The 72,089-nt window shown below is 35.4% G+C and overlaps 2 protein-coding genes and 3 pseudogenes across 2 annotated transcripts; 2 read left to right on the top strand and 3 right to left on the bottom strand.

Moving 5' to 3' along the window:
• Positions 1-35,010: 35,010 nt before the first annotated feature.
• On the top strand, positions 35,011-35,679 carry LOC127788272 (18.1 kDa class I heat shock protein-like). Its single transcript, XM_052316395.1, has one exon. It carries the CDS (start codon positions 35,056-35,058, stop codon positions 35,530-35,532), a length of 477 nt encoding a protein of 158 aa, XP_052172355.1. The 5' UTR covers positions 35,011-35,055; the 3' UTR covers positions 35,533-35,679.
• A 9,422-nt stretch (positions 35,680-45,101) lies between these two features.
• Positions 45,102-45,212, bottom strand: LOC127789464 (U6 spliceosomal RNA; annotated as a pseudogene).
• A 426-nt stretch (positions 45,213-45,638) lies between these two features.
• On the top strand, positions 45,639-45,750 carry LOC127789459 (5S ribosomal RNA; annotated as a pseudogene).
• A 6,676-nt stretch (positions 45,751-52,426) lies between these two features.
• Positions 52,427-55,567, bottom strand: LOC127789085 ((-)-germacrene D synthase-like). The gene is made up of 7 exons (XM_052317859.1): positions 55,447-55,567; positions 55,030-55,291; positions 54,529-54,919; positions 54,212-54,430; positions 53,964-54,102; positions 53,051-53,299; positions 52,427-52,966 (listed from the first exon to the last, which is right to left on the bottom strand). Exons 1-7 carry the CDS (start codon positions 55,549-55,551, stop codon positions 52,673-52,675), a joined length of 1,659 nt encoding a protein of 552 aa, XP_052173819.1. The 5' UTR covers positions 55,552-55,567; the 3' UTR covers positions 52,427-52,672.
• Positions 55,568-61,637: 6,070 nt separating this feature from the next.
• Positions 61,638-62,398, bottom strand: LOC127788041 (secreted RxLR effector protein 161-like; annotated as a pseudogene).
• Between the last annotated feature and the right edge of the window lie 9,691 nt (positions 62,399-72,089).

Here is a 72,089-nt window from a genome sequence, read left to right as displayed (position 1 = left end):
TGAAAGGCACGATCGAGCGAAGGCGAAACAGCGAACGAGAGAGGGGGGAAGGCGAGGCAATGAGCGAAAGCGAGGGCGAGAGCAAGATGAGAGGGCAAGGGCAAGAGGTGAGGGCGAGAAGCTACAGAGAGCTAGAGAGCTAGAAAGGGTTAGAGATTTGGGGGGAGGGGGGACTTAGGGATTTTTGGGGGGAAGGGAGAGGGAGGGGAGATTTGATTAAGAAAGAGGCGGGGAGTTTCCCGTCTCTTAGATTTATTTATTTTTAATATTTATGAATTAAATAAAAAATAATATAATTTAAAAAATAATAGAAATAATTATTTAATTGATAAAAATAATGTAATTTAAATAAAATTTTATTATTAAATAATTTAAATAAAATCTTATTGTAATTATCTAAAAATTTAATTATATTATAAATCTAATAATTATAATGAATTAATTTGATATATTAAATTATTTATTAATAGTTTGTTATCTTAAAAAATTAATTTGTTTCTATAAATAAAAATTATACTAAACGAATTTCAAATTGCTGAATTTCATTTATAATTCAGAAACAAAATTAAAGAGCACAAATAATAAAGAGATATATTTATTTTTTTCTTGGTTAACATTAATGTTTTATACATAACACTTAAACTTTAAAAATAAAAATTAACCCCTATAGTTTTTTTATAGTATAACTATTAAGGGGGAAACCATTCCGAACTTATTTTGATACTCTATTATCTTGATCAACACATGTCACTTCTCTAGTTTTTTTTTTATGAATGACTTAAGTTGCGTTCTCTTTACTGTTTTCAAATCATTTTTAGTTTTCTAAAATAATGAAAACGCGTTCTCTTTACTATTTTTAAAAATATATTTTTGAAAACAAAAAAAAAATTGTAAAGAAAACTCAAAACAACAAAAAGTTGTTTTGAGTGTTTTCATCCAAAACAAACTCTAAACTCAAAATATATTTATTTATTTATTTATTCATAATTTATTATTGTAATGGAAAAAAATATTACAAAATTCATTAACTTTAAAATATATATATATTTTTAATAATATATTAACATTAAATATTTATAATTTACTTAATAATCAAATTTATTGAATAAAATATAATTAAAAAAATATTTTCAAAATTTCAAAGGGAACGCATTTTCTAATTTTCTGTTTTGAAAAATAGTTTTTCAAAATGACAAAGAGAACGCGTTTTCAATTTTCTAAAAACAGACTATCAAAACAGAAAACTGAAAATGAATTCAAAACTCAAAATTAAAAATTAAAAAGTAAAGAGAACGTAGCCTTAATTGTACACTTAATTGTGTTACAATGTCTATATATTAGATAGTGACATATGATGATGTTATCAAGTATAAGACACAATGTCATCCATATATTATGGTTTTTAAACTTTTTAGTTTAGCGAAAAATTCTCATATTTATAAAGAAAAAGAGATTGACAAATAGCTCCTACACTCCTTTTTATATAATGTAATCCCTCAATATTGTTTCATTTTTATGATTTCTAAAATTTAAAATAAAGAAAATTTCAATAATATTATGATTTTAAACTTTTTATTTATTTTTCAAATGTTGTGTTTGTTTACATTTTGTATACATTTAATAAATATTACAAATAATTAATTATTATATATTTAATATATTTTTTATTTTATACACATGAAATATATTAATTGATATAGTTAGAATTTAGCAATATTATGATTTTTAATATTAATATATTTATTTAAATTTTATAAATTAATTTTTTTATATTCATCTCATGTTTAAATGTATATTTAATTTTTTATAAATTTTAAATATTTATATATTTAAATATTCATTCCAAATTTAAATATTTATAATTTAATTGAATAAAAAAAATTAAAAATTCAAAAATTAATCCCAATCCGTCGCTAACTTTAATTTTTTAATTTTTTTGTTATTTAAATTAATTTTAATTTTAAATTTTTTATTATAAAATTTAGTGACGAAAATTAATTTTTTATTTTTAAATTTTGTGACGGAATTTATTTTCCGTCGCTAAAATTAGTGACAAAAATAAATTCCGTCGCTATATAATTTTTTTTATTATTATTAAAATTTAGTGATGGAAAATTATTTTTTTCCGTCGCTAAAATCCGTTGCTAATTCTCTAAAAAAACAATTTTGCAATTCATCGCAATTCCGTCGCAAAATAGCGACAGAAATGTCCGTTGCTAAAAATCCGTGGCTAAATCCCGTTTTTCTTATAGTGTAAAGGTAAAAATAATTTATTTTCAAAATATAGATGTTGAGACTAAAAAAGTTGATTGTATATAGAATTTCTCAAAATATTATTATGACATTATTTTAGTACGATTGGTAGTTTTTGTGTGTATGAAATCACACTCATTTTGGCCTATAAATGAAGCTTCGGCTACGCTTTGCCTTCAATGAGAACTCATTTTACCCCATTTGATTCCCATTGTCTTCAACACCTCCGATGTCGATCTTCCCATCCTTTGGTCCACGACGAACCAGTCATTTTCCTTTTGATGTTAGGGATCCTTTGAAGGACTCTCCTTTCCAAAATACCTTCTTTGGTGTCGGCCTGCTTTATTTCCGGGCGGCGAAGGCTCAGAACTTATCAGCCCACACATCGACTAGAAGGAGACGTTGGAGGCTTACGTCTTTAAAGTGGATCTGCCGGGGCTGAGGAAGGACAAGGTGACGGTGCAGGTGGATGGGGACAAGGTCCTTAAGATTAGCGGTAAGAAGGAACTGGAGAGGGTAGACTGGGACAATGGTGGGTACCGCACGGAGCGACCAGTTCTTAAGGATGTTCCGGCTGCTGGATGACACTAGGGTCGATCAGGTGAAGGCCGCCATGCACGCAGGGCCGGACCTTCCATGAGGCCCGTGAGGCAGCTGCCTCAGGGCCCATGAAAATTAATGTATTTGGGGGCCCATAAATTGGAACCCCCCTTTTTGGTAAAGGCCCAGCCGCCCACGGTTTCCCCTTTCCCCTCGAAGCTTCGCGTTCGCCCCTGCCTTTCTTGCCCTCTCGCTCTCGCTTTCGCAGCCCTCCCTCGCTCAGTCGCTCTGTAAGTCCCTCCGTCGTCCTCATCCTCGCTCCTCGCCTTCGCCGTCGGTCGATCAGTGGCTCGCCCTCGCTCTCGCCTCTCGCTGCCTCTCTCTCCTTTCACTGCTCCGTCGGATCGTCGCCCTTCGCCCTCGGTTTCTCGCCTCTTACTACTCGATCGGCGTCGGCGGTAGCTCGCCCTCGTGGCCGGTGGCTCGCTCCTCGCTGCCTCGCTCTCAGTCGACAGTCGCTCCAGCTTGACTGATTGCTGCCTCAGATTCGGTCCGATCCTTGAAGCAAATCTGCTTCTCCAGAAGAATCCAGATCTATTTAGCTTAGCTTCAACTTTCACTTTCAGCGGTTAGTTTCTCTTTCACGAATCATTTTCATTTCGTCATTTTCATTTCGTTTTGTTTGTGATATATTCGGAGATTTGAATTATTTGATAGCTTGCCTATGTCTATTTTATTGATGTTGGCTAACTTGGCTTTATTGATGTTGGATGAATTTGACAAAAAAAATTTAAATGTGCTCTATGATTTGGGGGCCCATTTTTACATTTCGCCTCAAGGCCCCCAAATCTCAGGTTCAGCACTGCATGCACGACGAGGTGCTGCTTGTGGTTACGATTCCTAAGGGGGAGGTGAAGAAGCCTCGCGCCAAGATTGTTCGCATTCGCTGAATCCTCCATTACTGTGCCTCACTCTATTAATTAGTAATAATCACTACAAGAGGTTCGATTTTTTTCGGCGGTGAAAAAACTGTCGAAAAAAGTAAAAAAATTGTAGGTAAAATTTTTATCGGCAGTAATTATTTTCACCCAAAATACGTTCGTTGGAAAAGCTTGCCGGCGGTTTTTGTAAATCACCGATAAATTTCTGGCGGTTTAGGAAAACCGCAGGCAAAGTCAAAAGTTTGTCAGCGGTTTAAAAATTGCCGACAAAGTTATGTTATGAATTTGCCTTTCATAACTTTGCCGGCGGTTTTCAGAAATCCCCGGCAAAGTTGAACCGTCGGTAAATACCTAAAAATCGCCGGCAAATTCATAAGTTTGCCGGTGGTTTTTAAACCTCTGGCAAAGGTGTACCGTCGGTAATACTAAAAAAAAAAGATTTTTAAAAACTGTATGCCTGTATAACATTAATCAAATGTATAACAATCAAAACTTGTATAACAAAAAACTACCAACAATTTTAAAAGATTCACCCACTACACACAATAAGTATAACAATTGTATACAATATATTTATTTAAATACAACATGATCATTTAGAAAGATCGATCTTGTCTCGTCTCATTACATAATACATTTTTGCACATACAAATCAACCCTAAACTAAAACATGTCCAAATGACATCAGATAACCCTTGATTACGCCACCATGCTGCTCTAACCAAAATTGCATATCATATATTTTTCGATCTGCATTGAAAAACAATATATCTATAAGTATGTACATTAACTATAGAAATTGCATAAAACATGTTCAAAATTGCATAACAACTGCATACAAAAATACTTACATCAGAGACCCTCCATGGTATCGTAGTTTTACTATTATTAGCATCCCTCAAGACATGCATCCCAGAAAATTGTCGAGGCAATGGATATAAAGGTTTCAGCACTTTTTGAATACTAATTTCAACAAAGTCATTACCTAGCTCTACTCCCCCTACAGACTTGGTCGAATCAATAGACACAATGATTGCCTCAGCAACAATATGGCGAGGTATTCGTCCATTCATCAAGTGAACAAATTCACTAATCTGTCATATCATACAGAATAATAAGAATTACTTTTTTTCCTGTATGTAGGAAAAGTGCTTCCACATCTACATATTGAAAAGAACAAAAAATCCTAAAGTCTATTTCAAAAGGTAGTTCCTAAACAAATATTGTATTTGTTATCACATATGTGAAGTTAGATATATATGTATGCTGTTTAATAATTAATCTAATGGGTGTCACATGCAGGTCCGCCACCACTTAGATCATGTCATTTCTAAGTCTAACAATACCTTGTTACATTTCTAAGCCCCAAATAACAGAGGAAGGATGGTTGTAGTAGTACTCTACTTGGAGATATATGTATATATATATATATATACTAACAATTATTGTTGCAGATTTGACATCTCCCCTTCCAACATTAATTTTACGTGATATATATATATTTTTAAAAGTTTATGTTATTATGATTTATTTCAAAAGAATATCTAAAAATGAATGAATCATGTCAATCTATATAAAAATTTTGTTCCTTATAGCAATTCTATGATTGTTTTCGGTAAAAGATGAATTATTATTTAATGAAGAGTAAAACGTCGTCCCAACGATGGAAACGCAGTAGAGGAGACCCAAAAATAAGGGCAAGTTGTATGGTAGTACAGTAGAAACTCTCCAAAACAAGGGCAGCCCTACAGTAGAGAACACAGCCCAGCCGAAAAACTCTTCTAAACTAGAATGTATTTCATTTTCGATTTGAATTATAAAGATTACGATAATCCTTTCGATTTGAAGTATTTAATCATGGGAGAAAAGAACACTAAACACAATCCTTTGTCTAAAATCCATTGTGATCACATTCATACAAAACTCAAAACTATTTTCTTGGAATAACTTCCATTACTATATAAGGTACCACATCCACTAGAGAAAGGAACACCAAACACAACCATTCACTTAAATTTCATTTTGATCATGCCTCTACAGAATTCAAAATTCTATCACAGAATAAGTTCCATCATCATATCAGATGGATTATTATCTGTTTTGATCTTCTTAAGTTACATTAGCAACATATCCATAATTATGCATATTCACTAATAGGGGCATCTAATCTAAGTGCTCAGTGCGTGAATGATGCATGAAATTTTTGTTAAAATCCATGATATTTTTGTCACAATGTACACCATATACACTCCTTGCTTTGAAGTTAACCTAATTTCAGTCATGGTTTAAATGCTCCAACAACAACGAATCCAAACAATGGATTGGGAATTTCAAATTCCAAATGACAAATTATAGGGTCAAATAACCTTATCCAAATGCAACCTAGCTAGGTTAAATTGAATATAGTAGACTTTTCCCACAAAAATTATGAGTTTTGGGCTATAAATTCATAAATCTAAATCATCAAAAATTATGAGTTCTACCTTCTTCATGCCACCTCATTAACGATATTATTTTGTTAGACATAAACAATCTTTGCAATCCCGAAATCAAAGGAAAGTGTCGTACTTGTTTAGAAGCGACTTTTTTCACTTTAGTTATATCGTCATCCACGTGCACCTCGTATTCTTTGTACCTTGACTCCCCACAAAAAGTACATCTGTCTAACTTTGCTGCATATTTCCAAAAGAGCATACAATTGTTAGGGCATGCATCGTACTTATAGTACTTAAAACCTAAATTCTCACTCAATTTCTTAGCCTCCCGATACGATCATGGCAATGACACTCTTTCTGGGAATGCCTCATTCAACAACTCAAGCAACATATTAAATATTTTATTCGACAACCCACCCAATACCTTCAAGTGTTGTAAATGAACAATAAACGATAATGTCGTGAAGTTCTTACAACCAGGCCATAACTTTGTTTCTGCCTTCTCCAACAATTCATAGAATTTCATAGCTTCTTCACTACTTCCAACATTGTGTCTATGAACTCCATGTGCATCATGTATCATTCCCACCATATCATCTCCAATATTACATTCCTGATCTTGAAATTCTTCTCGATTATGACGAGGCACATATAGCTCTCCATGAACCGTCATTATGTAATTAGTGTCAAACCCATTCAGAATGAGGTTTTCCTCCACAACATCTGGTTTATGAAAATATCTGTTAACACATTTAATGCACAGACAATATATGCTTGCCCCAGGAGCCTTATGTCTATGGGCAAACCGAAGGAACTCCTGAATTCCTTGTTCGTATCGAGGATCTAGCCTGTTCGATATGTTAATCCAACTCTTATTCAGCTCTATTAGAATAATTTATATATCAAATCTGATAAGAATAAGGATTCAATTAAATAAGAGAAACAACTTGAATTAAGAATAAGGATTCAATTAAAACAATTTGAATAATTTATATATAATTTTTTATTATTATTTATTCAAAATAATAATTTTTTGGCTTGCACTTTAAAGTTTGATTACTGAGAATGATTCAAACACTCAGTAATCATTTGTAATTTTCTTCAACTATATTACTTCATACTCTTTTGTTTTGGTAAATTATTGTCCATAATTTGCTAAAACACCATATAACAGGATACCAAATTCTAATTTCACTAGACTAAGATCAATAAATTGTGGAGGGAGTATCCTAATTGTGCCTAATTGTAATGGAGGGAGTATCCTAGTAATGAAGTGAAAATAAATGGAATTCTATGGAGAAAAAAAAAAACACAAAGGGATTTTGGATACCTACTCTTATATATATGATTTCCCCCATCTTTTAAAATTTCAGCATTTTGGGACTCTAAACTGTTGGACTTGCATATAAACCCTAGCTAATTTCTTTACTCAAACTTATTTTTATGAGTAAATTGTGACAATCATTCCTGAAGTTTGTTTTAGTAAAAAAAAATATCCCTCAGATTCTGAAAATAACAATGACTACCCTTACCATTAAAAACTAGAAAAAATTGACAATTTCTCCGCCCCTATCTCTCAGTCTCTTCTCTTTTGCTAAACTATACATACAAATTTTTTTTGATAAAAATTTATTGAAATCTAATTTTAAATTGAAAATATATTGCAACTATAAAAGTATAATTTAAAAAAAATCCAATTCTAAACAATATATATATATATATATTTATGAAATACATCTAAATATGTTTCATATGAAAATATATTTTTATATATTATTATTGCATAAAAATTAAAAACTTAGAACAATCTCCCATCTTCAAAGAAATGAAAAATGTCCTAACAGAAGTATTACGAGTATTAAGATTGGGATTTCTTCTTCTCTATTTGCATGCATACTATTTCTCTTTCATTATTTGTTTGGTATGGCAATTAACAATGGACCCAATAATTGTGAAATTTACTTGAGCGAAAGGAAAACAAACAAAAATTAATTAATTGTAAAAGTAATCATCTCTTGAACCCAATAATGAATCAAATCCAACAGATTTTACTACTGGATTCATATATATTGAACTTAACAAATTCCAAGATTTACTCCTATATGCATAGCTAGGTATTATCTCCTTCGTAATGTAGTTCGTTGCACAGACAATGTTAGTTCTTAGTCGTTCATTGCTTGTCGCTCAACCAGTCGTTTGAATTGCCAACTCCAACACCATCACCGATTGCAATTGAAGTTGAATTTGTTAAGCTTAGTTTCCATGAAATTCTAGATCTAAAAATTTAATGTCAATGTTTAACTATGTGTGACTGAGAAAAAAGAGGGTTAATTAGGGTTTGGTGAAGATGAAGAAAGAAAAGCTCCATAAAGATGAGAAACATATTGGAGAGAGGAAAACAAAATAAAACAAATAGACAGATCGATAAATACGTCAAGCAAGAGGAAGACAAGATGTGGCGAGAGCGAGTGCAGCTGGGCGAGAGTGAGCGCGATTGAGGGCAAGCACGACTGAGCGAGCAGCGAGGGCGAGAGCGACTGAGAGTGAGCGAGCGAGAGTGAAGGCGAGGGAGGCAGCAACTCAGCGACGTGAGCGAGGGCGAGGGAGGCTGCGACTCAACGACGTGAGCGGGGGCGAGTGAGCCAGCGAGAGAGACATAGCGAGCGATAGAGGGTTCTAGGGTTTGCAGGGGGGATTTTGGAAAAGAAGAGGGTGAGGGGAATATTTGGGCGGGGGTGCGAGAGGGGGGGGGGGGGGATTTTGGTGGCGATTTATAAAAACTGCCTGGGATTGTGTTAAATTCCCGGCGATTTATAAAAATCGCCGGGGATGTGTATGCCATATCCGGCAAATCGCCTGGGATTGTGTTAAATCCCCGACGGTTTATAAAATCGCCGGGGATTTTGGTGTATTCCCGACAATTGTTCAAACCGTTGGGAAAAGTTCACCGGCAATACCCCTTCTTCTTATAACGAATTTAGCATATCGAGAGACCGGGGAGGGGGAGGGAGTATAGAGTTGTTGGATTAATAAATAAACATCCTTTGGTCTTTTCTCTCCAATTTTTTCCTCTATCCGAAAAATATATAAACAATTAAAGTATTATCGAAAGAATGTCATAAAGTAACGATATAAATTTTACAATTGAAATATATATATATATATAATGATATAAGGGGTAGGCCTTGGGGTGGTTTTGAGGGTGTTTTTAAAATCAAATTATCATAAGCAATTAACTTGTCTATCTTTCTAAATCTGCATAAAATCATTCAAATCATAGTTATTTTTAGTAATTTGAGGGGTTTACACAATTTAAAACTATAACTTAATATTGGCCTCAGAAAAATCTATGAAAACCTATACTCTAAGAATGCTACCGATCTATTCCTTAACTTTTATGGAATAACAATAAATTAAAATAAAAGGGACCATTAAAATTAGGTATTCATTTAATCAACTCTCCCTCCTCATCCATTGATATTGTTGTAATTATTTAGATATTTATGTGTGTTCGAGGGATGCTTCATATTATTGTTTTTAATTTGAAATTATATAGATCATCTAACATCATATAGTATTGTTAAAATTACCTAATTTGGTAGTCTCACATGGACAAAACCTATGGCATGTTTTCGGAAATATCAATGTTATCTCCAAGATTTTTGGACTTAGCAATTACAAGCTAATGGATGGTTCTTCGAACTAGATTAGGATATCAACGAATCTTCCAAATTCATTTTGGATCTTTTAAGATTGAAATTTCGGAGTTAAATTGTTGATTTATGTCTTGGGTTTGGACTAGGGACCCGGTGCTTAGCAACCAGTGAGGACCTTGGTGAACCCCACATCGATCCGCCAATAGGGGGATGTCGGGCTTGTATATGCTAGCTGGGTATCAACCTTTTGAAGGTGGTTGCATAGGTTGTTATACTTGGTATCAGAGCCAAACCGTTAAGCCGACGGTGGTGGGGCCAACACGTGCAGGGTGCACATGTCCGAAAGGGGGGAGGAACAGACTCGATGCTTAATATTCGGTGAGGACCTTGGTGAATCCCATATCGGTCTGCCAATAGAGGGATGTTGGGCTTATATTTGTTAGGTAGGCAGCAAACTTTTGAAGATGGTTGCTTAGGTTGTTATAATGGGAGATATGTGTTATTGTCTTATTACTTAGAAATAGAGACATATGGTAAGGCGAGGTATGTTGTTCTTTAAAGATAGTTTAGTAATTTTACCATTTGTGTGTTCTCCTATCAAACAAATAATATAGTATTAGTTTATAAATTATTAATTTAAATATATATTTCTTTATAAAATATTCTTAAGTTGTAATTTATTTATAATAATATTAAATACATAAAATTGTCAACTTAAAATATATTATAACAATATCCAAATAAATAGTAAAATCATTTTCATATAAAATCTATATGTTGTCAAGCAATATCTATTGTCGCATCTTCATTGTCGAGTTTCTTACGAGACAACAAATATTATGCCATTTGGTCACTAGGAGAAATGGTGTATGTCGCTTGTGCACTACAAAAAAATTAATTTTTTGCGGCAATTTTTTTGCGATTGTTCTAAAAACTGCCACAAAACATGGTATTTTGCGGCGATTTTGAAACCACAGCAAAATATGATTTTTGCGGTGGTTTCTTTAAAATTTTGCGACGGTTTTATAAAACCGTCGCAAAATTCAGTAAAACATGTTTTTTTATGACGATTTTCAAAAATTGTCGCTAAATTTAAAAATAATTAAATAATAAAAAAATTAAATTCTTTTTCGTGGGGTTTTTGCTAAATTAAAAAAAATTTAAAATTAAAATTAAATTAACATTTGTGGCTATTTTCAAAAATGGCCGCAAAATTAAAAAAAAAAAATTTAAAATTAAAATTAAATTAACATTTGCAGCGGTTTTCAAAAACTGCCGCAAAATTCAAAAAAAATTAAATTTAGCAGCAATTTTCAAAAATCGCCGCTAAATTGAAAAAAAAAAATAAAATTAAATAAAAATTTGAAATATTAAAATTCATTATTTTCATTAAAAAAAATTAAATTTTGCTTAAGAAAATAATTACAAATTAAATAAATATAAAATCTGAAAAATAAATATAAAATTGCATTTAAATTAATAGCAAAATTCATTAAAATATAATTTAAAAAAATAAAAATAAATTAAAAAAATTTAATATATTAAATTTTAATAATTTTTAAAAAATATATAAAATCCTCTTTTTTATTTTTAATCAATTAATTTATTTAATTTAACTCAATTAATTTATTTTTAATTTATTCTATTATTTTTTAAAAAATAATCAATTAATAAATATCTTTAATATATATTAAAAAATATAAAATTTAATTCTGGAAATTAGTTGTTAGATTGGTATATAATATATATATATATATATATATGCATATATGTTAAGGAGTTCTTCACAGATCAGGCGGTTCACGTGCGCGCGCGCGCACAAGGGGTCTTGGGTTCGAAACTTGGGGAGAGCATGGTGGGATTTAATTTCCAACATCGCCATGTGGCGCGCAAGGACGGGGTGGGCTGGCTTGTGCAGGCCGTAAAGAAATTAAATTTTTTATTTTAGCGGTGGTTTCAAAATCGCCGCTAAATATTATAGAAACCATCGCTAAATCACTTATTTAGCGACGATTTTTAAAACTGCTGCAAAATTTAAAATTAGCGGCAGTTATTCCAGCGGTTATTGAAAACCGCCGCTAAACGCTCCGCGACGGCTGACTTAGCGGCGATTTTCAAAACCGCCGCTAAATGCAAAAAAAATCGTCGCTAAATGCAAAAAAAATCGTCACTAAATGCTGATTTTTTTTGTAGTGGTGAAGCAACATATATTGCACCTCCTCATTATCGGGCTACTCATCGGAAAATAGTCTTTTTACCTTCTTGTTATCAGGCTACTTGCGAGACAACGGTTTTATTTTTCTTCCATTGTCGGGCTACGTGTAGATTAATGGGTTTGTTTTTCTCCTCATTACCAGGCTATAAGTAGGCCAACAAGTTTGTTTTCCTCCTTGTTGTCGGGTTAGAAACAAGGCAACATATTTGTTTTTTCCTCGCTGTTGAGCTATTAGAGGGATAACAAGTTTCACTTTCTCCTTGTTGTCGAGCTATGTGTGGGGCAACAAGCTTGTTTTTCTCCTCGTTGTAGGGTCGTAAGCAGGAAAAATGGGTCTTTTGTTTTTACTTCATTGTCGGTCTGTTAGCGAGACAACAGGCTTGTGTTTTTTTCGTTGTCGGGCTATGCGCAAGGCAATAACTTGTTTTTCTCCTCATTGTTGGGCCATAAGCAAGGCAATAGGCTTTTTGTTTTTACCTCATTGTTATGCTGTTAGTAGAACAACGAGCTTATGTTTTTATCGTTGTCGGGCTATGCATGGGGCAACAAACTTTATTTTTCTCCTCGTAGTTAGGCCACAAGTAAGGCAACGAGCTTGTTTGTCTCCTTGTTATCAGACTGTTAGGGCCTTTTATTTTTCCCTCATTGTTGGGTTGTTAACGACACAATGAGCCTTCTATTTTTACCTTGTTGTCGAGTCGTTAGCAGGACAACAAGCCTTTCATGAGAAAAAACCTTTTGATTGGTCTAATCCCGAGAAATGAAACAAACATATTATAATGGACAAATAATGATAATGTAGTGCATTAGAAAACCTAAGCATTTTTTAATGTGGTTCAGCAAAATACGCTTACGTCTACAGTCCTGCCTTAGGATCATATCATTATTAACAATGATCATGTATTGAGGGAAACAATACAACTTGGGATTTATGGGTGGTTGGTCTTGCACAACCTACTTGGCAATGGATAAAGTCTCTTAATTTTTCTTCTTTTTTTGTGGATGGCGCCTAACAAGTGCGCGCCTTTTGCTGATCTCATTGGATTTGTCCCACACCTCGAGGCATAGGAAACTTCATCAACAAATAGTAGGAAAAAACCACAGTCTCTTCACTATTTTCTTTTTTGCTCCCTGTCTTCATCTATTGCCACAATCTTCATTACCTCCGTATGGAGTATATGTAATACCCGGGAATAATTTGAGGATAAAAATGATATTTGGTAAAGAGCATAAATGGAATTTTGGAAAAAATAAGATTATAGGGTACACTAACACAGCTTTGGATGACCGAATTAGTTAGAGGGAGTACCCCGGACCCTAGATAGCCAAGAAAAATGGTATAGTATCGACGAGTGATTTAAATTATGATTTTTAGTGATAAAAGAAATGAGATCGGAAACAGTTTTCGGTACAGCAAAAATACAGCTGCCAATTAGGTCGTATTACCGAATTGTTATAGACGATACTCAAAAAATCAACAGAGTGTGTCTAGAACTAATATTTGATGTATAGAACAACCCTTAAGTGGTTTCAGGTTAAATCGAGTGGATTTGAGGTCAAATCGATCAATCGGGCCTAAGTGTAATTTTCTAAAATTGCTTGAGGGAGGTCAAAACAGTAATTTTTTGGAAGTTTCAATGGAGAAATGAGAAGTACAAATCTTGAGGGTCTTAGCGATGGTGCTAGAAAGATCAGGGGCTTGAGGATAAGGGCCAAAATGCAAAAGAAAGTTTTTAAGGGGCTAAAATGTAATTTTTAAAAATCTGCCAAGGCATGGCAGATCTGGCCACGAATTCGGCCGAAAAAATGGGAGATTTGGGCAGCAAATCTCGTCAGGGCATGGCCTAGGGTATTCTAGGAAGCGTGTGGGGAAAGGTTTGGCCAGAAATTGGCCACGTGGGGGTTGGATTTAGCCTATAAATACCAAGGGTTTTCGGTTGAAAATGAAGCAATAAATTGCTCGGTTTTGAGGGAGAATCGAGGGACGCCAATAAGGGGCTTTTGATCCTTGAGGCAAGAGGAGAATTTTTGGTAAGTTTGGTGAATTTTTGAGGTGGTCGGAAAAGTGAGGCGGTTCGCCTACCGTTGCCTGTAACCAGCTGTTTAGTGGCTTTTCCGGTGGCCTTTCGGCCTGAAACCGGTGGGGTTGGGATTGATTCTTCGTGGGCTTTCAGGGGGTACCAATTTCGGGGGCATGGAGCAACCGCCGGCGACTGGCTCGAGGTTGAAGACGGTGGCACGTGAGCCGCACGCGCCAGCCTTTGCTTGCACCCACGCGCCAAGCGCGTGGGGGCGCGTGACGAGGGGCTTTTTGGTAATTCAACTTCCAGAAATTTTATTTAATTATTTTATGAATTATTAGGTAAAAATATTTGAGAAAATAGTTGTGTAGATAATTATTTTGGATTATTAGTGAGAAAAAATAGGAGAAAAATGAGAAAATGTGAGAAAAATTAAGGAGAAAATTATATTTTGATGATTATTGGGTGATTAGGGTACCTTGCGGCTTGAGGTGAAGTGACTCGTGCGAAGTTCGAAGAGGGCACGCAAATCGAGGCGGGCACACAAATCGAGGCATACCGCCCTTGTCAAGAAGAATTTGAAATTTCTTCTAAAAATGAGTGGTTTTGACCAAAAAGACTTATAGTAGCATGTGAATGGGTTATTATGAGTGTTCGTCCCTATGGCTTGGTTTATTGTGATGGTCTGTCAAAATGGCCCCTGCAGAGTTGAGGGAACTAAAGACCCAATTACAAGAGTTGCTCAACAAAGGATTCATAAGGCCAAGTATGTCACCATGGGGAGCACCAGTACTCTTTGTTAAGAAAAAGGATGGGAGCCTGAGAATGTCTATCGACTATTGACAGTTAAACAAGATAACGGTCAAGAATAAGTACCCATTCCCCAGAATCGAGGAGTTGTTCGATCAATTACAAGGAGCCAAGGTCTTCTCGAAGATTGACTTAAGATCAGGGTATTACCAATTAAGGATCAAAGCAGAAGACGTGCCTAAGACAGCTTTTCGCTCTCGATATGGGCACTATGAATTTCTGGTGATGCCGTTCGGACTAACCAATGCCCTAGCAGCTTTTATGGACACTATGAATTGGGTCTTCAGGCCATTCTTGGACAAGTTCGTGATCGTGTTTATAGACGACATACTGATATATTCTCCCTCAGAAGAAGAGCACGAATCACATTTAAGGATAATATTGCAAACATTGCGAGAACACAAGTTGTATGCCAAATTCTCAAAATGTGAATTTTGGTTATACCAGGTGGCATTTTTAGGGCATGTTGTATCGGCCGAAGGAATATCGGTCGACCCAGTCAAGATAGTGGATGTGACAAATTGGAAGCAACCCCAGTCAGTTACTGAGGTTAAAAGTTTTCTAGGACTGGCAGGGTACTATAGAAAGTTCGTGGAAGGGTTTTCAAAAATTGCGTCACCCCTCACCAAGTTAACTCAGAAGGGGGTAAAGTTTGACTGGAATAAACGGTGCGGAGAAAGTTTTCAAAAACTTAAGGCTAAGCTGACAACCGCTCCAATAATAGCTATGCCAAATGGAGCAGGAGGTTTCATGGTATACACTGACGCCTCAAGAAATGGGTTGGGGTGTATGCTAATGCAGCATGGTAGAGTCATTGCCTATGGATCTCGACAGCTAAAAAACCATGAGAGAAACTACCCGACTCATGATTTGGAATTGGCTGCAATAGTATTTGCCTTAAAGATTTGGAGACATTATTTGTATGGCGAGAAGTTCGAAATTTTTACTGACCATAAGAGCCTACAATACGTATTCTCACAGAAAGAGTTAAATATGAGGCAACGGAGATGGATGGAGTTGTTAAAAGATTACGACTGTACTATTCAATACCATCCCGGTAAAGCTAACATTGTGGCAGATGCCCTAAGCAGGAAAGAAACCGCTTGTGTAGCTGGAATGATGGTAGCAGAATGGAAGCTAGTTGAAGCATTCAGCCTGATGACAATAGGAGTAGCTTCCCAAGGAAACTCAGCCTACGTAGCTAGTCTCACGCTACAACCAGAATTAATGGATCAGATACGGCAAGCTTACTCCGAAGACTCTCGAATAAAAATGTGGGTTGACGAGCATGGGCGAGTAAAGAGACCAGAATTTGAGGTAAGAGAAAACATCATTCGATTTCAAGGAAGGATATATGTACCTCGTGTGAGGGAATTGCGACAGACAATTTTGGGAGAAGCCCATCGATCCAAATACTCGATCCACCCTGGAGCCACCAAGATGTACTAAGACTTGAAGGCTGTGTATTGGTGGCCAGGAATGAAGAAAACCGTGGCGAGGTACGTTAGTCAATGTGACACATGCCAGAGAATTAAGATTGAGCACCAAAAACCTGGTGGGAGTTTGCAGCCATTGGAAGTTCCAGAGTGGAAGTGGGAGCACATTACGATGGATTTCGTGACAGGGTTACCAAGAAGTCCTAAGGGAAATGATGCTATATGGGTGATAGTTGATAGACTAACCAAGTTTGCTCATTTCTTGGCCATGAAGGTAAGCCAACCAATCAGTAAATTAGCTCAACAGTATGTAAATGAGATTGTCAGGTTACATGGAGTGCCAGTAAGCATTGTATCAGACCGTGACCCAAGGTTCACTTCTAGGTTTTGGGGAAGTCTGCAAGAGAGTTTGGGTACTCAGCTTAGGCTAAGTACAGCCTATCATCCCCAGACAGATGGTTAATCAGAAAGGACCATCCAAACCCTAGAAGATATGCTACGAGCTTGTGCGATTGATTTTTCAGGTAGCTGGGAAGAGCATTTACCATTAGTGGAATTCGCCTACAATAACAGCTACCACAACAGCATTGGGATGGCTCCCTATGAAGCCCTGTATGGACGAAAATGTAGGTCCCCGATATGTTGGACGGAGGTAGGTGAACGTCAAATTTTGGGACCCGAGATAGTTCAAAAAACGACAGAAAAGATAAGAATCATTCAAGAAAGGATTAAGGAAGCTCAGAATCACCAGAAATCCTACGCAGATTCAAGGAGGAAATTGGAGTTCCAAGTAGGCGACAAAGTATACTTGAAGATATCTCCACTAAGAATGGTGACTAGAAGCAACAAGAAAAAGGGCAAGTTAAGCCCTCGGTATATCGGACCATACGATATAATAGAAAGAATTGGACCAGTCGCTTATCGACTCACTCTACCCTTGGCTCTATCAAACCTCCACGACGTGTTTCATGTATCGCAACTTCGTAAGCACGAGCCAGATCCCTCCCAGGTAATGCCAGCTGAGGCTATCGAGATTCAAGAAAATCTTTCGTACGTTGAAAAACCTGTCAGCATTTTGGATCATAGGGATCAAGTCTTAAGGAACAAGTCAATTCCCCTGGTGCAAGTTTTGTGGAGAAACCCAGTAAGCGAAGAGATAACTTGGGAGCGAGAAGAAGATATGAGGCTAAATTTTCCATACCTATTTGAAGACCCTATAGTTAGAATGAGTGAGGAATGATTAAATTTCGAGGACGAAATTTTGTAAGGAGGGGAAAATGTAATACCCTAAGTCATTACGAATAAAATTTACTTAATTATACTCTTATAAATAATGCTTATATGATATAATAAATTAGCTTAATATGATATGCAATTAGGTATGTGTAAGTATGTCAGTATGTAAAAATATGTAAATGAAAATAATATGATTTAAGATGATTTATGACAGTATGTAAAAATAAGTATATATAAGTATAGATGTATGTATGTCGTGTATATATGGTATATATATGTAAAAAAAAAAAAAAGGAAATCCGAAAAATCTGGATTTCTGCAGAGTAGTGCGCGGCCAAAACATGGCCGCGCCTGCAACCGGATTTCAAGGGTGAGAGGGCCATTAAATGGCCGAAGCGACGCCGGAGTGACTTGGGGGACGCATGGCCGTCCATGATAGGACAAGTCACGTCGGATTTGGGCTATAAATAGCCTCGTTTGAGTGAAGCAAAGCACAAAAAATTTTAATTCAAAGATTGGCCGATTGGGAGAGAGTTTGAGAGATTTAAGAGTGGGGTTCTGATCTCCAAGTCGTGGGCATCATTTCTGTTAAGTTTGGTGGCCAACGGAGCAGTGAAGAGAAAGACCCAAGCATCGCCGGAAAATCACACCTTCGCCGGAGCCGCACCTTCGATCAGAAAATTAAGGTACTTTTAATGTTTTTTTTCTCATTTTTAATAGCAAATTTGGATTCAGGGGGTCGAAAATAGGGGGGGAGAGCTTCATTTCGAAGCTCGGAAGCTCGGAGGGGCCGCTGACGGCGAAATGGTCGCCGGAGAAGGCGACTGCAATCGGGCGCGTGGCAGCACGCACCCGCAAGTGGGAAGAAGGCGCGTGCTGCTCACGCGCCCGTCAGAAAAATAGAAAAAAGAAAAGAAAAAGAAATAAAAGAAAAATGTAATTAAAAGAAATAAAATTTTGGAAAAATTTTATTAAATCTGAAATGTTGTTTATGATTTATTGGTGAAGAAATTTTCTGGAAATACTAAATTTATTAATTATTAAGTAGATTTTTCTATTATGGAAATAGAGAAAAATAAGATTTTTAATTTCGAAAATTCCAAGAAAATTTCAGGATATTAGAAGTATTATTTAAGAAATATTAGTAAAGAGAAATAGAATAAAATGAAAGATTAGGTAATTATTATGTAATAATTACATATTTAGCTATTATGAAATAAGGGAAAAATAGGAATTTAAGTTGGAAAATTCCATGAAAATTTCAGAATACTAGAAATATTACTTAAGGAATATTAGTAAAAAGATTAAATTTTTATGAAGTCTAGATAATTATGTAGTTTCAAAAAGATAAAGCTTAGAAACAAAAGAAAAAATGGAAGAAATTATGAAAAATAGTAAATGGTGTTCTAAAAATAAATTTATGTTGTAGGAGTCCTTGTGAGCAAGGAGATTAAGGAATAGCTGCTCGGCACGTTGTTCGAGACAAAATAGCAGTAAGTGTACTGCATGAACTTAGTACAGTTATAAATATTAATGCTTTTACCATATTGGCATGCTATGATGTGCAATCAACACATAGACTGCATCAATGACATGATTATGAAATACATACATACACATTAATACTGTTGATCACACGCATATGAGGCCGTAGGGAGTACGAACTGGCACCGCTGTCTTATTAAGGGTGCACCCATACACCCCGGCTTCGAAAGAGGTGGCCGCTAAAATGGTAGGCAGCATGAGGGGTGCAGTTGACACCTACGATGAAAGACATTGCATACACACATGACATGACATTATGTACCTTACTTAGATGACTCATCATCTAACTTGGATTTTTGCCCCTAGAACATTCGACGTTCTAGTCGGGACTTGCAGAGATGATTCCGAGATTGGTGATAAGTAGTGTCGCGAGACGACAAGATACGAGTATATGTACCATGATATGTTGTAATATGGATAGTTTAAATAATTGTGTACATTGTATTTATCAGACGGTTATACCTTGTAATGAACGCCATGTCCAGTTCTTATTATTGCCATGAGCACGTTCGATTCAGCTTCCGCTTTGTATTTATTCTCTAGTATAGATATCTCATCTAGCACTAGATACGGTCTTAGGGGATTTAAAAAAAAATATATATAGACCAAATTTCCTAAGATATAACACGTCTGAGAAGGTAGGCTGTTACACCAAATGTGACTGAATGAGTGGGAGAGAGAGAGAAAGAGAGAGGTAGTCGCCCACATGTCCATCAATCAGCCATCAAATTGGAGAAGGATTATTGGGCGGGAAGAATTTTAATCTCAACCATCAAATACAGTAAAAAGAATCCCAGCCATTGAAATGTCTCAAAAGTGAGACATTTTCAAAAATAGTGCTTTTTATTATATAGATATATATATATATTCCTGAAATCTCGAGGTAATGCTCGTTCTGGGAAAACGGGGCATTACAGAGTATGTATTTATTTTGTCCTGACAAACAAATCAGCCAAGGACTTTGGCGGGTCTAAAGATAGCAATTCTTGTAAGGAAGTTAACCGCGTCCCCTGCAACATGGCAAATAAGCTTCTAAGGGATGAAATTGATTGAGATCTGGCTTCGCTCTCATGGTCCACATGTTTTCATTCACTTCTTCCTCACAACAACATTGAAAAGCTTTATTGTATTGGCTAACAAACTCGGATTACAAGGTTTTAGAGTTCACATAGCCATAAAAAAAAAAAAAAAAACATTCATGCTTTCGCTTCACTGGCTTGATCTCATTCTAGCAAAAAATGTGTCTCTCAAATATATATCAACCTAGCTATAATTAACGCTGCTCATAAATGTTCTCCAACCACTTCCAAGATTTTTTTTTCATTATACAACAACAACAACAACATATCCAGCCTTTATCCCACTATGTGGGGTCGGCTACATGAATTCTAGACTTCCATGTATTTCTGTCTTTTGTCATATCCTCATTTAGATCCATATATTTCATATCAAATTTTAATGTCTCTCCCAAAGTCTTCTTGGGTCTACCTCTACCTCTTTTTGTGACTAATTGTTCCATTTCATCAACTCTCCTCACAGGAGCGTCTCTTAGTCTCCTTCTCACATGACCAAACCATCTTAGTCTAGTCTCTCTCATCTTCTCCTTGATTGACACTACTCCTACCTTATTACGAATAACTTCATTTCTAATTTTATCCTTTCTTGTATGTCCGCACATCCATTTTAACATCCTCATCTCCGCTACACTCATCTTTTGCTCATGCTGGTATTTGACTGCCCAACATTCTGAGCCATACAACAAGACTGGTCTTATAGCTGTCCTATAAAATTTTCCTTTCAATTTTAATGGGATTTTACCATCACATAACACCCCTGATGCATTTCTCCATTTTAGCCAACCTGCCTTAATTCTATGTGCGACATCCTCATGGATTTCTCCATCTTTTTGAATCACTGATCCCAAATATCGAAAATAATCTTTTCTTTGTAAGATTTGGTCTTCTAATTTTATTATAACATCATCCACTCTTGCATTTTTACTAAATTTGCATTCCATATATTCTGTTTTCTTTCTACTTAATTTAAATCCCTTAGATTCTAAATTGTTTCTCCACAACTCAAGCTTAGTGTTCACTCCTTCTTTTGTTTCATCCACCAACACTATGTCGTCTGCAAATAGCATACACCATGGCACATCTGTCTGAATATCTTTAGTGAGTTCATCCATTACTAGGGCAAATAAGTATGGGCTTAGTGCAAAACCTTGATGCAGTCCTATTGTAGTTGTAAATGGTTCAGTATCCCCTCCGCATGTTCTGACCCTTGTCTCTACACCATGATACATGTCCTTAAGGGCTTGTATATAGGCTATTTTGACTCATTTCTTCTCTAAAACCCTCCATAATACTTCTCTAGGGACCCTATCATAGGCCTTTTCTAGATCTATAAACACCATATGTAGGTCCTTCTGATGATCTCGATACCTTTCCATTAGACGCCTCAATAAATATATAGCTTCCATTGTTGACCTACTAGGCATGAAACCAAACTGATTTTCTGACACCTTTGTTTCCTTTCTGAGCCTCTGCTCTATTACTCTCTCCCAGAGTTTCATGATATGACTCATTAACTTAATTCCTCTATAATTTTCACAGTTTTGAACATCTCATTTGTTCTTGTATATAGGAACTAAAGTACTCTTCCTCCACTCATCTGGCATCTTTTTTGATTTAAGGATGGAGTTAAATAGTTGCGTTAGCCAGGAGATGCCCTCTTCTCCCATGCATTTCCATGCTTCTATTGGTATATTATCTGATCTCACTGCCTTATGATTTTTCATCCTTTTTAATGCTTGCCTTATTTCATTTGAACTTATGCGTCGATAGAATGTATAGCTCACATTCCCTTCGGAGTTACTAAGATGTCCCAACCTAACTCTTGTGTCACCACCATCATTGAATAATTTTGTGAAATACTCCTTCCATCTCTCCTTAATCGCTCCCTCATTTACTAAAACATTTTGATTGTCATCTTTTATGCATTTCACTTGATTTAAATCCCGTGTTTTTCTTTCTCTTGCTTTAGCTAATTTATATATATCCCTTTCTCCATCTTTTGTATCAAGTCGTTTATATAGATTCTCATATGCTTTTGACCTTGCTTCACTAACAGCTCTTTTTGCTGCCTTTTTTGCTTCTTTATAATTTTTTTGATTTTCTTCATTCTTGCATTGATATACTGCCTTATAGCCAGTTTTCTTATTTTTAATTTTCAATTGTACCTCTTCATTCCACCACCAAGACTCCTTAAGGTTAGGGGCTCTACCATTTGTCTCTCCAAGGACTACCTTTGCCGTGCTTCTCAGAGCATTAGCCATTTTTTTCCACATTTGGTTTGTTTGTCTTTCTCCATTCCATTCCCTTCTACCCCTTAATTTTTCTTTGAAGATTAGTTGTTTCTCCCCTTTTAAATTCCACCACCTGATTCTTGGATTTTGTTTTATGTGATTTTTTCTCTTCCAATTTCTTACTTGGACGTCAAGTACTAGAAGTCTATGTTGAGTAGTCAAACATTCTCCCGGTATCACCTTATAATTCCTACAACATAACCGATCCTCTTGTCTCATGAGGAAGTAATCTATTTGGGTGCTTGAGGTGATATTTTTATATGTGATTAAGTGTTCGTCCCGTTTTTTGAACCTAGTATTGGTTATAATGAGCCCATATGCCATAGCAAAATCTAGGATAGATTTACCCTCATTATTAATTTCCCCGAATCCATACCCTCCATGTACCTCTCTATATCCGTTTCCGTCTCTACCCACGTGCCCATTTAAGTCACCTCCTATAATCACTTTCTCTCCTCTTGGTATCATTTGTATGAGTCCCTCTAGGTCCTCCCAGAATTTTGCTTTTATCTCATCACCTAACCCCGCTTGTGGTGCATATGTACTAAAGATATTCATAATCATTCTTCCTAAACTAATCTTCACCATAATAATCCTATCCCCTATTCTCTTTACATCCACTACCTCATCTATTAAGCTTTTATCCATAATAATCCCCACTCCATTTTTTGCTCGATCAGTTCCTGTGTACCATATTTTATATCCAGCTTCTGATAAAATTTTTGCTTTTTTCCCTACCCATCTCGTCTCTTGAAGGCACATAATATTAATTTTTCTCTTAATCATCGCATCCACCACTTCCATAGCTTTGCCTGTTAATGTTCCTATGTTCCATGACCCAATCCTTAATCTATGATTTTGTTTTTGGCTTTGACTTTGGATTTGATTTTGTTTTTGGCCTTGACTTTGAATTTGATTTTGGTTTTGGTTTTGATTTTGATTTTGATTTTGGTTTTGATTTTGATTTTGGACTAGCTTCTTTACCCACATCCGTCCAAGCAAATGCGGGAACCCTTGCTCATTTATCACTACATCCGGGCGCCAATGCAGCGGCCCTAGCTCACTTGTCACTACACGGGGGCAGTGTAGCGCGTCTCTATGAAGGGTTACGCCCACGCCCAAACGATTTTTCATAATTTGTCTAGAATTCATGTTTTGGATCCGACTAAGTTTTACGTTGGGTGTCGGCTACCTAACACAACCCTCCTCCTTTATCCGGGCTTGGGACCGGCAGTGGATAACATCTCCAGGCGGAGTTATTTTTTTTTTTTCATTATGTTGCTTACAATTTAAAGGCTTCGCAAACTTTTGTTTATATTCCTCTTTCAACTCTTTCCATGCACTCTTAGCTTCTGCGATTGTCTTACTATTTTTCATCCACTTATAGTATTGTTAATTGAACCATGGATTGTAGGAGGATCTTAATGAACGAAAGTGCTCGTTAGTATGTAGCATGTTGTGCCAAATGCAAAACCTATGGCATGTTTTCGGAAATACCCTCATAATTGCATTAGTTATTGTTGGGTCTTAATCAGTGATAATTGCACTTGATTTTTTTCCCGCCATGCATGATGTCGTTTAATCAACTACACAAAAGTAGCTTTTTTCACACTTAAAAGAAATGCACATCCAAATAGTGTCGACAGTCCATGATGGTTCACGCCAGTGAATGATGCACATGGTGGAAGGAATTGATTAATACGGTATGTCACGTTAAAAACCACAACATCATCGAAATACTTATACATTTCCTTTGCTATCCCATCCACCTAAAACATCCTCTGGCAAACACCATCTTCATCAAGCTCTATACTGTGATAAATTTTTGTGTCTAATGCGATCATTCCTAGAAATTGTTGCATGTCTGACATGCATTCTCAATGAATGTTGCTCTCCATTTTTTTTGCAAGTGTTATTGGCATTATTGGGGGGTGATATTAGAGTCACCATTGCCTGTGACATTTAGAAGTCATGTCATTTTTGAAGGTCCACAACTTGCTACCCTGTATTGATCTATTAACTCCTTTGTCTATGGTAATAGATGTTCTTTAATATGAGAGCACAATTTTCTAACTTTTTTTTGGGAGCTAAACAACTCATGGTTATGCTCATTAGTAAAGCTTTTGATGATCCAAACTCCATCGTTGAAGCGCAAAAACATTTGAGCTTTTCAACCTACTTAATCTAGACGGTCACATCACAATTTTAATTTAGCCCCATAAAATCTCTTTTTACTCGCCTTATAACAAACTTGATCAAGATGTCCATATGGGATTGATCTCTTTGATGATTCCGTTTGAATGCTAAATCCCATTCTTCTGTCGTATTCTTTATAAAATCCATGAGCATCTTCCTCCGAAGTAAATTGCATCCTTAGATTAGGCATCGAAATATAATTATCACCTTTACTCGACATTTCTTCATTTTTTCTACCATCCATTCTCGATCTCCTACTTGACAAGGTTACGGATGGTTGGCACAACTTTTTCATGGCGAAAAGGGCCAGCCAGTTTTTTCTTCATGGCTACTGGAGCTGAGCACTTGGGCGAAAACAAAGATGAAGTAGAGGATGAGAACAAAGGGTTGGCTAGCTTCTTCTTCATGACGACAAGAGCTAGAATGAAGCAGAGAATGAGAACAGAGGGATATAAACGAGGGGTGGGCAACTTCACTACCGCTGTCAATTGACGGCGACAGGGGGTAACTGATAAAGGAAGAAGAAGATTGGGATTTTAGGTAATGCTGATCTGAGGGGTAATGAAGGATGGAGTAACTTTGGAGGGAAAATGGGTTTTGGCAGAAAAAAAAAAAAAAAAAAAAAAGAGTGGTGTGAGTTTGTGTTCAAAATAGTGCCATTTGTTATAGCACTGCCACCTAAAGATTAGGAGCCCAAGCGAAGGAGCATTATCCCCAAATTATAATATGTGACTTTACAGATATCCATAAAATAAAAGCCATCGAAGGTAAAATGTATCTATTACGAATCATCAACCCTACACTCAATAACCATCTTTTCTTTAAGATAACCAATCACTGTTTGTTGCCATTAACGCCTCTTACACCACTTTGACGATCACCGATGTGATTACCATAGCCCTGGGGCAATTCGTTAACTCATTCCTCACCATTAACCAACCACCGGCGTCCTACTACATGGCAACCCGTGCTTATGTTAATGCAAATGGTGTGCCATTCGATTACTCAACCACCACTGAAATTTTTATCTACGAGAATGCGGATTCATCAGTACTTCAAGGGAAATTTGCAAAAATAGGACTTTTGGTATTAAACTTTTCAAAAATATGACACTTTACAAATCTTTGCAAAACTAGGACTTTTGAATGTGTATTGGACAAAAATATCCCCACCTTTCAGTTAGCTCTCTTATTGTTCTTCTTTTTCAATGGTGCTTCTTCTTCCTCACTGATTAATTTGCTGAAAAAAATTTCAAAGTTTGCTATACAGCGATTGTGCGTCTTGTTTTCTCCATCTAAGTTGTTATTTTATTCTATTTTTTTATTTTTTTTAATGGCGCTTATTCTTCTTCGCTGATTAATTTGTTGAAAAAAATTTTAAAGTTTGCCACGCGCAGTGGCTATACGTCTTGTTTTCTCCTCCTAAGCTGCTATTATATTCAATTTTTTTATTCTTTTTCAATGACACTTCTTCTTCCTCGCCGATTAATTTGTTGAAAAAAATTCAAAGTTCGCCACACACAACGTCTGTGTATCTTTCTTTCTCTATTGTTGTACTTTTTGTGTATTAATTTTGATGATGAAAAATATATTTTGTTTAATCCCTAAGTTATGAGTCAAGGTTGTGGTTTTCAACATAAATCAATTTTAATATCAAGTATTACTTTGTGAGAATAAAAACCAAATGAATTTCAAGTATCGAGATTTCAAAGTCATATTTTTCTAAGTCTGGAAGGTTAGCACCTTATAAGGAGACATATATGAAAATGTTTTCTTTTTAGAAAACTAACTCCTGGTATTTCAATAGCTAACATTCATTAGTGATAAAATGATTTTTAACTAATTTTTCAAGAAATAGAAAGTGTATATCATGGAGGTGGTAAAATCGCAAAATCCTAAGTTTGTACTAAAACCCAAATTCTACTTTCTTATTCTTATAGATTTTGATTTTTTAGATATTTTTATTAAATTCAAATGGGGGATACTTTATTATTTACATTTATGTATTAAAGTAAATGGAAGGTAAAATATAAATTTAAGAAAAATGAGGACATTTACTTAAACTAAAGAAATGTAAATATGTTGTAATGTATTGGATTGAATTTGCTCTTGATTGATTGACTAACAGTATGCTCATTTACCTTTAAAGCTTGACTTGGTCGACTAAAGCTATGGGATCTGTCGACTAGCAGTGTGTTTGTTTGTGCCTTGGTCGACTAACTATAGGCATTGGTCGACTAACAATATTATATATGTTATGGTCTTGGTCGACTAACCTTAAACCTTGGTCGACTAATAGTGCTTTTGATATGACTTGGTCGACTAACTCTTTGAGTCTGTCGACAGATGGGTACCCTTGGTTGACTAACTACCATGCGTATTTTTGTCTTGGTCGACTAAGTGCCTTGTTGTCTTTATGACTTGGTTGACCAACCTATTTTCTTTGTCGACTAAGCTTGTTATTTTGCTCGATTCTATCGACTAACCATTTTCATCTGTTGACTAAGTTTCTTTCGCAGAAAGCACAACAGCTAGTTTTTCAAATCCCAACGGTCACAAACGTCTAGTTTCCTCTTCAATCTTCTGGGATGCCTATATATACAACTCATTGATGACCAAGAAAAGGCTAATGGATGGGAATGAAGTGAAGTGAGCTTAAGGATTATTTCACACTTCTCGATTTACATTTGTGATTCAACTTTTCTCTCAAAAGGCTTTGTACTAAATTTGTTTTATTTGATTCAAGCCTTGTATATTTATTAAGAGTCATTGTAACTAAGAGGATATACTCTTAGAAACTCTCTTTTGTATCTTTCTTGTGTTTTCTAGCTTGTATTGTTAGAGGGCTTGCTTGAAATCAAGAGCTTGTATTTCCTAACTTGGTGTTAGAGGGCCTATTTGAAGTGATAGGAGGTTTTAGTGGATTGTTTGCAAAATCCTTAGTAAGGAGCTAAGGCAATGGATTGGGCTTGGGTTAAGCCGAACCACTATAAATCCTTGTGTTCTTTTGTGCTTGCGTTCTTTGATCTATTTATCTCTCCAAGCATTTCATTATTCCTCACTTAGTTCACTTATTTATCTTTACAAACTTATTTGTTATTTTATATGCTTTACGTTTTTAAATCACTAAAACCTTAATTTGTATAAAAAAAAAAAATTCAAGTTCAATTAAAATTTTAAATTATCCAATTCACCCCCCCTCTTGGTGTGTGCCATAGCATTTCTATTCTAACATTCTCCACCTAGGCTGTTTGTAAGGCCAGCTTCTGAATATTCCCGTTTAGCATAGGATATTCGAAATGAGGTCATTACAGAGATGATATAGAACAAAACTGAACTCAATTAACAACTCATTTCATTTCTAGCAGTGGAAATTAATTTAAGGTTCAATTACATTTCTAGAATCTCATAACCCTGGGCTCAATGGCCATACAAAATAATAAAAGGCTCAAATGCCAATAAACATAGTAGATTCTCATCACTATAAAACCTCACCAAATCACTAACTAGGATCTTTGAAGATAAGACGCATCTCCGTACACCACTATCCTTGGACTGTAGTTTTACTAGACTCGCCCCCAATAACATTCTTTCCTTCACTTGGAATGGCAAAGAAGATCAAGTGAGCCATAAGGCTCAACAAGTTCAAGAAACAAGGAATAATATATAGGATCCAAGAACATGATGACATCAAGAAGAGAAATCAATGACTCCACAATTATATACAAAATTCATAATTCATGAATTTATCAATTTAACTTAATATATCATGTCATCATGTATTACTATGCAAATGTGCATAAAATTTCAATGTCATTATCAATTCTCACAGGCTCGCAAGCCATTAATCAATACATGCAAGAGTGCATCATCTCATTATCAATATCGATCTCCTTAGCTCTCAAGTCATAAATCAATGCATGCAAAAGTGCATAATTTCAATAAAACCTCACAAATAAATATGGAGCCAACCTGCCGAGCTATGGCCACCTCCTCCAGCGCCAGATTCTTTAGGATAACCTTTCCCTCCGCACAAAATATTAGGTGCGCAAAGATAAATAATACTATGCCTCATAATATGATCATACTGAATGTGTGTGAAACGTGTCATGCATTCACTTCCACATATATATAAATATCATGAATTTCATCTCACAAGCTGTTGCCATACTTATATATATTTTGTGCCCATCTCACAATACTGGATAGTTGTTCACTCATATCAAGTGTCATTTTGTTCAAATGAAAACCAAATTATTTTCATTCTTATACATATGAGGAGTTTCAAAAACATTTAAAAGAATCTCTTAAAGTGAATTTCAAAATTAGCTTTGAAATTGTTGGTCAAAATAAATCTAAAATTTTTCTAAGGCGAAGGATTAACGAGAACATATTTTTCTAAATGTCTTCATTTTGAAAAACTAACTCCCGATATTTTGATAACTAATATTCATTGTTGTAAGAATGATTTTAATGATTTTTTCAAGAAACAGAAGTTATATATTTTGAGAGTGGTAAAATCACAAGTTCTTGAGTTTGTACAAAAACCAAAATTTTATTTTTTTATTGTTATGGATTTTGATTTTTTTGATATTTTTATTGAAACCAAATAGGAGGTACTTTCTTATTTACATTTATGTATTAAAATAAATATTTTCATTTTCTTTAATTTATATTTTACCTAAATTAAAGGAATGTAAATGGATGGGGTGTGAGCAGAGAGCTCGCAATCAAAGGCTTATGGGAAGAGCTCATGACGAGCTCATTGGCAAAGACTTACAAAAAAAGCTTGGGAGAGCTTGCGATCAAGGCTTATGGGAAGAACTTGGGACGAGCTCAAGGTCATGAGTTTACGGCTTATGGAAAGAGCTCGAGGTCATGAGGTTGAGCAAGAGCTCGTGGGATAATCTCGCACCAAAAGCTTGAGGTCAGGCTCGCGACCAAGAGCTTGAGAAATGAACTCGCGGCTAAGGCTCATGGCAAGAGGACATATAGGCATGAGCTCATTGTAAAGAGCTCGCGATGAAGCTTATGGTTAGAGGGCATAGACATGAGCTCGTGGCAAAGAGCTCGCGGTTAAGGCTAATAGCTAGATATACGTCAGCTATTTAAAACATGGGGTATTTATACCCAGCTATTTGTTGCGTATATAATATATATATGTGAGGGTTTATTCAAGACTAGGGAGTAGACCCGCGATCTGTCTGCCTCTTATAAGGGCTATTTAAGCAAGCTTTTTTATTGGTACATATGCATACAACCGATAGCTCGATATAGAGGCGAACAGAACCTCTGTATCTAAACTGAAACCAAACATATGCCATTCGCAGAAAATAAATCTGGGGTAAAGCAATCCCCATTCAAAACATCAAAGGGACCTTAATGTACTTAGTAAGAAGATTCAAAAGAAAAGGATGTTGTAATTGGAGAAAAAGAAGTTATACGCAAAAATATGGATATAAATATATACATTCACAGTCATCATAGTAAGACAAAATGAATACAAAAATCGCATCAGTTAGCTCGCACAAGGATATAAGAAGATGTATAAGAGAACTTGCACTACAAATCAAAGGAAAATGAAAGAAGAACTTGCCTGATGACTTCGCTATGCAAAAGAATCCTTTCTTCCTGGAGCTACTATTTACCAAGAAGAAAATACCAGTAGCCAGAAGGGAAGAGAAGAAATAAAAAGAAGTCTCAGATGGGAAAGGAGAGTACACACAAAAGAAAGGTCGTCGATGCAAATGCAGCACGAAGAGGGAAATGTACAGTCTGCACCTGCAACTTGGTCGAAATGACCTGCTTGCTTTTTACCTTTACAATGGTCAAAAGGAAGATTAAGGGCACTATCGATATTTGTTGGCCCATTTAATTTATTATGATTTTCCCTTAAGAATTTCAAATCTCATTTCTCAATTGGGCTCAGCCCATGCCGTGGGCCATTCCATGGCCCAACTCATTGATCTAAATAATTCTCAACATCTAAGCCCATTCATAATATAATTAAAATTCTAAACACATCTCAATGACCCAATTCATTTGGACTTTTCTCACATTTTTTAATTCCATTTGGATGGCTACCAAATTCTTATTTCCACTTACACTTTATTCAATAAAAAAAAAAAAAATTCAATCCTCAATTAATTAAAGCAAAAATTTTGAGCGAAAAATAAAATACCCAAAAACGCTAAGACCCCTGACGAGTCGTTACACTGTTATTCTATTATATTTTTTATTTCTTCACCTTCTGTAAGTTCTCCATCAAACAAGCACAAAGGTTGTTCAAAGATATCAATTTTAGATATTGGTTGAAAATATTGGTTCAAAGATATCGGTTGTTGATAAATATCAGTTCAAAGATATTGGTGCAAAGATATCAGTTCAAGTATATCGGTTGTTGATAGATATCAGTGCAAAGATATCGGTTCAAATATATCAGTTGTTGATAGATATTAGTTTAAAGATATCGATTCAAAGATATTGTTTCAAATATCAGTTGATTAAATATAATCAATAATAACAAAAATTGCACATAAATTTTTGAACCAAAATCTACATAAGATATCTACAACCGATATCTAAAACTGATATCTTTGAACAACCTTTGTGTTTTTTTTATGAAGAACTTGTAGAAGATGAAGAAATAAAAAAAAATAGAATAGAATAGCAGCTTAGGCAGAGAAAACAAGACGCACAAGTGCTGTGTGTGGCGAACTTTGAAAATTTTCTCAGCAAATTAATCAGCGAGGAAGAAGAAGCGTCATTGAAAAAGAATAAAAAAAAATACATAGTAGAATAGAAGCTTAGGTGGAGAAAACAAGACACATAGTTGCTGTGTCTGGCGAATTTTGAAAATCTTCTCAGCAAATTAATCAGTGAGGAAGAAGAAATGCCATTGAAAAAGAATAAAAAAAAAAATAGAATAGAATAATAGCTTAGGTAGAGAAGCAAGACGCACAGTCATTGTGTATGACAGACTTTAGAAATCTTCTCAGCAAATTAATCAGCGAGGGAGAAGAAACGCCATTGAAAAAAAAGAACAAGGAAATAGCTAACTGAAAAGCATGAGTATTTTTATCCAATACACATTCAAAAGTCCTACTTTTGCAAAGATTTTTGAAGTGTCCCCTATTTTTCAAAAGTTTAGTACCGAAAGTACTATTTATGCAAATTTCCTGTCCCTCAGATGCCCGTCTTGCCAGCCTTCAGCAACACGCAGACAGCTCAAAAGTTCTACTCTAACTTGACTAGGCGCGCGAACGAAACATATTGGATGTCGATTCCCCTAAACGTTAACGAGCACATGTTCATGATGGTTGGTTTGGGAAACAAATGGTGGTGAGGATGAATAACGTGTCATTCGTGTTCCCTTCCAACTTGTCAATGTTGGAAGGGTTCTACCACAATAACATCAATGGAATTTACACCAGTGACTTCCCCAACTAATCGCCAATGGTGTTCAAATATACAAATCCAAGCAATACCATAAGCGAATCCATCATGATGACAAACCAGTCAACTAAAGTGAAGAAACTTAAGTTTAATTCAACAGTTGAGATTGTGATGCAAAACACAGTATTGTTGGGTGCACAGAACCACCCTATTCACCTGCATGGATTTGACTCGTACGTTTTGGCCCAAGATCTTGGCAATTACGACCTAGCCCGTGAATGATCCTAAAAAGTTCAATCTTGTAAACCCACAAGTTCTAAACACCATTGGCGTGCTTGTTGGAGGCTGGGCCATGATCAAATTTCGAGCAAACAATCCAGGTATTAAATATTAATTGGTCATTCTTGTCCAAGAAAGCAAGCAAAATTTTTAGTTTGAATTGTAATTGTAATTATGACAAAGAGAATAGCTTAATTTATGGATGCAGGTGTATGTTTGATGTATTGTCACTTGGATGTATAGGTTCCATGGGGGTCAGATCATGGCGTTTAAGGTTGAGAATAGGCTAACGCCCTCAACTATATGTTCCCTTCACCTCGACCAAATTCACCAAAACGATGTTGTTTTGCCTTATGATTTGTAACAAAAACCAGTCAAATCGACATTATTTTACTAATGTCTCAATTATTGGACACATTAGCATGCCACCTTAGTCCCCACATAAGTTGGGCCACATGCTTAGTCGATTGAATATAAAATTGACACAAATGTTAAAGTTCAATGATCAAATTAAAACAAATTTTAAAACGAGATAAAATTACAAAATGACCCTAAATTCAAGATAAACCAGACTATTAACCCTATGCATTTTCTTAATTTGTTAGGGTTGAAATTTGTCCCAGTACTCTGAGTTGAGTTGTCTTTCCTTCATTTCAAGTATTTCTCCGGAGCTACTCTCATTACTTCCAATGAAGTGAAATTAATAGTAGGAATATATAATAATATATGCATAAGAAACCTTCTTGTTGGGTGTGTAAACTAAGTCTCACATTGGGCAGACATGGGAAGGATCATGGGCATATAAAGAGTGGACAAGTTCTCCATTGGCATTGGCATGAGGCCTTTTCGGTAAAATCCAAAAGCAAATCCATAAAGGCTTAGGCCTTAGGCCTAAGGTGGACAATATCATACCAAATGTGGAGATATGGGAGACTTAGTTAGGAGAATATGTGGAGGAAATTCTCAAAATGTTAGACAAAGGTGTTGGGCCCTCTTTTAAGCTCACGATTGGATTTGTGGTTAGGCTCTTGAGATAGGAGCTATTCTGAAACTTCACGGATGTGTTGTTGGCCCACGATAAAAATGAGTAATTGATCTTAATGGAGTAGACGGAAGGATGATTGTTGGAGGGGAGGCCTAGAAAAAAAAAATACCACAATGATGTGATCCTTTGTTTGAAGAGAGGATTGTTGGGTGTTTAAACTAAATTCCACATTGGCTAGACATGGAAAGGATCATGGGCATATAAAGAGTAGACAAGATCTCCATTGGTACGAGGTCTTAATTTTGGGTAAAATTCAAAAACAAATCCATAAAGACTCAAGCCCAAAATGGACAACATCATACCAAATGTGGAGATATGGGAGGTCCACATACCCAACACTTCTATTAATCAAAATTATCCTCATATAATTAACATGCCTTGGCGTTCCATCCAAAACAATGTGACCACACTACCAGCACTATGCCTAAACCTAGTTTCTCACTTAATTTGTAAGGGTCGCGATAGATAGGATTTTAATTTTAATTTGTACGCCGTTAAACTAATTAATTACTGATAAATTTCAGTTTCAATTCATGAGTTTCTCTTATTATCGTTTTGTGGAATAATTTTATGTAAATGTTATATAAATTAATCTGTGATGTGATATTGATTCTTTGGGTCCTTGCAAAAGTGGTCTAACTGTAGGTGTATCGAACCATTTCCGCGGATTCCCCCTTATCCTAAATATATATATTCCTGATGGTATTTATTCTGAAACTTTGTGCAAAGGGGATTCCAATTCTAAAATATCATGTCTATTGCTGTACCAAAATTCTACTTATATATAAATATAGAGAAAATAATATTATTGGGTTTTGATTTTGTACTTTGTAACAAATTAATTCTTTTATTTTAATTTGTCTTATACCAATTATTAAACTTTTAATCTGTCAAAAAATTATGATGTGGCAGGTACATAAAATAAAAAATGTAAAAATATAAAAATTACAGAAGTAGCTACTCTTAATGAAAATCGCTAGTAACCGTTGCTACAAACTCTGGATGGGTTCTTTTTCCCGTTTTAGAAACTGCTATGTTTTTTTACAAGTCATTTTTCATTTAATTTCTCATGAATTTCTACTAAAATTAAAAAAGTTCTCCTCTTTGCCTACCAAAATTTTATTGCAAATTTCATATATATATATATATATGATAGGAGTTTTGATCTTCTAATAACGTTGCTTAATTTGTACTAAATAACGTTGATCTGATAATTCAAATATAATGATGTAGAATTTACCTTATTAAGTTGTTATGTTAAAAAAATTAAATAAATAAATTTTATAGAATTATTATATTTGATTAATCATACACTATGACCCTAAAATTTTGAACAAATACAAGTAGTGCATCTCGTAGTTTAATAGTTACATGGACTATCTCTATTACTCATGCCGTTAGTTTTATATTGTACCCTGATATTATATATATATACTTAATTACCCAGACGTTTAAAGGAGAACAAATTAGTGTAATTTTTAAAAGTACGCATGCAGTTATAGTACAGTGTTTGTGTAATTTACTCAAAAATATTATTATGGCATTATTTTAGTACGATTTGTAGTTTGTTGTGTAAAATTAGGAAATCACGCTTATTTTGGCCTATAAATGACGCTTCGGCTAGGCTTTGCCTTCAACAAGAACTCGTTTAGCCCCATTTGCTTCCCATCGTCTTCAACACCTCCCATGTCGATCATCCCACCCTTTGGTCCACGACGAACCAGTCCTTTTCCTTTCAATTTTAGGGATCCTTTCAAGTACTCTCCTTTCCAAAATACCTTCTTCGGCGCCGGCCATGGAGCTCTATTTCCGGGCGGCGAAGGCTCAGAACTTACCCGCCCACACATCGACTGGGAGGAGACGCCGGAGGCTCACGTTTTTAAGGTGGATCTGCCGGGGCTGAGGAAGGAGGAGGTGAGGGTGCAGGTGGAGGGGGACAGGGTCCTGAAGATTAGCGGCGAGAGGGCGCTGGAGATGGTGGATTGGGACGATAGGTGGCACCGCGTGGAGCGGCGGAGCGGCCAGTTCCTGAGGAGGTTCCGGCTGCCGGAGGATGCTAGGGTCGATCAGGTGAAGGCCACCATGCACGATGGGGTGCTTGTGGTTACGATTCCTAAGGGGGAGGTGAAGAAGTCTCGCGTCAAGACTGTTCACTTTATCTGAATCCGCCATTGCTGTGCCTTACTCTATTAATTAGCAATAATCTAGCATATCAAAAGATACCCGGGCTGGGGAGAGTTGTTGAGAGCAGAGAGTTATTGGATTAATAAATAAACATTCTTTGGTCTTTTCTCTCCATTTTTTCTTCTATCCCAAAAATATATAAACAATTAAAGTATCACTGAGATAATATTATAATTGTAATTCAAAATTTAAATTTGATTGAGATTAGAACTCCTAATTTTACCTTAATTATGACTTTAAATTTAATTATGATTAAAATATTGTCAAATATAGGACTGAACAGAAGTTTGGTATAAGCAAACCGAACTGACTTAACTTGTCAGTTCGATTTGATTATTTACTTGCCTTTTTTCAGTTTGGTTAGTTTTTTTTTGTTAAAATCAATTATTGGTTATCGGTTTGGTTTTTGTTTTTGGAATAATCGAACCGACCGACATGTAAAACAACATCATATTTTGGTTATGCATGCGCTACTTCGAGCATTCAAGAGACAGAGCGTGCCATGCGAGTCTAGACCCACCAGCCACCACCAAGTATTCGAGAAAGATCAAGCCATCGAGGATTTGAGAAAGAGATTGAGATCAAGAGAGACCCACACACAAAGAAACCCTAATCCTAACTGAAACCCTATCGTCAGTTCATTGTCGTTGGTAAGCTCCTTCCATCCTACTCCTAGCCAAAACACTAATCCTAAATCCTAATCATTTATCGTCAGTTAGTTTCGAGTCTTTCGATGATCAGCCCACACCACATTGACGACCGAATTGACAGTCTTCCTTCCTTGTGTGCTTCGACGATCGACCCACATCGACAACTGACAGAGGTTAGTTTCGAATTTTCGTTAGGTTAGGGTTTAGGATTTTTCAAATTTTTTAACTTTTAGTTACAAGTTTGTTATTTTCTCATGGGGATCTCTCATTCTTGTTCTCGTTTCTTGATGTTGCCATTCTTCTTAATCAATGCTGCTATTGTTTAGTTTTTTTTTTTTTTTTTCTGTTGAAATCTATTTCATTGTGCTACTATTGATTGATGTTGCTGTTGTTATCCAAGTTGGTGCATTTTTTTTTTTAGAGCTCTATGTGGATTGGATTGAGTGGCTCAATACTTTGTTTATATTTCTGTCATGTTTTTTCATTTTAGTTGTTCAAATTATGTCATACTTTGTTCTTTGCAAGGCATCTAGTGCTAGGATTGATCTCACAAATCATTAAGGTAAGATTCTAGTAGCTATGTATCCAAACCTTTCGCAGATATACAGTGTAGCATTCTGGTAATTTGAAAAATAATAATATGTAATTTTGAGTGTAGAAAATAAATCATTAATAATTTATGATTTCAAGGAGTTCGATTGAGAGATTTTTGATAGTTCGTCGAGGTGTTATAGGACCGGTGAATTTATACCGACAAATAACGACATAGCATGCCAATGTGTAATTTTGAGGAATGGGATGCCAAGTAATGAATTGGGGTAATTAGAATAATTAATTATTTTGTTTGGGGATAGTTATGGAATTTCAAATATGTGATATTTTAATTTGTGAATTTATTAAAAATATGGGAGGGGATGTAATTGGAAGGTTGTGGAAATATGAGGCATAAGAGGGATTAAGAAGTGGGGTGTGTATGCTAATTATTGGAAACTATGGGTGTTATGTGTAATTTTTGAAAAAGACCGTAAAATCACTTTAAATTTAATCGAAAGCATATATAGGTTGAACGCAGCGTGTGGTCGAGGGTGAGGAAGGCCAACTGAGGGACGCGAGTTAGATTCCATGGCGGGGCGCGTGGCTTGGGGAACAATTGTTGGATTTTTAAGCAAGGCATCCTTGAAATGATGTCGTTTAGGGGAGGCAGTGGGGGCAGCCACTGGCTGCCACGTGACTCGTTCCTGGCCGTTTTTTTTTTTTTTTTTTCCATATAAAGGGCTACATTTTGAAGGGGTTTGGGGCAGAGTTCGAGCAAGGAAACATGAGGCAATTTGGAGAAGTTGGAGCTTGAGTGGTAGAAAGAAATAAGATGAAAATAGAGAAAGTTTGGTGAAAAAATTACGCGATTGGGGTTTAAAGTACTAAGGGAAGTGGGAAATAGATGTATTAAATTTTGAATGATCAAGATATAAATTTTGTATAGTTGAAATTAATTATTTCGGGCCATGGCCTTATTGTTTTTCCTAAACATAATACTTTACAATGAGAGTGCAAGGGAGGCAGGAATCAGTTATTTAAAAGGACATTCCAACCCCACTTCGTATATTCTTCAATCTTGATGCAAGTCCCGTTTGCTTCGAGCATTTTATTTTCTCCCTTACTTTGATTTGATTCCACATAATAATTATATAAATACGTGTGTACTACAAGAAATTTAAGATTTAGCGACAGAACAACGATGGAATTACGACGAATTATGAAAAAATAATTTCATAAAATTAGGTACAAATTAGCAACGGATTAACGACGAACTAATGTAATAAAACATTAAAAATAAAAAAAATAAATTATTAGCGATGGAATTCATAATCCATCGCTAAAATTAGCGACGGATAGAATTCTACGTCGCTATATTTGAATAATTAAAAAAAATTAAAATTTTATTTAGAGACGAAATTAATTTTAAAATTTAAATTATTTTTTTTAAAATCTAAATAAAATTTCAATTTCAGTTTTTTTAAATTATTCAAATCTTGTGACGGAGAATCTAGTTCGTTGCTAATTTTAGCAACGGATTATGAATTCCGTCGCTAACACTGAAAATAAAAATAATAATTTTAATATTTGTTTAAATAACAAAAAAGTTAAAAAATAATAATAGTAAATAAAAATCAGTAACAGATGTGGGCAATCCGTCGCTGATTTAGCGACATATTATTCAATCCGTTGCTACTTTTAATATTTCTTTTATTTTTTGCTTTTATAAATATATTTTGATTATTATAAAAATATTTTTAATTTATTTTAGCGACGGATGAGAAGTATGTCGCTAATTTGAATTCCCAATTTTAATTTTTTAATTTTTTAGTCAATTAATTTATAAATATTTAAACTTGAGATGAATATAAAAATATTAATTTATAAAATTTAAATTTTTAATTTAAATAAATATATTAAGTTAAGATGAATTGAAGATGTTAATTTATAAATATTTGAATTTTTATTTATAAATATATACATATATAAAATAAATATATTTATTTAAGTTCTAAATATATCAATTAATATATTTCATGTGGATAAAATAAAAATATATATATATTAAATGTGTAATAATTAACTATTGATAATATTTATTAAATGTGTACAAAATATAAACAAACACTATATTTGAAAAATAAATAAAAAGTATAAAAACCATAATATTGTTCAAAGTTTTTATTATTTTAAATTTTGGAAATTATAAAAATGAAACATAATCAAGGGATCGCATTACATAGAAAGGAGTGTAGGGACTACCTTGTCAGTCTCTTTTGATAGTTTTGAGATACTATGGCGCACACTAAGAGAGGGGGTGAATTGGTATAAACAAAATTCTTTCTTGCTTTTAAAAATTCTTTCAATAAGAAGAGATGTCGTCTATGAAAACCACGGCTTCATTAAACCTTATGATCTTGAAATGGCACGATGAGATGTCAATCGTAGACAATTGCTTCTTAACAATGGAGAACAGAATTGAAAACTATGAAATCTTTTTCAATGACAAGTTAAATATATCAAACAAATGAGGGAAATGGAAAAACTTGAAAAGATAAACGAATAAAGAACGCAAGCACAAAGACATAAGGATTTATAGTGGTTCGGCTTAAACAAGCCTAATCCACTACCTTACCTCCTCACTAAGGATTTTCAAACGAAGTACTATAACTCTTCTATCACACCAGATAGGCCCTCTAGCACCAGCCTAGGAAGATACAAATCTCTTGCTTAAATAAGCAAACCCTCTAGCAAACCTAGGTAATACAAATCTCTTACTTTGACAAGTAGGTTTTCTAGCTATACAAGTTAGGAACACAAGAAATGATACAAGAGATTAATTTAAGAGTATGCCCACTTAGTTACAATGTAATCAAGAATAAGTGCAAGGCTAAAAATTATGCTTTGAAGTAAATAAAATACAAGTCTTGAAAGCAAGAGACTTAGGGCACAATTGAAGCACAACGATTGATGAGCACTTGGAAGCTTGTAGATGGATTACTTCGGGTGTTTCAAATTCTCCTTCTTGACTTGCATTTATAGAGGATTGAAAGACAAAACTTGAAATCATCCCGTTGCAAGTGGAGAGAATACTTGAGAGTGGTGGTCACTAGCCGTTAAAAGTTGTCTACAACAAGCCGATCGACAGCTTCTTCTAACCGGTCGACAGGATGAGATGCAGAGGCAGTCGACAGCAAACAACTGAGAACATGTTGTTCAGCCGATCAACAGCCTTATCTTAACCAGTCGATAACTTGACTTCTTAAAGCAACCGATCAATAGGTTTATAGTACCGATCGACAGGTTCTTATGATTTGAAAACAAAAGCTATCATTTTACATTCATTTTAAACGGTAATTTAAAACATAATAGAACCAATGTGTTTAAGACAAAATATGATGATTTTGCTATGGTATAAATATGAAAGATTATTTTTGATTGAATTTAATTTAGTTTGTATAAGATAACTTGATGGAAAAACAGTTTAAAATTGATTTTATTTTCATAACATATATATAAGTTTAGTCAACCATCAAAACCAAAACATCAACATCATCATCTTTCTCTCTATAAATAGGAGAACTTTTCATTAAATTAAGATATATGCTCACAATTTTAGTGAAACCATAATTTCACTTCGAACACAAAATTAACTTATGCATAAAAGGTTTGCATGTGATCTCATTCATCTCCTAAACTTGTTTTTCTCTTTGCAAACCTCTTGGAGACACCAAGAGACATTCTCTGGCATCTTGATCGAGACATTTTCACATAAAAAAATTTATTATTATGTAATACTCCAAGAGCCCAAAAATTGGTAGTATATATCGACGATAAGTAAGGAATGAAACAACACTAGCTAGATACATTTTGAGCTGAATGTAGGCAAAGAACTCCTGGGTTAAGGGTAATTGAGCTAGGGAAGCTCAAGGATGGGTGACCCTCTGAGAAGTTTGCGTAAGCCCATTAGGGTAAGTTGTTCCGGTCCTTCCTATCCCTCGATGCGAGATGTTACAGGTGATATCAGAGTCGACCCTTGATGAAGGCGATCTGATGAGGGTGGGGAGTGACGTCGAGGCTTGAAGGCCTGTACAAGGAGCGGCTTCTGCAGGTTTCTAGGATGGCAGCCCCCCAAAAGGGAGAAGATCTGGGACTAGTTGTAAGGTTGCATGACGATAACGTCATGTGTTCAAGGGAGGAAAATGTAATATCCCAAGAGACCAAAGAATGGTAGTATATATCAAGGATAAGTAAGGAAGGAAATAACACCAGCTGGATACCTTTTGGGCTGAATGTAGGTAAAGAACTCCCAGGTTAAGCATGCTTGACCTGGGGATGCTCAAGGATGGGTGACCCCTGAAAGGTTGTTCTGACCCTTCCTATCGCTTGATGCGGGATGTTACAGGTGGTATCAGAGCCGACCCTTGAAGAAGGCGGTTCGATGAGGGCGGGGAGTGGCGTCGGGGCACGAGAGCCTAAATAAGGAGTGGCTCTTGGCAAGCTTCTAGGATGGCAGCCTCCAAAGAGGAGAACTGGGACCAGTTGTAAGGTCACATGACGAGGATGTCATGTGCTCAAGGGGGAGAGAATGTAATACCCCAAGAGTCTAGAGAATGGTAGTATATATTGAGGACAAGTAAGGAAGGAAACAACACCAGTTGGATACCTTTTGAGCTAAATGTAGGCAAAAAACTCTCGGGTTAAGCGTGCTTGAGTTGGGCTGAGCTTAGTGATGGTTCCATGTTAGGGCCAGATATTGTGGCAGAGACTACAGATAAGATCAGGTTGATAAAGGCCCGAATGAAGATTGCCTAAGAGAGTTAGAAGAGTTATGCGAACAAGAGATGTCGGGACTTAGAGTTTTCAATGGGAGACCATGTGTTCCTTCGTGTCATGCCTATGAAGGGTATTCAACATTTTAGAGTTACAGGCAAGCTCAATCCGCGCTATGTGGGTCTATTTGAGATTTTAGAACGTGTCGGGCCATTAGCATACCGTCTAGCCTTGCCACCACAATTTTCTCACGTGCATGACATTTTTCATGTCTCCATATTATGCAAATGTATTGCAGATCCTAGTTAAGTTATAGACTATCATCCCCTCCAAGTGGAAGAAAATGCCTCATATGCAAAGTTACCCGTATGCATTGTGGATAGGAAGGAGAAAGTACTTCAAAGTTGCTCAATTCCTTATGTTAAAGTTTAGTGGCGGCGACACAGGCTCGAATAAGCAACTTAGGAGCTAGAAGATGAGATGAGGCGTGATTATCCACAATTTTTCGAGTAGCCAGATACGAATTTGGGGGACCAAATTCTTTAAAGGGGAAGGATTTGTAATTACCCGAATTTAATTAATTAATATTATGTCATGCTTTGAGGATTGAGTGATTAGTTTTGATGTTTAATATGTTATTTTTAGTAATTATTAATTAAGTGTTGGGTCTAAGTTGGAAAATCTGAATGTGTGTAAAGTTATACTAGAATTGGAACTTAGATATTCGGATGGATGATGATGCATTCGGATAGATGGCGTAGTATTCGGATGGGGCATGGGATGCATTCGGATGAAGGATGAGGTAAGTCATTTGAATAGGAGGTCTTGTCATTCGAATGAGTTTTTGTGAGTTTTTGGAAGGCTAATTTGAATGCTACAGTAAATGATTTGAATAGAGAGTGTTCGGATGAGTTTTTGGAAGGTTGATTCGAATCCTACAGTAGTTGATTCGAATGGGGAAATGATGATTCAAATAGGACCAGTTGTAAGGTCGCATGACGAGGACGTCGTGTGCTCAAGGGGGGAGAATGTAATACTCCAAGAGCCCAGAGAAGAGTAGTATATATCGAGCATAAGTAAAGAAGGAAACAACACCAGCTGGATACCTTTTGGGCTGAATGTAGACAAAGAACTCCCAGGTTAAGCGTGCTTGAACTGGGGAAACTCAAGGATGTATGACCCCTGAGAAGTTCGCGTAGACCCTTCAGGATAAGTTGTTCCGGTTATTCCTATTGCTCGATACGGGATGTTACATTATATCTTGACAATAATAGTGTAAATTCAACATACAATAATAGTTCTTAAAACTTATCTCAAACATGCAATTTTTACAAGAAAAAAATTATTTTTAAAATAAATTCACAAAATGTCTCCTTATTTTTTATGAAAGTATTGTCAAAATCATTTCTAAACTCTCTCAATGCTTGTCTTCGTGCGCCAAGCTCTTCGTTGTTTTGTTAATCATCACTTGACCTCTTTGTATGACAGTCTTATATTGATAGTTTTGGAAATTTATTTTTTTTCCAGTGTTTTGTTTTACTTTCATTGTTTACAAATTTTGCATCATTATTTTTTTGTGAGACTTGAGATCTATTCTGGTAATCTATAGATATTATGTAGTTTTCGTTTAATGTAATTCTTATTTATAGAAAAAAATTAATTATTTGAGATAACAAACTAATAATAAATAATTTAATATATCAAACTAATTTATTATATTTATTAGATTTATAATATAATTAAATTTTAAATAAATATTAATTTGAAATGCAATAATTTAAATTATTTTTTCAGTTATCATAATATTAAATTATATTATTTTAATGCCTTTTATATGATGCATGGCTATGAATTTGATCTAGTGTTTTGTCATTTTAAATCAATTATAATATGAGTGATTATTTGGAATGATATATTTTGGCTCTTACATGATCATAAATATGGGATATGGTATCAAAAGTTTTGACCTATTTGGAGATTATTATGGTCACTTCAAATTACTTTTATATATTCTATTAAGTACCAAAACAAAAATTAAAGTCATCATGTGATAAATTTTTTGATGAAATTTGGAATATTATGTTGTTATTTGATTAAAAATATACAAAAAATATTTTAATAAATTTTTTTGATGGTATTTGAAATATTATGTTTGTATTTAATTAAAAATGTTGTAAAAAAAATTGTTTTTAAAGAGTTAAAAAAATGACAGCATTGCTGACCCCCAGGCTCAAACTCTCGCCACTAGCTGCGCCTAAGCTTCCATGCGCACGCTCAAGCCCACTCCATCTACAACACTTCTCACTTATGCATGCGCACAAATTAATTATATAGTAAATCGAATCTCAATTTTCTTGACAAACTGTCGATTGGTAAAATGTTTTCCTTGCATATGTTAATCGATTTGCTCTCATCCGTCAACTAACAGAATACGTTTTCACTAATCTGTTGACTGATTTTCAAATTTTAACTAATCAATCGACCAATGCCCTTCGACTATCGACTGTTTTTGTCGCAAGAACCTTCAACGGTTAGTTTTTCCACTAATCCAAAGTGCTCCTCCTACTATCAACGATAAGATTTTTGAAAAGGGTCATGAAACTCTATAAATATAGGGCAGATGGATGATTCAATCAAACCAAGAGAATTAATTACAAGCTTTCAAGTTCTCAATTGTTTTATCCTTTTTCTCTCAAGGCTTTGTTGCTTCATTGTATTTATTTGTTTCAAACTTTGTTTCATTTTGAGAGAATTTGTAACTGGGAGTTTTGCCTCTCAGATCCTCTCTTTTTTTGTAGCATTCTTTATTTACCTAGCTTGTTTAGCTAGAAGGCCTATATTGATTGTAGGAGGTTGTATTGCCTAGCTAGTTTGCTAGAGAACTTACATTGTTTGTAGGAGAATTGTGATTCTTAGCTTACATTGTTTGTGTAACATCCCGTTCGAGCGATAGGAAGGACCGGAACAACTTACCCTAATGGGCCTACACGAACTTCCCAGGGGGGTCACCCATCCTTGGATTATCCCAGGTCAAGCACGCTTAACTTGGGAGTTCTTTACCAACATTCAGCCCAAAAGGTATACAGCTGGTGTTGTTTCCTTTCTTACACTATCCTCGATATATACTAACTTCTCTGGGCTCTCGGGGTATTACATTCTCCCCCCCTTAAGCACATGACGTCCCCGTCATGCCACCTTACAACCGGTCCCAGATCTCCCCCCGTGCATGGCCGATGTGGGATTCGCCTAAGGTGCCTACACGCACCCCCCATAGGGGCCTCACACCCCCCTCAGGACTCAGCCTCCTCGCTGAGGTTTGCCCCACCACCGCGCTCAGAGGCTCGGGGGTCGGCTCTGATACCATTTGTAACATCCCGTTCGAGCGATAGGAAGATCCGGAATAACTTATCCTGATGGGTCTACACGAACTTCCCAGGGGGGTCACCCATCTCTGGATTACCCCAGGTCAAGCACGCTTAACTTCGGAATTCTTTGCCAACATTCAGCCCAAAAAGTATCCAGCTGGTGTTGTTTCCTTTCTTACACTATCCTCGATATATACTAACCTCTCTAGGCTCTCGGGGTATTACATTAAATTTGGACCATTTCTCGATTTGTGCGTGTCATCCTTGCGCGGGGGCCATGCTAATCTTCTCTGTATCGTTCCAATTTTATTGGATGTCCCCGACACCAGCTGGATACCTTTTGAGCTGAATGTTGGCAAAGAACTCTCAAGTTAAGCTTGCTTGACCTGGGGTAATCCAGGGATGGGTGACCTCCATGGGAAGTTCGTGTAGACCCATCAGGATAAGTTGTTCTGGATCTTCCTATCGCTCGAACGGGATGTTACAAATGGTATCAGAGCTGACCCCCGAGCCTCTGAGCGCAGTGGTGGGGCAAACCTCAGCGAGGAGGCTGAGTCCCGAGGGGGGTGTGAGGCCCCTATGGGGGGTGCGTGTAGGCACCTTAGGCGAATCCCATATTGGCCATGCACGGGGGGAGATCTGGAACCGGTTGTAAGGTCGCATGACGGGGACGTCATGTGCTTAAGGGGGGGAGAATGTAATACCCCGAGAGCCCAGAGAAGTTAGTATATATCGAGAATAGTGTAAGAAAGGAAACAACACCAGCTAGATACCACCGCTAATGCACCGGATCCCATCAGAACTCCGAAGTTAAGCGTGCTTGGGCGAGAGCAATACTAGGATGGGTGATTCCTTGGGAAGTCCTCGTGTTGCACCAATGTAATATCCCGAGAGCCCAGAGAAGTTAGTATATATCGAGGATAGTGTAAGAAAGGAAACAACACCAGCTGGATACCTTTTGGGCTGAATGTTGGCAAAGAACTCCCAAGTTAAGCGTGCTTGACCTGGGGTAATCCAGGGATGGGTGACCCCCCTGGGAAGTTCGTGTAGGCCCATCATGGTAAGTTGTTCCGGTCCTTCCTATCGCTCGAACGGGATGTTACAAATGGTATCAGAGCCGACCCCCGAGCCTCTGAGCGCGGTGGTGGGGCAAACCTCAACGAGGAAGCTGAGTCCCTGAGGGGGGGTGCGTGTAGGCACCTTAGGCGAATCCCACATCGGCCATGCATCGGGGGGAGATCTGGGACCGGTTGTAAGGTCGCATGACGAGGACGTCATGTGCTCAAGGGGGGAGAATGTAATACCCTGAGAGCCCAGAGAAGTTCGTATATATCTAGGATAGTGTAAAAAAGGAAACAACACCAGCTGGATACCTTTTGGGCTGAATGTTGGCAAAGAACTCCCAAGTTAAGCGTGCTTGACCTGGGGTAATCCAATGATGGGTGACCCCCTAGGAAGTTCATGTAGGCCTATCAGGGTAAGTTGTTCCGGTCCTTCCTATCGCTCGAACGGGATGTTACAATAATGTAATACCCCGAGAGCCCAGAGAAGTTAGTATATATCGAGGATAGTGTAAGAAAGGAAACAACACCAACTGGATACCTTTTGGGCTGAATGTTGGTAAAGAGCTCCCAAGTTAAGCGTGCTTGACCTGGGGTAATCCAAGGATGGGTGACCCCCCTGGGAAGTTCGTGTAGGCCCATCAGGGTAAGTTGTTCCGGTCCTTCCTATCGCTCGAACGGGATGTTACAAATGGTATCAGAGCCGACCCTTGGTGAAGGCGGTCCAATGAGGGCGGGGAGTGGCGCCGGGGCTCGAGGGCCTGTACAAGGAGCGGCTTCTGGCAGGCTTCTAGGATGGCAGCCCCCAAGGGGAGAAGATCTGGGACCAGTTATAAGGTCGCATGACGAGGACGTCATGCGCTTAAGGGGGGAAGAATGTAATACCCCGAGAGCCCAGAGAGGTTAGTATATATCGAGGATAGTGTAAGAAAGGAAACAACACCAGCTGGATACCTTTTGGGCTGAATGTTGGCAAAGAACTCTCAAGTTAAGCGTGCTTGACCTAGGGTAATCCAGGGATGGGTGACCCCCTTGGGAAGTTCGTGTAGACCCATCAGGATAAGTTGTTCCGGATCTTCCTATCGCTCGAATGGGATGTTACAGTTTGTAAGAAAAAGATATTAAAATGAGTTGAGCCATTGAGACTAGGGACCGACCTGGTGAATTAGTTGGATATGACCTCAAATGGTTCCAAAGTGGTGAAGTGGAGAGGCCTTATCAAGCCCTAGTACTCAATTTTGACCTAGGTAACCCAACCACCATTGTAGCTAGCGTGCTTCCAACTATAAGGGTTTGAACCAGTCTACTTGAGAGAATTCAAAGGGTTCAGCTTTGCCTTCAATGCTAGCATTGCTATTGTGTCGCTTAAGCTTGATTGGCTGTGGACTGGCGCCAAAAGTCACATCAAAGACAACATGAAAAAATGACTCAGTTGGGGGTTCCCCATTTTCTCGAGAAAATTAGCTAGAAATGGTGGGAAAAGTGTCGAAAATGACACTAAGGTTGTTTCAGATCAAGCAAACGATGTCGTTTTAGAATTCTGAATAGGTTAGCTTAATGAGTTAGTATTAAGACACATCAACTTACCTGCTCATCCTGTTGTTAATATTGTGTGCCCTAATACTAGATTTAGATGACATTTAGTGGGCTTGTTTTTAATACATTAATTGTATTTTTGTATATATCAATAAAATGCGAGATTTTTTTTCATTCATTTTTTCTCCAATTAATTATATGAACGAGTCCCTAGATCTTTTGTGCGATAATCTTATTCTTAAGGTGTTGAGATTGTGTAACAGAATTCTTTGGTAACAGGACTTCTTAAATTATTCTTACTCCTTAGATTCTTTGGATGGGGATTCCGATTAATCATGTATGAACTAGCATAGGGGTTACTTTCTCATTTGATATGGGGATATCAATGGGGGGTTGTTGGGGAACGATTAGCCAAATATGATACCGACGACTGACTACACAACATGGTGGATAATTGTCGAATCATCAGGTTGCGATCATGTATTGATCCTTAGACTTAAACCGACATGGTTGTTTTGTATATTGGTGTGCGAGATTTGTTGATGAGCTGAATCATCCAATTGAGAGGTGAGAATGTTCATCTATGTGGTTCCATATTACTAGTACATAGAGACAGATGTTGAGAATATGATCAATCGCTTTTGTTGGTATTTAATGGGGTGAATGTTTTATGTGATCTATTATTAATATGATAGGATAGTCCCTGGCTAAAATAGATTGAAAGTTAAGAAATGTGTTTTCTAATGTGTCATTTAGCTATATTAATAAGGTTTGACACATAGTTACTGAGTTTGTAAGTTTGTCACTCCATGACTCTCAGTTAATCGGGACGTTAGATGATGGAAGGATTATAGTGTATGATAATCGTAAATTGTAATAGGTTAATTTGAAGTGGGACTTCATTATCACCTATATTACCTTGAAATTTTTCTAGGCACTATTCAGAAACTCTCGATCGTTGTTAGGATTTGAAGACGTTCCGGTGATGGCTCAAAAGGTTAATCGATACCAAAAGAGATTTCAATATTATCTGATTACTAACGGATAGTGAATCTAAAAAGTCATACACCATGTGATGTTGTGTTTGGTATCAATATCATTTGCCCAAAATATCTCTAGAAATGATTGGTCAACATTGGCCCCACAACTGCCAACAATTAAAGTTTAATTATTGAGAATAATTAAATGCATAGTATAGAGTTTAATAATTAAATGCATAGTACATAGTTGATTACATAATAAAATCACTTATTGATTGTATAATAAAATTAAATATTGATTGCACAGTATAAAAGAGGGCTGGGCGAACGTGAGAGAATTAAAATTAGTAAAGAAGAAGAAATAATTGAGAGAGAGAGAGAGAAAGAGATTAAATTGAAATCGCAAGCTTTTGTCTTTACTCCCTTTCCTATTTTCTAGTTACTTATTCTTTTTCTTCTTCTTCTTCTGTTTTTTTTATAATTTCATTGTTACTATAAATTATACACATGAAGGTCACGTGTATGATTTTTGAGAGGCATGCACTAGTGATACGCGAAACTTCTATGTTTAACATAGAAAAAGGTGATCAAAACGATATCATTTGACTTATTAAGTGTGGATAGACTAAGATTTTCATAGCATGAGGTGGACATGGTCTCAGTACATAAATTGTTTATATACCTCAACCTTATATCAAATTGCATGTATGAATTTATTTATATTCATTTAATAAATATGCGTGTTGTTTAAATATCTAATCTAGTATTTGGTGTGTATGTTATATTCTACTGCATGTATCTGATACACAATAAAAAATTTATTTTTGCCTCTAATATTGTACTAGTAATTACCTTCACTTACCATATTAGCATAGACAAATGTCAAAACAAGTTAGAATATAATTACAATCAATCTAAATGTATTAAGTATCAATTAAAAGAATTATTAAAATATAATCAAATTAAAAATTAATAAAAAATTCAAGATAAATCAAGTCATTAGGCCTGTAGCATGATGGTATACCTCTTTGGATGTGTTTTTATTATTTTCAAACCCAGCTTTTAAACGTGTTGAATAAAACAAAAACGTAATCAAGCCTTCACCTTGAGAGGATTGATTTGTCTTTGATTAATTCAGAACCATAGCTTTTAGAACCGTGGGCTAAATATTTTTAAAGGATGATGAAGTATTAATAAATATATATTTTTAAAATAAATATATTTATTATATTTTATATTAAAATAATTTTATTAATTAATTAAATTAATTTAAGATATAATAAAATTATTTGAATGTTAAAAGCTATATGTAGTAAATATATTTTATTTAAAAATAAAATACATTTATTAATGCTTAACTGTTGAGACCATAGTTAATAATTTATCCATTTTTATACTCTTAGTCATTAATTATGGATTGTAGACTATTATATATTTAATAAATTTATTTATGGTACATACACAAAAGATAAGGGCTACATATTCTAATTAATAATACAAAATATTCATAATTAATGACCCTTAAATAAATTAGGATAATATTAATCATTATCTCTAGGTATAACTAGTTCTTGACAATGCAATGCACGGGATACAATATTTAATAAAAATATGTATAAAATAATAGTTTAAAATATGAAATGTACATTATAGTAAATTTAATATATTATAACAACAATTTTATTTCATTGTGATTAAAGTAAATTTTGGAAGACTTCTTTGTATACAACATTTGTGGTCGAAATTATTGGTTCACCATTTTTATCACATATTAGCATCTTCAATCCGTTGCATCTTGTGACTTTTGATATTGCAACGTACAAGTGCCCATTTATCTGCTTGAAGAATTAACATTTAAACCATCATTAACCATATTTATCTGTTGTATTCAATAAATTGAATAATTTATTTTTTGATGCATTAGAACTGCTGTATTCAATAAATTAAATAATTCTTTTTTTGGTGCATTGGAACCTGTTGTATTCAATAAATTGAATGCAGGCACATTCAATAATATTTATCTGCTTGGAGAATTAACATTGAAACTATCATTAATCATATTTTTCTGTTATTTAATGAGCTCGTGTCGTTGTCGATTCCAACCTTGATCCTCTCACCGTCGTTCCCTCTTGCCATCGCCACCTATTGTTTCTTACTCAATGCTCGTGTTGTTCCCTATCGTTGGTGTTTATGTTTATTATTTATGTTTGTTTGTATTATGTTTGAACTCTATAAAAAAAAAAGTCTTATATTTTTTTAATTTACATTTTATCCCTGCATTTTCATTTTTGTATCGAAAACATTTTTCATTTCTATTTCCGTGCAACTTTAATTTATAATAGAGTAATTTTTTGCCGCCTTCAATTCGTAAAAAAAGACAAATTATATACGAATGATTCGGCCTTATGGGATGCATATACCTATAGTACTTATAAAATGTCGACACTTGCTAGCCCATATGAAATTAATCCACGTTGTATGAATAACCCATGCTTATTTATTTAAATAATTAAGTTTTCTTTAAGATGTCATACTTATAAATAAAAATGAAGCTTAAGAACAAGATATGAGTTGTAAAAAACTCTTAAACATTAATTAAATTTATGACTATGATGAACAATTAGTTATTTTCCTTTGCTCCACGGGAAAATTAATGTTTTTTTTTTTATCAATTCTACAGATAAAATGAAATCCTTAATTGTAAATTAAAATTTTATAATAACAAAAGATAAACAATAAAAATATTTTGCTATTTAATTTAAGGCTAAGATTTTTGACAGGTTACAAGGGCAGAAGAAAATGTTCCAAATATCTCATACAATCTTCAATGCTAACATATCTCCAGCTAACGACGCTCAGCACACCCACCCCCACCATCGCCACCGTCATCTTGCCCCCCTTCCCACCGTTTCGCCTCAAACCCACTCCCCGAGAAGTTCGAACAGCACCCCGGCGACGGAAGCTCCGCCGAGAACCACCCATGGGTCCGTGGCAGGAAGCTGCCTTCGCCCTTGCAGTAGTCCATCATTGTGAACATCCCTTTAAAACCTTCCAACACCGCGTTGCAAAGTAACCTTCGACCCATCCAAGTCTTCCACCGCCCAGAGATTCTCATCGTCCACGGCTATATCGAACCGGAATACGCCGTCGGCATCGGTATCAAGTTCCACGCCTGGTTTTACTACTTGAAAAATGCAAGAATCGTCCTCATTGTGGACGTCAATAGTGAAGATGAGGTATTGGCGAGCGAAAGACGGGGCTTCGGAGGCTTCTGAAGGCGGCGCCTGGCGGATATCCAGGCGAGAGCGTATAAATGGCGGTAGGAAACGGCGGCGTAGACCCAGAGACTGGAGAGGGAGGGGACTGGGAATTGCAAATGGTTTTCCGAGATGTACTGCGAGAAATATATTATTTGATACACTTTGTACCAAAGTCAAAAATACACTATTTGATATAATTTTTATTATATTAAGTTAAACTAATATTTCCTTATTTGCTTGCTCTTCTTATTTTTGGGGGGCTCCACCCTTTTTGGGGGCTCTAAGAATATGCCTTGAGCCGGCACTGATTGCAAACTAGTGGATGAAAATATAGGATGTGATTTTTCATGATCCTAATGCGTAATTAAATATGAAATGTGCCGTTTGTTTGAATAGGATTTTCAAATCATGTCTTTTGAAATTTGTAATTTCAAATATTCACGGTTTAAATTTTTTTATTTCAATTCTTATATTTAAAATTCAATTGTTTGTACGTACCAAAAGAAATTCAATTATTTGACAAATATTTTAATTAAAAAAATTAAATAGCAGCTAACAGCAACTGAGTTTACTATCAAAGCTAACCCACCACAACTAGAACCATATTTGCCTCCACAATGATTAGTTTTCGTTGCTCGAGTAGAGGAACTTAATGCTACAAATAAGCGGTCATGAGGCTCCCATTCAGTCAATAATTTGGACGTGGTAATCTTGTTAGTCCCATTGTTTCTATTCCACAAGTTCGTGCCTCCATAAACTGCATGACTAATTAATACACTAGTTTATGACGACATGCATAATGATATTGTTGCTTTATTTATTATATATAGAAAGAAAAACCTTATTGTAATACAGGTACCACACATTAGCGACTGGAGTAGAAATATGGAACACATTATTAGTTGTCCCATATGGAAAGTACAGATTAATATTACACATTATTATTAACGCCCATTCTGCTCACATGATAATGGGCTCGATTATAAGAGAGGTCACATAGTCTCGCAGAAGATGAGCATTTGTGTAACCATCCTCCTCTTGGTATATGAGATCCATGACTCGAGCCAGGTTTAGAAATCTAGTCAGGAGAGCAATCGAAGTGACTGCAGTTGGTTTGAGTAACTCCTCGTTTATGATGTTCCATGAATTGGAAACTCGTTTTCTCAATTCATCTATTGCTTCTTCTTCTGAAACCCCATGTTGGCTCACGTAACACTCCACTGCTGAGGCTACATGTTCCCTCTCCTGCTCAAACTGAAACAATTGTAAAAAGCACACAAATTAATCGTTATGTAAGAAATATTGTTATTATATATTATCATTATGGTCATCGTTTACTTTGTGGCTCGTGATATCATCCATGAGCCTGCAGAGAAGCGATGATTCTGTAAGAACCAAAGGATCTTCTGACAGCCAATTGAATGCTTCCTTCGTCCCAAACTCCCCCATGCCAATCAAGCTAATTGTTGCGATCAATGGGTAGGCGCAACTCACTGCTGCAACCTTCAGGTACTCTTCAATTGTGGGGACATAACCGTTGTGACACCACTCCGCCTCAACATGATAGGCACTACAAAGTTTTTTCATCTGGCAAGAATACAATGACATGTTAATTGTTGACGTAGCGGAAGTTTTCTAATAACCTATTGATTCACTCACTAATGTTGGATTATAAGACTCAATCAATAACTCGTTGATTCTAACGAATATTGAATAAATTGAAGAAAATTAAGGGAAAATTTCATCAGAAATTTTATTGAAAATTTATCAATCGATCCAAAAACATCCTATAGAACAAAATTTATAAACTATAACTTGGAAAACATCCCAAAACCCTAAATCTCTAATCTTACCAAAAAAAAGCAAGATTGAGATTTCGTTACAGAATTAAAATCAGTATGAAATAAGGAAAATCTCCTAAAACGGCTTGTTAAAATTCACTTCCTAATGGAAGTTATTAGCGAATCAATTATTTCTTAAAATGGAAAAAATGCTAATTTCAAGGCCTAAGCAAAGGATTTTGCTCGAAAAAGCATGGACCTCACCAGCAAAGCTGGTGATTTTGAATCATCAGCCCGATTCCCTTGAAATTAGTCTTTAAAATCGCCCAAATCACACATTTCATAAAATGCTAAAGCCATCTCATCCACGTCAATTGTTAAGTCAACATCTAACTATTTCATGCTTGCAATCCATGTCAGTATATATATTGTCAATCCAATCTACTCAAGAATATAGATCTTAGTCTTACAGCTTCTTTTGAATAGTGTACGCAGTAGGGTTTTCCTTCTTTTGTAGTCTCCTCCTCAATTTCTGTGTAAACATCTAAGATTGCTTGGTAAAGTACTTTCATGTACTCTGGAAGTGATTCTAATGTACTTGTATCCCACCTAAAGATTCAAGATATAAGATATAGCATGAATCCTTAATATAGCTTTAATTGATATTAACGAATATTTTTTATTGAACTTGAGTGATAAAAAGGGCAAGCAAGCAAACCTTTGAATGGCTTTGGTAAAGAGCTTGAGTTCTTGTATTGTGCCATAAGCATCATAAGTGTCATCAATGACGGATACTAATGTAGTCACCTTGGTGAGCAATCTTCTTCCAAGGGAATACTGGGGTTCAAAGTATACTCCCAATATCCAGAAGTAACACTCCACTACTCGATCTCTGGCATAAGGAAGTTTTGTTTCAGTGTCTAGTGCCCTCCACCACCTGAGGCACAGGATCAATAGTTAATACATCAAATGGACAGCATCTTATATTTGGTTAAGAAAGTGCATGCATGTTCAATATATTTAAAAGGAACGAACTTTATGATGTCGTTTATCTCTCGTTGATGCAGTGTTTGTAGCATATTGAAATCCAACTTCGCGAACTTGATGAGGAGTTTTGCATTATGCGAAGAAAAATCATCTCTTCTCTTGTAAATCGATATATAATGTCTTACATTAATCCTTGGCAAGGCCTTGCGAATTGGCCTAGCTAGGGCATGAATTACTTGTTCGAAAAGGAGACTGGGGCTAACTTGACTTGCCACCCAGTGACGAAGGTGAGTGGATGCCACAATCATGGCTTTATCAAGCAATTCTTCTCCATTTACTTTGAGAAACGATGCCTCATACAAACTCAGCATGCCATGCACATCGTCACTATGTGATATTTTCAAGCTGCCTTTCTCATCCATGAACTTGGTAAACACATCTGCTCCACATATGCAACAAAATATATATAAAAGATTATCATCCACTCAAAACGTCCTTGTTTTGCTTGTAATATATATAGTGACAATTGATGGAATCTTAATTGATTACCACAAGAGATTCGATAGCCATCTTGTCTTAGGAGACGAAATAGAAGAGCAACAATATAGAGATCATTGTCTTTGTCATCCCATTCATCGTACATTTGCTTCAACTCTTCTTTTATCTCTTTCTCAAAATGGTAAGAGACGCCCAACCTCTGCATCGCATCAATCAAGTTTAGCTTTTGCAAAGGGTTGTGGTTGGGTTCCCTAAGCACCCTCCTCATTTCTTCTTTTAGTTCTATGAATTGCGGAAACGTGGTGTCTGTTACCTACATGCAAGAACATACGAATAAAGTATCCATTATACCATTTTTAAGTCAATTATCGGTAGGTACACATTCAAAAACAATATTTAAGAAAGCTGAATCGGAATGAACAATTAGAAGCAAAACATATAATTAGTAAATAACTTCTTAATCATTACCACTGGATTCTTCAAACATTCCAGGAAACGATCCCCCCAAATACTGGGAGGAAACTTTGCTACATGACGAGAAGCCATGTCGACGTCCGAAGCGAGAGCACACATCTTTGATCGCACTGCGTACTAGTCTTGTAGTAGTTCTGCATGGACAGGTGGGGCTTTATTTATAGCCATCTTTGCACAAGATGGCACGTGACACTGCCAGCACCGGACTTCATGCAATGCATCTTGTGAAACTATTGCTGTGTTTTGTTTGTTTGTTATGTTATTGTCCTCGTACTAGTAGTAGTGACCAGTTTTTTCACTAATAATTAGTTGCACCGCGCTATTCGTATAGAAGGGGTTCACAGAATCCCTTTATAAACGTGATAAATCGCGATATATGGCGAGATTTTGACATAAAAAAATCGCGATATATTACGATTTGTTCACCCCCCTCTTGCTTTCTCTCCCTCTCTCCCCGTCTGCCTCGCCCTCGCCTGCAACCTCGTCGCCGCCTCGCCTCCTATAGCAGTTGCAACCTCACCACCTCCCGCCTCCTCTCGCCGCCTGGCCTCGCCTCGCCGCCACCTCGCCTCTGTGCATTGCCGCCTCGCCTCCTCACCACTGCAACTTCCAGCAACTGGCGACCACTCAAACCAACCGAGATGTAATGGACGGCGACGATCGGCAAGCAGCGAGGGCGAGGACGAGGCATAGAGGCGAGGCAAGAGAGAGACAGAGGAGAGGCGAGGCGAGAGAGAGACAAAGGAGAGAGAGTGTATGTGTTGGGTTGAACAAATCAAGGATAATTTGGTCATTACAAGATTCTGTAAAGCTATCTGTGCACCCCCTTCTGTATAAATAACTTTATCCTAATTAGTTAGACCCGAATCAAGAATAAGAACATCGTACACATCAATCTTTTAAAAATAATCAACTATATTATTAATTTTTTTTAATAAAATAAAATTATTAACAATTAATAATAATCACGCAAAATATTCTCAACAAGAAGATGACATTTTTAATGCTTACAAAATATCATATTTTAATTTTAATAATCACATTGATTTTTAGAGGTCGATAAGTTAGAACTAGGTGTTTTTGGCCCATATTTTTTGTGATTTATATGATTATATCTGCATTACTCCCAATAAATATAAGCATGCACGGTGTAATGAAGAAAATGAAATATCAATCGTGTCGTCCATCCAAACCCAATATGTCACGTGGGACACGGGCTGATAGCTCTTCTACTGATGACTTTGGTCACGTGGGACCTGACATGGCTGATAACTCTCCTAAAGGGGTTGAAATTATAAAATGTCCCCATCACTCACTAATATAGTATTTGTTAATTAAGATTTTCATTAAAAAATAATATATAAAAAATTATTTTATTTATTAAATTTATTTAATAATTTATTAAAAAATCACATAATTTTTTATCTAAAATTTTATAAATAAATTTATAATTTTTACAGATAAAAAAATAACTCATATACTCCCTTATATAAAATTTCCAACCGTCTCTTTTCTTTCATATATTCATCTTATTATTATTTTTTTTTATCTTTTGCCATCTCCATTTCTTTTTATTCTTCTTTCATGTTCTTTATGATTTTTGTGTTGTCTGAGACAGTCTTTGTATTCATTGCAATTTATTTTGCTTTCTGCCATCGTCTCCATTGTGACTTGCTTCGCCTATCATCGACACTTGCTTCATTTTCATCGTGCTAAGCTGTTGTTATAACTCATCTATTACAACAAATGAGTATTATTTGTTAATTTTAATTAATTTAAATAAATATTAAATATTAGTATCTATTAAATATTATTTTTTTGTGTAAATAAGAATATTTTTTTTGTAAATATTAGTATTAAGTATTATTTTTTTGAGAATAGGGATATTTTGGTAAAAAAAAATTATCTATGTACTTATCGTATGTATTTTATCAAACATATAGAAAGAAAAAAATACAATTCTTAATACATTCCAAAAAATTTAACAAAAAATCTTATAGGAATTTTAAAATGTTTCACAAACTTATCTTGACTATTTCATATTTTAATTTAGAAAGTATTAAAATTGGAATACTTTCTAGACTAAGATATAGAATTATCAAAATAAAGTTAACAACTATTTCAAGATTTATATTAAACTGTTTGTTAAATTTTTTAAAATGTATCGATGGTTATATAGATTATTTATTTTATCTGTAAAGTCCTAAATAAATTTATCTATAGAAAAGAGATTAATTTATCTGAATAATTTTAAATAACTTTTTTTAATGTGTATTCAAATAAATTTAACAAGCATAATAAAAATATTTTTATTTAAAATAATTTTTATATTTTATTTTTTTATCTTATATTTTAATTAACAAATATATAATCGAGCTGAATCCACCCACGTTAACATCTGTGTCACTCTCACACCCCATGGTCATATGGTCAAAGACGGAACATATATTATCTATATTGTCAGCTTGTCGCACACCATGACCATGAGCACAAGAGTCCTAGGGTAGGGCGGCATGTGGAAATTTGACAGGACATGTGTCATTGGAGGATTGAGTCGTGCCACGCGTGTCTAACTTTGAACAATATTATTTTCTTGGGTGCAATATTATTTTCTTCATTTTTATAATTTATTTAAAATAAATCATTAATCTCTCTTAACTTTAAATTTATATATTAAATTTTTCATCTTTAAATAATAAATATTAAGCATTTTAAAATCCTGAAAAATGCATTTAAGGGACATATTAATTATGGCTCACTAATTCTTTTTTTAAAAAGGAAAATGTTAATGACTTATGTCAATCATGCAATCATGCATCTTCAATTTGATGTCTCAGCCATCACAAAGTTAGCCTAAATTGTTAATTAATTAATTCCATGTGATTCGTATGCCATTTTCCATCAAATAAAACTTAAGCTTTAAATAATCTAATATTTTATATAAATAAAAAATAGGCCAACTTAATATTTAAATTTTTAAAAGAGAATCAATATGTAATAAATCCACCATACTTGAAAGTAAAATATTTTTTGGTGAAGATTAATTACTTTATGGGTGATGTTAATTATAAATAATCAATACATATCATTCTTCTTGTTATATATATATATGTATATATGTATATATATTAGCTTATTAGGTAATCTAAACATTGTATTAGAGTCCAATTAGTACCCCTTTCTCTTAGAAAAGACTATGTATTAGTCATTATTTTTAATTATTGTTATTGTCAAAATGTAACAATGAATTTATAACGTGAAAAAAATAAAATTGATGTCCGCGTGCAAAGATGATCAGGTGACTCAAAATAATCAAGAGGTCCAAAATAATTAAAAGGTCTCGTGACAAATAATAATGTGGCCTTAAGAGATGATTTGTTAATATTGGTGAGTGGTTGCTTGCTGATGAACAAAAGACCTAAAATAATCGAGAGATCTCAAATAATCGAGAGATCCCAAATAACGTTGAGGTCTCAAAAAATCTAGAGGTCCTTAAAAATCAACTGTCCATGAGAATTGAGTGTCCTTGAAAAATCGAATGGCCTTAGAGAATTGGGAGATTTGTCAAAACAAAAAAATAATGAGAGGCGCAAGAGATTATTCCTGCATAAATTTTTTGATGTTTAAACCAGTTTTCGAGTGCTTTAGTGTAAAAATTAGGTTTGAGTATCAGAGTCAGCATACATGAATGAAGAGACGGACCTCTTATTTATAGAGAAATATTAAGTAATTTTAATCAATATGGGATTAAGATTCTTTTTAAATAATGCTTATCTTGATTATCTCTAATTTGATTGAAAATAAAATTGTTATAAATGACATCTATTTCTTATAGATGACGTTAAGACGTTTATAATAAAATTTTTGATGAAAAATATTCCATCTCAATTATCTCAAAGTCCTTGTAGAATTAGAACTCTTAATGGTCTCCGGCTTAATTGAATGACCTCTCAATGGGAGATGAAAGATTAACCGAGTGGCCATTCAATTATGTTTTGGCCAAGTGGTGTGGCTGTTGTGCGGAGGCCAAGCTGCCTCCAATTAAATCTTCAGTTCGCCTCCACTTCAATTGTTGTTTCCATTTCAATCTCTAATTATTTAATTGATTTATTTCAATTACTTATTGCCCTACCAATAATTTAATTGTTTTAAGTGTCACGTTTCAATTTATTTGCCGGCCGAGTAGCCACATGAAGAGGGGCCACTCGGTTTATGGCCTTGGAATATTTAATCTTCAACTTTTGCCATATTGTTTAATTTCCCAACTTCATATTATTTAATTGCAATGCGGCTTTTCCTCTCATTCATTGCTTCACTTTAATAAATTAATTTTTTAATTTTTCCTTCTAACTTTTCCAATTAATTTGATTTTTTTCTCTTAATTTGTGAGTTTCGGTCTATTTAGACATGCATTTGAACTAAATGTTGATTCATAGATTTTGATTTGGATCTATCACTTAAGTTCGTTTCATATTCGAATTATTTATTATTTGTAGCACATATCAGTTACAAATCCCTTTTATTAATTGATGATAAATTATTATATTTAGTAACATTTCACTAATTAATAAGAGTGATTGTGTAATCGAAGGCGTGATATAATAAATATGTTTTATTTAAAAATAAGATATAATTATCTTTATATATATAAAAGTAGGATAGTCTAAAAAAAAAAAATTTCTCCCAAAACTTACATTAATAATTTGCATTTAATACTTATTGCATTAATAATTTGTATTTAGTAATTTGCATTAATAATTTAAAATTTTTAATTACTTTAAAATAATAAGTAATTAATAATAAATTTTAAATACATAAGTTTTTCAATGCTAATCATGACTTTTCCAATACATTATTACGTAAATATTAAATATTTAATTAATCCGTCAATCAATCAAAAATAAATACTATTTATGAGGAATATGAATAAACACTTAAAGTATTAATTAAGTCGTAAAAAATTGTTTATTAAATAAAATCTTATCTTTATATAATATAATAATATATAATATCTTTATGTATATAAAAGTAGGATAATCTGAAAAAAAAAAATTTCCTCCCAAAACTTGCATTTAGTAATTTGCATTAATAATTTAAAATTTTTAATTGGTTTGAACTAATAAGTACTAAGTAAAATTAATAATGAATTTTAAATACATGAGTTTTTTTTAATGTTAATTATGGATTTTTCAATACATTATTATGTGAATATTAAATATTTAATTAATTCATCAATCAATAAAAAATAAATACTATTTATGAGGAATATGAATAGACACTTAAAGTATTAATTAAGTCTCAAAGAATTATCTTATCTTTATATAATATAATAATATATAATATCTTTATATATATAAAAAAGTAGAATAGTTTGGAAAAAAAAATTTCCCCCAAAACTTGCATTAATAATTTAAATTTTTAATTGTTTTGAAATAATAAGTACTAATTACTATAAAATTAATAATAAATTTTAAATACATAAATTTTTCAATGCTAATAATGGGTTTTTTAATATATTATTATGTGAATATTAAATATTTAATTAATCCGTCAATCAATCAAAAGTAAATACTATTTATGAGGAATATGAATAAACACTTAAAATATTAATTAAGTCACAAAAAATTATCTTATCATTATATAATATAATAATATATAATATATTTATATATATAAAGTAAGATATCTTATAAAACTAAAGAGAATAAAGGCAAGAAAAATAGGAAAAACTCATAAGATGAGAGAATATAAATTTTCTTTATCCTTGTTATCAGAAGGCATTCTCACAACATAAAATGCCTCTATTTATAGGCTTACAAGAAAAAAAATTCAAAGGTCACATGTTAAAATTATAATGAAAGAATAAAAGAATATTCATATGTTACAATTATAATGAAGGGACTAAAGGGGTAGGAGTTTAGAAGATGAATGGACATCCACTTAATCATGGTATTTATAACACTCCCTATTGGATGTCCATTACACTAATATATGCTTCATTAAAACCTTACTAGGAAAAAACCCAGTGGGAAAAAATCCTAGTGAAGGAAAAAGAGTACATTATATTGGTGTATAATATGCATTAAAACATATCTCGTTAAAAACCTTGCCAAGAAAAACCCAGTGGGAAAAAACCCTGATCAAGGAAAAGAGTACAGTGCATATTTCTCCCCCTCAAACTAATGTCACTTGAGATCTCTATACCGTCACCTTCCAATGCCATGCACCAACTTCTCAAATGTCATAGTTGGTAATGCCTTTGTCAATAAATCTGCCAAGTTATCCTTTGATTGAATTTGTTGAACATTTATATCACCATTTTTTTGGAGGTCATGAGTAAAAAAGAATTTTGGTGATATATGTTTTGTTCTGTCTCCTTTAATATATCCCTCCTTTAGCTGTGCAATACAAGCAGCATTATCTTCGTATAATGTGGTTGGCCTTTCTCTGATAAAAAATAATCCACATGTACTCCGGATATGATGAGTTATTGACCTCAACCAAACACATTCTCGACTAACTTCATGAATTGCAAGAATTTCAGCATGTGATTTGAAGAAGTGGCAGATATAGTCTGTTTTGTAGAACGCCATGATATTACAGTGTCACCACATGTAAATACATAACCTGTTTGAGATCGAGCTTTATGTGGATCAAACAAATAACCTGCATCTGCATAACCAACTAGTGATGATTTAGATTCATTTGAGTAAAACAAACCCAAATCATTTGTTCCTCGAAGATAACGAAATATTTGTTTAACTCCATTCCAATGCCTTTTGGTTGGAGCAGAACTATATCTTGCCAATAAATTTACAGAAAATGCTATGTCAGGACGAGTATTATTAGCAAGATACATTAATGCACCAATAACACTAAGATATGGTACTTCAGGACCAAGCAGTTTCTCGTTATCTTCTTGAGGTCTAAATGGATCATTTTTCATGGGACTTATGTGACTTATTATGTGACTTATGTGGGCCACTGGTTCCTTATGTGCAGTTAACTTTATGCATGTAGAAGTAAGGTACGTATGGATTATGTCATGGTATGGCTGCATTGGCATGAATTGCATGGGGTGTCATGGGAAGAGTCCTATCCTAAACCCTCAGCCTTTCTTTCTAGAGCTTGCTGAGTCTTGCGACTCATGTTTGTTTTACATCATTCCAGGTTAGCATATCCTAAGATCGCAGGTGCGCTCGTCAAAGTCGAGTCATGATAGCAAGTGCAGAGCTCTCCCGAACCTAGATCCTAGGTGTCGTTGTGCCTATATTAAGGTTAATGTATATGTTTTTGAAATTGATGTATGTTGTGTAAGCCTAGGTGGGCCCAAGTGATGAATGATTTTGTAAAGACGATTATGAGATGCTATGAAATTTAAAAGATACATTTTTAACAAGGGCGGTGTCTAAGTTTTTAGTTTGTGTCATTGTTCGGTATCACTCAATAATGACCCTCTCACGGATCCCCTTAGTGCACGAGGGCTCCGGGAGGCGGGCCGTTACAGTTGGTATATGCGATTTAGTTATTTTTCTTAAGTTAGTAAATGCATCTGGTAATTAATTTGCAATATTTTGAAGATGAACTATTTTTTGAACTTTTAGCTCACATTGATTTGTGCGAGGATCAAAATGAGATAGTGATGATGCATTTCATATAATTTCCTTTTCCAACTGTTTTTTATCTCCCCCTAATGCTGGGAAATTTGTCTCATCAAAATGACAGTCAGCAAATCGTGTTGTAAAAACATCACTTGTCATTGGTTCAAGATATTTAATAATTGAGGGAGAATCATATCTCACATATATTCCCAGCCTTCTTTGAGGACCCATCTTAGTGCGCTGTGGTGGAGCAATTGGAACAAATACTGCGCACCCAAATATTCTTAGATGGGAAATATCTGGTTATTGACCAAACACCAATTGTGATGGGGAGAACTTATGATACGATGTTGGCCTTATGCGTATAAGTGTTGCTGCATGCAGAATTGCATGACCCCAAGTAGAAATTGGGAGTTTTGTTCTCATGAGTAATGGTCTAGCAATTAATTGGAGGCGTTAATAAAAGATTTTGCTAAACCATTTTGTGTATGCACATGAGCAACTGGCTGTTCAATAGTTATTCCAACTGACATACAATAATCATTAAAAGTTCAAGATGTAAATTCACCTGCATTATCAAGACGAATTGTCTTGATTGTATAATCTGGAAATTGTGCTCGCAATCTAATCATTTGAGCAAGTAATCTTGCAAATGCCACATTATGAGTGAATAATAAACAAACATGTGACCATCTAGTGGATGCATCTATCAATATCATAAAATACCTAAATGGTCCACATGGTGGATGAATAGGTCCACATATATCCCCTTGAATACGTTCTAGAAATGTAGGTGATTCATTTCGAACTTTAGATGGTGAAGGTCTAATAATCAATTTTCCTTGAGAACAAGCAACACATGAGAATTCATTAGGCAAAAGAATTTTCTGGTTCTTTAATGGATGTCCATGTGAATTCTCAATAATTTTTCGCATCATTATTGACCCAGGATGGCCTAATCGGTCATGCCAAACAACAAAACTTTCTTTATTAATGAACTTCTAGTTCATTGTAGCATGTACTTCAATTGTACTAATGTTTGTATAACACAAACCAAAAGAAAAGGCAGGTAGCTTTTCTAATACACATTTTTTACCAGAGACATTTGATGTAATATAGAGATATTCTATATTATTTTCATTCAAAGTCTCAACATGGTATCCATTTTGTCGAATATATTTGAAACTCAATAAATTTATTTTTGATTTAATAGATAATAAAGCATCATTAATAGTGAGTTTCGTTCCTCTAGGCAATAAAATACTTGCTCTTCCAGAGCCTTCAATGATTTTTACATTGCCTGATATTGTAGTGACAGTAGCTTCTATTATTTTTAAATTTGTAAAATACTTCTTATTTTTCAATATAGTATGTGTTGTGGCGCTATTTGCTAAGCATACATCTTCACCATTGATATTGAGACCAACAAAAGGAAGTGAAAGATCCATGCTTCTTCATTAAAATAAAAAAAAAAAACATAATAAGATTCAAGTAAAAGAAAACAAATTACAAAAGAAACACACCAACAAAAAATAAACACACCAATGCTAATGCAACATGAAGATAACAAATTTAGAAATAGACATTCTCATCACCAATTAAAGGGTTAATTTTGCTATCAAAAAAATCATCAATATTTTCGTCAAAAAAATCTGCAACATCCAAGTTGTTGTCCCCAAAGAGTGAAGATGATCACCATCAAAATCACCTTGAGATGCAAAGTTTGCTTCAACATTTTTCCCTTTCTCCTTCAGGGAGGCTTGATAGAGCTCAACCAAATGTTTAGCAGTACGACATGTACGTGACCAATGACCTTTCATTCCACACCTATAACATACACTGTCAGTATATTTTGGGGATCTTATTTTGTAAAATTTTCTTGTCTCATGCTTTTCTTCATTAGATGTAATTTTCTTCAAATTAGAAGTATTATAATGACCACCATGATATCGAAAATTATTTTGACCTCGACCACGTCCTCTTCTATACCCACGACCTCGTCCTCGATTGTTATACATTATCGCATTCACTTCAGGGAATGGGGTAGAACCAGTAGGACGTGATTCATGATTTTTCATCAAAAGCTCATTATTTTGTTCAGCCACAAGAAGGCATGTAATCAATTCTGAATATTTTTTAAAGCCTCTTTCTCGATATTGCTGCTGCAGGAGCAGATTCGAGGCATGAAACATGGAAAATGTTTTTTCTAACATATCATTTTCAGTAATCTTTTCTCCACATAATTTCAATTGAGAACTGATTTTAAAAATTGCAAAATTGTACTCACTTACAGATTTAAAGTCTTGCAATCGTAAGTGCATCCAATCAAAACGAGCTTTTGGGAGAACTACTGTTTTCTGATGGTCATATTTTTCTTTTAAACTTTGCCAAAGAATAAGGGGATCCTTTTGCCGTGAGATATTCAGATTTTAATCCCTCGTGAAGATGACGCCGAAGGAATATCATAGCCTTAGCACGATTTTGGCTAGATGCATCATTTTTATCTTTAATGGTATCTCCAAGACCCATAGCATCAAGATGGATTTCAGCATCTAGTATCCACGATAAATAATTTTTTCCAGTAATGTCAAGTGCCACAAACTCCAGTTTTGTAAGATTTGCCATGGAGAATACTATCACAAAAAGTAATAATTAGATAAATGATAAATTTAATTCATATTAACAATGAAAAGAAAATAACTATAGAATAATGAAATAAAATAATAAGAAAACTAATCAACCATACATTATCATCGTTTATAATATACACAATATGATAAGAAAAAATAGCCATAGGTGATTTATGAACAAAAAGTGCATAAAGTATAAAGAAAAGTTAGAATACTTACCTTGAATTTGTATGCTAGAATAAACAAATTAGCAGAAAATTGTGCTGATAATGTCTTATAAAACTAAAGAGAATAAATGCAAGAAAAATAGGAAAAACTTATGAGATGAGAGAATAGAAATTTTCTTTATCCTTGTTATCAGAAGGCATTCTCACAACATAAAATGCCTCTATTTATAGGCTTACAAGAAAAGAAATTCAAAGGTCACATGTTACAATTATAATGAAGGAATAAAAGAGTAGTCATATGTTACAATTATAATGAAGGGAGTAAAGGGGTAGGAGTTTAGAAGATGAATGGACATCCACTTAATCATGGTATTTATAACAAGATAGTCATTGTTAATACAATTTTCCACTTAAACTGTGTTAATTTTTTTTTTCCAACCTATTATTCTGCCTACATTCAATTTATTGAATACAGTAGGTTCTAATGCACCAAAAATAAATTATTCAATTTAGTGAATACAATAGCTTCAATGCATCAAAAAATAAATTATTCAATTTATTGAATACAACAGATAAATATTTAGGAATTAAAAATAAAAAAATATATCTTAGACACATTAAACAGTGATGAAAAGGTTTTAAAATTTATTCAGTTTGGTAAATATGGTTAATGATGGTTTCAACGTTAATTTTTCAAGCAGATAAATATTATCGAATGTACAACTATCAATTAAAACTTAAATAGGGTTATACATCCTCATGCTTTCAAAACGTCCAAAATTCAAAGTAACAGAACTTAAATACATGGGCTACATTACATACATTTCATTCATCATGCACTCTACTAAGTGTTATTTCATGCCTCATTCCTCCTCGTATCTGTTACAATCTCCATCTGAAACGTTTGAATATTTTAAGGACAAAAACCCAAATTAGATGATGAATCGTCTAAGTAAGGGTACAAAATATTTTATCATGTGTGTATGCAATGTCTTACTCATCGTATATGTCAACTGCACCCTTCATGCTACCTACCATTTTTGCGGTTACCTCTTTCGAAGCCGGGTGTATGGGAGCACCATTGGTAAAGTAGCGGTGTCAATTCGTACTCCCTACGGCCACGATGCGCGTGATCAATGATATCAACGTATACAAATGCATTTCATAGTCATGTCATGTATGCAATCTATGTGATGGAAATATATTAGTGCATGTCTGTAACGACCCGCTCCCACTTACGGGCGCCACCGATAATAATCAACCGGATTACTCACCAGATGAACCACAACTGAAGGGTTGGATTATGTTTCAATAGGAAATACCTTAAGTGGGAACTAGGCTTCGTTATTCCCTTCACTCCACTCAGGAATCAGTCCCAACTCAAACAAGAAAACACAACGGACCGAGACCCGAAACCCGAGTGAACTTCACCTCTCTTCAGTTCGCCTTATAGCAAACCAAAGGTGACCCATGTAAGATCCCATTTTTCTGTAAGTTTGCCACATCATTTAAGCAAGGTTTGAATACCGAAAAATAAGCTTGTTAGCAAAATAGATCACCGAATCGACTGGAGTGAGTGTTTCGGAGTGTAATTGTCTAGGGAAAATGGTATAATCTCGATGAGCATTCCAAGATATGATTTATGGAATTGAAAGAAATTGGAATTGAGTTAATTTTTGGTACAGCTAAAATGCAGCTTTGGATCAGGCTGAAATACCGAATTTTCATAGGGGACATCCAGGAATTCAAAGGAACCCTAGGAGAGCTCCGGTTTTACGTGGTGATCAACCCTTTAGTGGTTTTAGAATGAATCAAGGGCCCGGTGAGGACCCAACGACAAAATCGATTTTATCAGTTATATTCGAAATTATTAATTTTGGTTTTAAAGCATTTTAATGCAAATTAATTTAAGTGTTAGGGGTGTAATTGCAATTTAAGATATTTCCCAAGTGTATTAAGGATAAAATAGAGGATTAAAGGTCTATTTTCTATATTTATATTAGTGTAATATATTATATAAATATATATATATATATGTATTATATATATATATATATCATGCGCATGAGGAACAGGGAGAAGCCCCATGTTCCTGTCTGTGCGAGTGGGAGGCATCCTTGGAACTTGAGGCTTTGGGTTGAGAGAGCTGCAAATGGCCGAGAGTTGGTTGTCGGGAGAGGAGTGGCGCCCAAGTCTCATTTAGCTAAATAGGAGAAGCCATTGGAGGAATGAAGAAGGAAGAAGGCAGCCGCAGATTCGGCCATGGCCGAGAATGAGAGAGCTTGCTTGAGAGACAGTGAGGCCGAGAGAGAGCAAGATCGAGGGAGAGAGAGAGAGAGAGAGAGCAAAGCTCGAGAAAGAGACCGAGAGCTCGAGGGAGATGGCTCGTGGGTGCCATTGAAGCTGCAAGCGGCCATAGCCGCAAGCTTCAAGTGCGGCCATGGCCGCGACAGTGTCGAGCGAGCAAGGCCGCGAGCAACGGCTGTCCGCGAGGCTGCCATGAAGACCATCGGTGGAGGCTCGGGAAGCTTTCAACGTGGGCATCGACGACCGAAAGCAGCCGGAGGCGGAGATCGAGCAGCAGCTACGCTGCTGTGCGTGCGGGCTGCGCGCAGGAGGCAGCCAGCGGCCGCGGTGGCTGCGATGCAGGCAGAAGCGACGCGGGTGGTGGCTCGCGGCGGGGCTGGTGCGGACGGCGGCGAGCATTGAGGGCGTGCGGCGGTGCTACCGTGCGCGCATGGAGCTTGGTTCGCGCGGCCATGGAGGCTTCGGGCGTTGCAGAAGAAGAAACAATGAAGGAGAAGATGAACAGAGGAGAATAAAGAAAATAAAGAAGAAAGAAAAAGAAATAAAACGAGAGGAAAAAATGGAAGAAAATAGAGAAAAAATGGGAAAAATTTTGAAAAATAGGAAATGGAGTTGTATTAATATTTTGGATATTTTGGTGAGAAAAATAGTTTGGGCACGCGTTTCGAAACGATGCATGAAAATTGAGATGTTGTACAAAAATCGAGGTGAATGTATGAGAATCAAGGTAGTGCGCGAGAATTGAGATGGTGTGTGAGAATCGAGGATTTATGAGGCAATCAAGGTTGGATACGTATTTTGAGGTTAGAGTACGCATACCGAGAAAGCCTAAGAGGCTAAGTTAAGGTAAGTAAAAATTCCCTAGAAATTTCAATAAATTAGGAATATTATTTTATGAATTATTATAGAGAAATATTCAAGGATGTGCTTGAGTAATACTTAGTTTGAATTATTGAGGAATTATTATTTAGAAATTATTTAATGAGGAATTATTTAGTGAGGAAAATGTTTAAGGAATTATTGAAGAAAATGGGAAAAATAGATAAATATTGTGAGGAATGGAATATTGATATTATTAAGTGAATATGATGGCCAGGGTATGTGAGGATTCGAATTGATTACGTTAGAAGTCTGGCATGAGAATCAAAAACGTTATGAGATGCGAATAAGGTAAGTAGTACTACCCAAATGAATTTGGATTTATGGAAAATGCTTTGTTTGTAAGTGGTACTTCTAAACTGAATTTAATTTTATAAAAATGCTTGATTTGAAAGTGGTTTTCCCAAAACCTAATTTGATGTAAATGGTTTTATCATGTTGTTATGTCTTGATATGAATATGTTATGTAGATTGCATTTACATGTATTGATGAAGAAATATGCATATGTTCACAATGAAATTATTGATCATGCATTCGCATAAGGGTTTGAGAGTACGGGCCGGGACAATTGCTTTTCCAAGGGTGCACCCATATACCTCGGTCTGGGAAGAAGACTGTAAATGAAGAGTAGCATTAAGGTACGGTCGGCTCAAATCAAAATGAAAGGAAAGGACATTTTGCATTCATGCACAAAAATGATTTTGTACGCTTACTTAGATGGTTCATCATCTAATTGCGCTTTGCCCCTAGAATATTCAAACGTTTCATATGGAGATTATAGCAGGTACGAGGATGAATGAGACATGAAATGGCACTTTCCAAGTGTATGATGAAATGAATGATGAGATGAATGATGTAATGTAGCACATGTGTTTAAGTCCTGCTATTTTGAAATCTGAACGATTTGGAAGTCCATGATGTAAGATATGACTGATGATTGATGAATGATGATGTATAACCTTATGGTTAATGATGACGATGTATAACCCTATTTAGGGTAAATGTTAGTAAGAGCGTATGTTATGTGTTGATGTTAGTTGAGATTTATGTTATGTTTTAAGTCATTGATGAATAGCCTTGTATTGGGATTAAGTTCGAGAAGCCATGTTATAAGATATGATTTATGATTAACGTCGAGAAATGGTGATGTGAAGTTTTGATTTATGATTTATGTTAAAGTAAGATGTTAGGTTCGATTCTAGCTTCCGCAATTGAGGTATGTATATGATGTCTCTCTTTAGAGATAAAATTAATGCTGGGAAAATTTGGGACGGATGCGAGGAATGATGTGGTTTAGTATTAGTTTCAAAAAAAAAAAAAAATTATTGTCCTAGAATTGTCCCAAGAATTAACGCGCCTGGGAAAGTGGGGTGTTACAACCCAGACACAAAGCTAACATATCAAACACTTAACTGAGTATTGGGGATTTATGAGAACATAGCTCGCTGCTCTTTACTCCGTCCGAACTTGGCTTCAACAACTAAAGTCACATATATATCACGTAGACTCACAATCATCTATCACACTATTACGATTACAACAACTAGATACCTCTAATGCTTAATACGCTTACATTCAAACACATGAATACATATAAAAAAATACAGGAGAACACATATCCACACATTTCGGGCAACGATGCTAGTTGCCACAACAGTCTCCCAGCACCATCCCTGCTTGCATTTGGTCTTGCATCATCTACAACATGAGGTAAAACCTCATGAGTCATAAAGACTCAGTAAGGGTGCAATGCATGTAAATATGAATATAACCATGTTTATGTATACCCAATGCATTCAAATGAGGCTAGGCCCATTTATCCTCACAACCCACCAAGGTTTGAGACATCAACTTATCAGCCCCCACAACACTAGTCCTTCATATGGCCATAGGTCCACTAGATCTCACATCACGCAAGTGATAACCACCATATACAAATGCTACATAAAAATATTATCAAACATATTTACCAACTTGCAAGGCCACCTCTACATGGGGCCATCCCTTACCTGGTTCGAAATCTCATATTTGCCTCGGCACGAGCTCCAGCCTAAACCTCAAGTTCCTCTAGGATCACTGTCTCCCCAGTCGAACCTAGATGCAAACACACAAAACCCCACTTCATTAACATCCGACATTAACCCAATGCTTTCAATTTCATTATACACCGCAACTATCCGGCAACAACTTCCAATCAACCCCAACCGAGGGAATAATCCAAACAACTCTTCACATTGCATTGTTTCACATCTCACATAAAGCATTTAACTTGAAAAGAAATTATTAATTTACCTTTACTCATTTATGAAGAAAACTGGCCAAAAGCCCACACCGGTTTTGCCTCCTGAGTAGCCATTTGTGCCAAAAATCCCATTTTTGAGCCTCCGGTACTCTCTTCAAACCCCAATTTAGTTTCCAGAACTTTTCCCCAATTTTCTAGAATTTTTTAGAAATTGTTTCCTATTTTTCCATATTTTATTTATCATTTTCTTTTCTTTTCTTTCTTTTCCTTCATTTCTTCTCCCGCGCGCCTTCTTCCCCTGCTCTTCTTCTTCTTCCACGCACGGACAGCGCACCTGCGCGTAAGCCACCGGCCATCACCTCTCGACCCGCCGCTGTTGTCGGCGCCACCTTTGCCGATCGCTTTCAGCTGCCTTGCCACTGCCACCATCAACCGTCGCAGGCGTGAACCACCGCGCGCTGCTGCAACTTCGTTGCTGCTGTCCCCGCGTCCGCCATGGCCGGATGAAGAAGCTCCTGGCCACCTTGCCGCGGCTGCCATCGGCCGCTCCCTCGCTACTCCCGCGACCACCGCCAACCGTTGGCCACCTTCCTTGCTGCTGCTGCTTCAATCGTCGGCCATGGCAGCTACTGCCATGGCCGATCTTCATTCTCTCTCACAAAGCTCTAATTCTCTCTCTCTTTGCTTCACTCGGCCAAGAGCTCTCTCTCTCTCTGCCTTACTTTCTCTCGATCTCCTCTTTCTCTCGGCTCTGCTCATTGCCATTTCAAATATCAGAGGGGAGGAAGCTTTCTCCCCTCATTCGCGCAT

This window comes from Diospyros lotus, chromosome 13 (genome assembly GCF_014633365.1).
Source record: "Diospyros lotus cultivar Yz01 chromosome 13, ASM1463336v1, whole genome shotgun sequence".
Lineage (NCBI taxonomy): Eukaryota > Viridiplantae > Streptophyta > Magnoliopsida > Ericales > Ebenaceae > Diospyros > Diospyros lotus.
The sequence above is the reverse complement of the archived record's forward strand: the minus strand, read 5'-3'. Positions and strand labels throughout refer to the sequence as shown.

What these genes read in the sequence shown, in the direction of transcription:
- LOC127788272 (XM_052316395.1), top strand. Translation starts at nt 35,056, where the DNA reads ATGTCGATCATCCCACCCTTTGGTCCACGACGAACCAGTCCTTTTCCT.
- LOC127789085 (XM_052317859.1), bottom strand. Translation starts at nt 55,551, where the DNA reads ATGTGTGCTCTCGCTTCGGACGTCGACATGGCTTCTCGTCATGTAGCA. An exon ending in AATGTTTGAAGAATCCAGTG is followed by an intron (nt 55,292 to 55,446) that starts GTAATGATTAAG and finishes TCTTGCATGTAG; the next exon opens with GTAACAGACACCACGTTTCC. An exon ending in ATGATATCACGAGCCACAAA is followed by an intron (nt 52,967 to 53,050) that starts GTAAACGATGAC and finishes CAATTGTTTCAG; the next exon opens with TTTGAGCAGGAGAGGGAACA.